The sequence below is a fragment of the Phocoena sinus genome, chromosome X (genome assembly GCF_008692025.1).
Source record: "Phocoena sinus isolate mPhoSin1 chromosome X, mPhoSin1.pri, whole genome shotgun sequence".
In the NCBI taxonomy this organism is placed as follows: Eukaryota; Metazoa; Chordata; class Mammalia; order Artiodactyla; family Phocoenidae; genus Phocoena; species Phocoena sinus.
In genome coordinates this window covers 46477782-46549870 of record NC_045784.1, presented here as the reverse complement: position 1 = coordinate 46549870, position 72089 = coordinate 46477782, and the positions used below count along the sequence as shown (strand labels likewise).

Genomic DNA, 72089 nt, shown 5'->3' with positions numbered 1-72089 from the left:
CTCTCTCTCTCTCTCTCTCTCTCTCTCTCTGCACCCCCCCCCACATTCTATTGGTTTTGTTTCTCTGGAGAACCCTAATACAGATTTGGAAACAAATATTTTTATAAATTAAATCTATTTATATGTTAGGTTCTCAAAAATGATATTTAATATTAGGATGCATGAAGAGTACTTAAAATGAACTTCACTGACATTTAAAAAATCCACATGTGGTAAATGAAATATTAATTTTTGGTTAACTTCATAATGAAAATTCTAAAACTTTTAAATATTCAAAATAAATATTACTTATACTCACATATGAACATATTTTGAATAACAGCGTTTTTGAAGTGATAAGGGCCTATAACAGCCCATTCTGACTTAATTAAATAATCCCATTATTATGTTTTCATATTTTTTTCTAAAAGTAAATGATAACCCAGAATGAAATTCCATCAAAAATCAGCATTTGGTTCATTGTTAACATCAAAATCCAGTAATACAAAGAGATGGGGAAAAAGAGAAATTGGGGAGAGAGAGTGACAGAGAGAAAGCAGAGAGAGAGAGAAATAAAGAATAAGAGAAGGGACGGAGGAAGGAAGAAAGGAAGGAAAGAAGGTAGGGAGAGAGGGGAAAGAGAGAATGGGAGATAACAACAGAGAAAATAAACAAAATTAATGATGTTCCTTATAGCAGCACCTACTAATAGATGCTGATGATTCTGATAAGATATAACTTCCATAACTTCTGTATTACTAGAAAAAAATGTAAAAAAATTAAAACCCCAGATTGAATCTAATAAAAATTTAAATATTACACTTATGCACACAAAACAAATTATCTTGATGAGCAGGAGCAAAGTAAAAATCATATTAAGTGGAACGATTCCCAGAGAAGGTCAGAGGAGTGTTGCATAGTGCAGCCTGCATAGAGCCGCTCTCTGATGGTGGAAGCTACGCATGGAGTCTTTCCTGGCAGCATAATAATCATGGGATCTAGAAGTTCACAGAGAAAACCACACGAGTACTGTACTGTTCAAATTTAGTTTCAAAGTATTTTAAAACCGGTTTAAAAAAACCAGTTGTAAATGTTAGAGATATTTTTAAAACATTTGTCATTATTTTTAAAGTTACAGCTATCAATAACTCCCACCCGTGGAACTGATTTGCAGCACTGTAGGGTTCCTGGACACATGTGCTGGGAAAATCCACTTTAAAGAGTGAAGGCTTGTATTTTTGCCCTTGGAAGCTTCTCATTTGAAGAGACATACGCTTAGTTTTTTGCCTTTTCTTTTTGGGTTTAATGCTGTGATGAACACCCTCACATATGTCCCCTTATATATGTGTGTATTTCCCTAAGATTTATTATACTCAGGGGCAGAACTGTTGGGTCATACAGTATATGCATATTTCATTTGGCAAGGTACTGCCAGACAGCCTTCAGAATGGCTGCCCAAGTCCACACTCCCACCAGCCACACAGGTGGGTTTATAGGTCCTTAGAGCCTCACCAGCACTTGGCATTATCCTGCTTTCTAATTTTGTCAGTCTCATAAATGTAAAGTTATATCTCACGGTTATTTTAACTTCTCAGATTTCCAATGATCTTGAATACCTCATCATATATGCTGTTGGTTTTTCAAATTTCTTCTTCTGCAAACTGTCTGTTCTAATGCTTTGCCCAACTGGTGGTGGTGGTCTCTTTTTTGTTGATCCACAGGAAGCCTTTGGATACTCTAGATATCAAATCCCTTGTTGATTTAGACATTGCAAATACCTTCTCCCAATTTGTAGGTTATCTCTTACCTTTGTCCATAGTGTCTTTCATCAAGCACAAATCCTTAATTTTGATGTAATCGAATCAATCAACTCTTTACCATATGCGTTATAGTCTTGCAGTTTTATCTAATAAGTCATTCCAAGCCCCTAGGTCACAAAGATATCCTCCTACAATTTCTCTTTATCTTTCACATTTAGGTCCTCTATCTAGAGTCCATTTTTTTACATGGTGTGAGGCAGGGGTCTGGTTTTATTTTTCTCCAAGTCAAGAGTCAGTTTTTTCAACACCATCAACTGAAGCAACTGTCTTTTCTCCATTGATCTGTTATACACTAGGTTCCTTTATATTCACAGGTCTGTATCTATGCTGTTCTATTGGTCTACTTTTCTATTTTTGTGCCAGTGCCACACTGTTTATATTACTAAATTCAAAGAAATAAGAAAGAAATGATAATGATAAGGCAGAAATAAACGACATAGAGAACAACAGACAATAGTGAAAATTGACCAAACCAAAACTGGTTTTTGAAAAGACTCATAAGGGAGACAGACCTCTGACAAGAGTGATCAAGAAAAAAAGGGGGAAGGGGGAGAAAAATACAAAAGCAAAATGCAGAATTCAGTTCTTTTAAAAGACGAATTATGAATGATATGCCAATGAATTTGAAAATCTGGATGAAAAGGATACATTCTTAGAAAAATATAACATGCTAAAATAGGCACAAAAGAAAGGTCTTGAATAGCCCAGCAAGTATTAAGGAAACTGAAATGGTAGTCAAGGAACTCTCCTCCTTCAAAACCCTAGTTGATTTTATAGGTGAGCTGTAGCAAACTTTCAAGTTTCCAGTCTTATGCATAATAACAAAAGAGTGAAACCTATCCATTTAATTTTTTGAGCTTAGTGCAACCTAGATTGCAAAACCAGATAAGGAGAACCAAAGAAAAGAAAATTCTAGGGCTGTTTCATTTATGAAATGAAAATCCCCAATAAAATGTTAGCCAACAGACATTAACAGTATATTCAAAGGTATAGATTATAACCAGGTAGAGTTTACCCCAGGAATATAAGGATGTTATGGTTCAATATCAAAAGTCAATATATAAATGGTCTAAAGGATAAAAGTCATAAGATTAGTTCAATTGATGCAGAAAAAATCATTTGATATATTCCTTTTACGTTGAAATTAGTGCATTATCTTGATTTTTGAGAACTGTGTAGGTGGGTTCCATTAGTAGTGAATCCCATTTCAGGAGAGTAAAAGGTACATTGGGTCTGATGAGTTGAGACTTACTGCTCTCAGGTGACACTGAGGCATATCGAGGACCAACAGGACAGTCTAGTTTCCCTATGGATGGTACAGCCTGGGAAGTGACAGTTCAAGTTATTTGTTGTCGATGGTGGGTGAAGACAGAGTTTTGGGGAATTGGAGTGTCCTGAAACAGAGAAACAAAGAGATGCTCAGATCAATCTCAGAGGAGTCTGAGCTGGATTCATGGAGAAGATGATGGTGGGTTTAGAACTCTGAGATGAGAGGGGTGACATATTCATTAATGTGGTGTGGGTCCTGAACGTGGTGGCAGACCTGTTGGCTCTTAGGAATAAATTGCCTTTCTTACCAGGAGGACAGGGCTATTGCATAGACTCTGAGTTGGTATTAAGATGCCATGTTTGAGTGGATAACAACAAGGTCCTACTGTATAGCACAGAGAAGTATATTCAATATCCTGTGATAAACCATAATGGAAAACAATATTAAAAGAATATATATATATATATATATATACACACACACACATACACACACACATAACTGAATTACTTTGCTGTACAGCAGAAATTAAAACACTGTAAATTAACTATAATTTTTTTTAAAAAGATGCCATGTTTGAGGAGGACGTTGATGACAGGCTCTTTGGGACAGGAAGGTGGTAGCATATGCTGTGTAATTTTGATTTTAATGGGAATGTCCTAATCAGCTGCTCCCCCTTGTTAAGGTCAGCTTTGACTGGGACATCTGTAAGAGCCCAACCCAGAAAGTTGGCTACTGTGGATCAGATCAGGTTGTTACAGAGGGCATTATACTCCAACTGGCCTACAGCACATTACTATGCTTCATTTGTAAGTAGTATTTCTACCTGATATGTTAGTAGACACACAGGGGTTAGGCAGGAAGGTATATTGTATATAACACAGTAATAGGGAGCCATTTCCTAAGATTAGGGATAATTGGCTTTATCTCAATTTCAATCCCAGCAAACAACAGACCTAACGAGGCAAACTGAGCATGGGGAGACTAGGTAGAGCAGGTGGCCTTAGTATTGAGGGGGAAATGCCCATTTGCCAGTCAATGGAGACGGGGATGCTACGATTGGGGGATAAAACGAAACAGTGTGGCTAGGAGTGATGTGAGTAGACTCAGTGTAACCCCCATGATTCTTTTCCAGGCTGAGGATGGCTGAGGTTTACTCAAGCACTCATTTTCCCAACTGCCAGCTTTTTGTTTCTTGTTTTTAAAACTATAGAGGAAATTTCTTTTGCTTCTTCTGCTCTTCTAGGGACATGACTTTAGTCTCCTGTTTTCTCTGCTTGTTTTTGAGTTTTATTGTGAAATGGGCTGGTGTGCCAAGGGCTGTATGGGAATCCTCCAGGAACGTTGGGTAGGAGTCTACAGATAAAACTTTGGAGACGACCACTCAGAGGGGCCTTCAAAATCCTCCGCCTTGGGAAATTTTCTGTAGCAACGCTTTATTATAATAATCTTCATGTGATTTGACTTTGCACCTATTGGTTTTGGACAGATTTATAAGGCCCAGCTGCTTTATTCAATATTCAATTCATTCAATATTCATATTCAATATTCAGGTGCAGAAGGTAGAGGAAACTGTACTCCACATTATCTTTGACCACTAGAATGGATGTCTTTTTATTTATTTACCCATGCATTCCATTTTCCCTTCATTCTCTACTCCCATTTCCAACCCTCTGCCTCCATAGGTAGATATTCTAATGTGTTCACTGTGATTCTCTTCGATTCTATGTGTTCTGTCAGGTGTAGATATTATTGGGTTTGAAAACTGTGTTTCTTTGAAAATTTTAACTGCATTCAACATATAGAAAAGTTTCTAAAACTTACTTGTACAGTTTAAGGAAGAATAATAAAACATCCATATACCCACCAACCAGGTTCAGAACTAGAACTTTACAGTATTTTAGAAGCCGCCTGTGTATCCCTTCACATACCTCCTTCCCCTGCCCCAGAGGAAACCATTATCCTGACTTTTGTGTTACTCATTCCTTTGCTTTTCATTATAGTTTACCTAAATAATATATATTATTTTGTTTTGAAAACCGGAGTGGCAAACACACACCCAGCTGGTTACTGAAGTTACTGTTAGGTGAAGATACCCAGGAGGGGATAAGCTGAACAGTCTCTCGGTCATAGTCCGGCTCCAGCTTCCCTAAGAGTTTAAGAGCCGAGTCTAGGGAGGTCATCGGGGTGAGGTCACATGTGAGTCCAGGGAAACACACATGGCTCACCACAGTCAGGGCACCAGAGGGCTGTTGTGCAGACCAGAAAAATTAGTTGTCTGGTAACAGTATGGTTTGATGGGGAGTGGGCCCCTCTGACTTCTCTACTTCTCATCTCCCCATGACCTGCTCCCCCCGCAAGAGTAGAAGACAGCAGATAACTTCTGTTGGGTGGAATGTATGTGCATGCCCGATCCAGGCTGTGCAGTACTTGGAGGGAGGGGGTGCAGGAGCTTCGGCAGCATGTGGTCAAATTTGCAAAGTCCAGATACTCTGAGTCAGGCTCACCTGGGCATTCTGTCCTCAGGTTGACAGAGGACAGATGGGGCTGTTTCCTCCTTAGTGAAGAGCAGATGCTAAAGGATGAATGCCATAGAGAGTAGGTGACCTAAGACAAAGGAATACATGCTTCCTGTTTATTTTTTTCTTTCTCCCTTGCTTGTTTTGTTTACTCCCTATTATCCACACTCCCGTTCCACCCCAAATCCTACCTCATAGGCATACCTTTTTTTTTTTTGCGGTACGGAGGCCTCTCACTGTTGTGGCCTCTCCCGTTGCGGAGCTCCAGACCCGCAGGCTCAGCGGCCATGGCTCACGGGCCCATCCGCTCCGCGGCATGTGGGATCTTGCCGGACCGGGGCACGGACCCGTGTCCCCTGCATCGGCAGGCGGACTCTTAACCACTGCGCCACCAGGGAAGCCCATAGGCATCTCTTTGAATGTGTTTAACTTATATCCTTTTGTTCAAGTTCTTTTATATTTGGTGTATATGTGCATGTATTTGTAACTTATGTGAATAGTGTTTTGTTTTATGGCTTATTATTTTTCGCCCAGTGCTATGTGTTGAAGATCACCAGTGATGCTCTGTGTACATCTAACTCACTGATCTAACTGCTGAAAGGCCAACTATGGAGCGCATCCCTCACTATTTCCCTGTGCATCCCCTGGTGATGGACACCCAGAATGCCCCCAACTCCCCACTGTTGCAAACCACACCATAACAAACATTCTCCTACATGACCTGTTATGGATCTGTGTGAGAATTTCTTTAGAGGGCACATGGGGATATTGAATTGGACTACGTACTGCCACATTCAACTCTGGGATGGCTGCCCAAGTCCCTTCTACCACTAGAAGTGCATGAGGGTCCCTATGCCTCACATTCCCAATATAGGACTTGGCATGATTGAGTTTTCTAAAATTTTGCCCATCTATGAGATCTAAAGTGAAATCTCACTGTAACTTTATTTTGTACTTTTCTGATAACTAATGCATTTGAGCATATTTTCTTTTTCAAAAAATAAATTTATTTATTTTATTTATTTATGTTTGGCTGTGTTGGGTCTTCGTTGCTGCACGCAGGCTTTCTCTAGTTGGGGCGAGTGGGGGCTCTCCGTTGCGGCACATGGGCTTCTCACTGCGGTGGCTTCTCTTGTTGCAGAGCACCGGCTCTAGGCGCACGGGCTTCAGTAGTTGTGGCTCGAGGGCTCTAGAACGCAGGTTCAATAGTTGTGGTGCACGGGCTTAGTTGCTCCGCGGCATGTGGGATCTTGCCGGACCACGGCTCAAATCCGTGTCCCCTGCGTTGGCAGGTGGATTCTTAACCACTGCGCCACCAGGGAAGACCGAGCATCTTTTCTTATGCCCGTTAGTTTTTTCAGTTTTCTACTTCAGGAAATCGCTTGTTCATATCCTTTGTAGGCCTGTTTGTGGAGGCCCCTCTACTGTTTTTCCAGTGTGGGCTCTACTGACAGCACTGATCCTGTGGGAAGGCTGGACCCTAACCAAGGCTTCCGTACTCTGTAACACATTCTGTAGTGCCTTTGTATTTCCATATGAATTTTAAAAATTTTTAATTAAAAAATTTTTTTGGCCACCCCACGTGGCATGTGGGATCTTAGTTCCCCAACCAGGGACTGAACCCGTGCCCCCTCCACTGGAAGTGCAGAGTCTTAACCACTGGACTGCCAGGGAAGTCCCTCCATATGAATTTTAAGGTTACCTTGTCAAGTTCTGCAAAAAAGCCTGCTGAGACTTTTAAAGGGATTATGAGGAATGTACAGATTGGTTTGGGGAGAATGGACATCTTAACAACACTGAGTTTTCTAACCCATGAACGAGGTGTATCTTTCCATTTATTTTGTTCTTCTTTCGGCAATACTGGTGTACAAGTCTTTCTGTCAGATATATTCCTAATTCATATTTTTAGATGTTATTATAGCTGGAATTTAAAAAATTTCTATGTCCAATTGTTCATTGCTATATACAGTTGGCATATACAATTGTTTTGTGTATATTGATCTTGTATCTTGCAACTTGGGGAATTGCTTATTAGTCCTAGTAGTTTGCTGTTTGGTAGATTCACTTGGATTTTCTACAGTCATGTCATCTTCTATAAAAATACAGTTTTATATAACTATAAAATATAGTTTTTTATAACTATAAAAAATATAGTTTTACTTCCTCCTTTCCCATCTGGATGGCTTGCTTTTTCTTTTCTTTTCTTGATGTCTTGCATTTTCTTTTCTTGTCTGACTGCACTGGCAAGAACCTCCAGTACAATGCTGAACAGAAGTGGTGAAAGCAGACATCCCTGTGTTGTCTCTGATGTTGTGGGGGGGTGGTGAAACTTTCAGTCTTTCACCACTAAATATACTGTTAGCTGTGGGTTTTTTGTAAATGCCCTATATCAGGTCGAGAGGTTCCCTTACATTCCTAGTTTACCAAGAGGTTTTCTTTTTAAATCAGGAATGGATATTAGATTTTGTCAAATGTTTTTCTGCATTTATTGCAATAATCATATGGGGTTTGGAGGGAGGTTGTTAACATGGTGAACTGCATTGACTTATTTTCTAATGTTACGCCAATGCTGCATTCCTGAGATAAACTCCACTTGGTTGTGATATCTTTTTAAATACATTGTTGGATTTGATTTGATAAAATCTTGTTTAAAATTTTTGCATCTCTTGAACTTTCACTTTTGACTCTTTCCTCAAATATGCCTCCCCACCAAGCACTTATTTTCAGTATGACTCACTCCTCCTGTTCATATCCTCTGACACATAGATTGTGTCTGAGATAGTTACTGAGGCTGGGAATTTTCCCAAACTCAGAGAAGGCCCAGGAGAATTTAGAACAAAGACTGAAAGCATTTCTGATGTGGTCAGTCCTACCTCTGAGAGTGTGAATCAACTCCTGGGAGCAGACTTGCCCCTCAACAGAGTCATGTCCCCAGCCTGAAGAGCCATCACACCCTTTAAAGCCTCTCAGTACCTGACAGGTTAGTTCCAAAGAGAAAAGCACTATTAAATGCTTAGGGGGGCTTCCCTGGTGGCGCAGTGGTTGAGAGTCCGCCTGCCGATGCAGGGGACACGGGTTCGTGCCCTAGACCGGGAAGATCCCACGTGCCCCGGAGCAGCTGGGCCCGTGAGCCATGCCCGCTGGGCCTGAGCATCCTAAGCCTGTGCTCCTTAACGGAAGAGGCCACAGCAGTGAGAGGCCCGTGTACCACAAAAACAAAAAAACAAAACAAAACAAAAAAACAAAAAAAACACATAAATGCTTAGGAAATCCTTTACCCTAGATTAACCCTCACTGTCACTGCTCGCCCATTTGGTATTGTTCTGCTCCAATGAGGAAGTAGCCAATGTGGGTCACCTCTCAAGAGGGGCCTACCCTTAAACCCTGCTTCCCGTTTTCCCACTGAAGAACCCTAACCCATTCTGACTACCTAATGAACTTGATATCCCACAGCCTAAAGTACCCAAATAACTCCTCTAAATTCCCGACTTTGTGTTTTTCGTTAATGGCTTTTATTTCTAAGATATTAGGAGAACACACAGGGCAAGATGATATACTCTGTGCTTTCCTCATTGCACCATAGAAGCTCTTCTTCTCCCTTCAATTCCCTCAGCACAAAAGTAATAATGGTAATAATAGCAAATGCATATATAGTGCTTACTATCTGCCAGACACTATTCTAAACATGTTAGATATATTTACTCATTAAATACCCTCAATAACTCTGTGAAGTAAGTACTATTATTATCCCCATTTTTACAGAAGATGAAACTAAAGAATATAGAGGTGAAATGACTTGCCCAGGTATGAAATGGCAGATCTAGGATTTGAACCCAGGCAGTCTGGCTCTAGAGTATACTGCACTACCATGCTATCAAGTGACAACTGTGGCACTGACCCACGCTTAAACACTAATGGAGCCCCCCTCAATATCATACAAACTCTCTCTAGGGCTTCAGAATAGGTTATGTCTCTGGTATCTGTGATGCCTTTGGCCAAATCTGGTAGCCAGTGAGTGTTTCTCACTGCCACTGACACCCAAATACACATATTTGGGAACAAAAACTATGCAAGGAAAAGAACACTTTTTTGAAAGACACTATTATTTAATGTCCTCAGAGTGACAAGAAAAAATATTGTATTCATGAAGCAAGATCAGGAAGCTATACAAAGGGACATTCAGAGAACAACAATGATAAAAAGCCCTTAGAATCAAGCAACAATCAAAGAAGGATCTTCAAAGCAGCCAGAGAAAAAGAACACCTGAAAGAAAAAAGACAATTAGACTGACAGCAGACTTTTCAACAGTAATAGTGGAAACCAGAAGACAGCGCCATAATATTTTATAAGTGTTAAGAGAAAAAAAAAGGTAATTCAGAACTGAGTACCTAGCAAACCTATCTTTCAAGAAGAATAAAGTAAATAAAGGCATTTACAGATAAATAGATTCAGACAGTTTCCTGTAAAGAGATCTGCCCTAAAGGATCTTCTAAAGTATATATTTCAAGAAAGAAAATTATCCCCAAAAAGGAGGTCTGAGGTTTAAGAAGGAAGGTGAACAAATAAAATAGTAAACAAGCATTTAAACACTGCACAAAATAATAATATTGTTAATGTCCATCTAGTGTATATGTTAATATCTTCCTTAGAAAAGAAAATTATAAAATCCTTGTATTGTTTGGGTGGGGGATTACGATAATGTTTAACTTTAGACTTTAGGTTGAATATGTATGGTAAATTTTCTAGACTAACCACTAAAAAAATCTCTGGAGGGACTAATCAAGAAAAAAAGAGAAAAGGCACAAATAAATAATATGAACAATATAAAAGATACAGCAGAAATGACAAAATAAGAGGATACGATTAATTTGAAAACTTAGATGACTGGACCAACTAATTTATTTACTGGATGAGCCCACTAATAAACTTGATCAGACAAACATGGTAGATGACGAAAGGTGCAAAAATCCTAAACAATTTATTAGTAAACCAAATGAATAAAAAAAGATTTAGCATAAGATGAAAATGTTGGGTTTACTCCAGAAATGCAAGAGCCAATTAACATTAGAAAGCTTCCATAACGAGGTAGCCCTATGACACTGAGGGGCCAGCTCAGTCCTCTTTGTTAGCCTTAGAGAGAGGGGGGAGCTAAAGGTAGGTCCCCTGGGGATGGGGGGGCCAGTCTCTTGAGAGGGCAGGTTGGGGAGGAGTCTGGGGCCTGTGAAGGCTCCCACCTCACATATATACCCTGCTACAAGAACACACATGATAACTCTGAGGTAGGTACAGTAACTTCATTTTACAAATGTTCTAAGGCTAAAAAAGGTTAGGAAACTTGACCAAGGTCCCAATGCTAGTAAGTAGTTGAGCTATAATCCAAAATCAGGTTGGTCTGGATCTTCAGCTCATGTTCTTAACCACTAGGCAGGCCACTGTCCCTTTAATATTGATAGTAGTAGGTGTTCAATAAATGGTAGCCAGGTGCCAGGTAACTCACATATGCTCTAACACCCACAACAACTATCCAAGGTAGGTATTCAACTCATTTTACTGATGAGGAAACTGACACTTAGAGAGGACAGGTGACATGGCTAAGGTCACACAACCAAGACATGAGGGCTCCATACCTTGAAACTGGGCTTACCAGACTCCACAACCAACTTGTCCTAGATTATTACAGGTATGAATGAATCCCAGAGGAGGTGAACCCTAATGTCTGAGGACAAGACAGACAGGCCCTGCCCATTCCCTGAAAGATGAATAGTCTTTATGCCACAGCTGGTATCAGGAGTCAGAAAAACTCCTCTCCACAATGAGATCTCCACACGAGGAGCTGAGGGAGACTCCATAACCTCCAGGACAGTGGGAATGACCCCAACCCCAGGGGAGTTACAAAGGAAGCAGGTAACATAGACACCATCATCTAGATAAGGAAGCCAGGAACACTGGAAGCTGGTATGAAAAAGTTTGTGGACAGTTGTGCCCAACCAACTTTTCATTACCTTTCTGAAGAGTTAACAGATTAGCATGTCAAGGGAGGTCACAAACTCCTCATGTCAGAATTTTGGTATGTGCCAGAGTCTCCTAGAATGATCTCGCAGAAAGAAAGGTGAACAGTGAATGCAGTTAGGTTGGTGTACACCATGCTGCTTCCCATCTTTGGGCCTTTGCCCATGCTCTACCCTTTGCCTGGACTGCCCTCCTCTCCCTTGTTAGTCACCTAGAAGATTCTTACTCATCTTTTTAGAGTCAGTTCATATACCATCTCTTCCAAGAAACCTTCCTCGGTCCCCTGAGCTGGGTCATGTGTTCCATAGGGGCTCTCACAGTCTCTCGTACCCATCACTATTACTGCATTGACCACACTGCCCTGAAATGATGGTTCTGTGTCTGAGAACACACTTTGTTCATCTCTGTGTCCTCGGTGCGGAACCGGAGGCCTGATACATAGTAGGTGTTCAGTCAACTTTGCTCAAGTGAACTTATAACTAGCTGGCTGGTTTAAACCCAGTGTGATAATGATTAATGAACTGATGTTGGCCCGGTGGGGGGGTGTCTCTAGGGGTGTGCCACAGGGACCTGTGTGTATTGATGGCATTCTGATGAAATTAGTGGGTTACACAAAAACCAGGGAAGTAGGCCCCACATTAAACAGAATTAGTATCCAAACAGTCATGGACAAACAGAAACACTGGAGCCATGCTGGCTCCCAAAGGGGTTAGGGAGAAAGTCAGGACTAAAACCTCACAATCTGTTGTAGCCTTTACAATGGAAAAAAGTTTTTCTGAGCTGAAACTTACTTCCGTGAAGTTTCCACCATTATGACAGCACTTACTATGTACCAGGCTTTATACCAGCTCCTGTACAATTCCCCCAAAACCCAAGTACCACAGAAAAAGTCTAATGGGGGTGATCTGCTTGGCCTGGGGACCAAGAAACAGTTTCTCACAGGCAGGAGAAAAGAGGATCCTAGCTGGGACCAGAAGGCCTAATGAGAGCTGGGGCTTTGGTTTTCACTAAGTAACAGGCAGGCATGACAACACAGCAGTTTGAGGGCTGTTTGAAAAAGAGGCAGGTCCACCTTTAGGAGCCCAGGATACAGAGCGAGTCATACATGGGGCTTTGTTACCACCCTACTAACTCTGAACTTGCTTCTCAAAAGAACCCAGGAGCTACCCTCACTGCTTCTTTACAGCCCTCACCCTTCTGAACAATGACACCCAAGCTCCTTTGCATGCCATGAAGGGCGTTCATGCCTAGCCTAGTTCTCAATGCATTTCTCCCTCTATCCTCCACATTAATTCATTCATTAATTCATTCAGTTTATTCCACAAATATTTATTGAGTGTCTACTAAATATTACTATGCACTGTTCTTGGCACTAGAGATACAACAATGAGCAAAACAAGAGTCCTTGCTTTGTGGAGCTTATAGTCTATTGTGGAGAGACAAACACTAATCACAATAAATAAATAAAGTATGTCAGGTGGTGATCAGTGCTTTGTAGGAAAACACAACACATAAAGTAGGATAAGGGGATAGAAAGTGCTGATGAATGGGGCTATTTTAGATATGTTTGTCAGGGAATGCTTCTCTAGGAAGGTGACATTTGAGCCTACTGGAAGTGGGTGGGCAAGTCATCAGATTATCTGGGAAGAAGAATGTTCTAGACAGTGAGACTAGCAAGTACAAAGGCTCTGAAGAGGGGGGATACATGACATGTTTAAGGAACAGCAAGGAGGCCAGTGTGGCTGGAGAACAGTGAGTGATGGGGAAAGTGATAGGAGGCAAGGTCAGAGAGATGATGGGGACAAGACTGTGTAAAGAATTTTGGGCCACAGTGAGGGCTTTGGCTTTTATTCTGAGGGAGCTGGGAGCCATGGGAGAATTTTGAGCAAAGGAGGGACATGATCTGATATGGATTTTAAAAAGAATTTCAGAGACTTCCCTGTGGTTAAGACTCCACACTTCCAATGCAGGAGGCACACGTTCGATCCCTGGTTGGGGAACTAAGATCCCACATGCGATGTGGCACAGCCAAAAAATTAAAAAGTTTTTTAAAAAAAGAATTTCAGAGAAGAACTAGTAATGGTATTAGAACACCAGGCAAAGGAAAAAAAACAGACAACTACTAGAAAAACAAAAAGGTATACAACAGAGGATATGTAATCAGACTGTACTATGTTGTTTGGATGTGAACAATATTTACAATGCCATACTTAGACAAACAGTGATTACTGGCTGAACAAAAATTGTATAACATGTTTAAAGAAATAATAAATGCAACCACAAAGATGAGCAAGCAACAAGAGACTATTAGGGATGACTAGGAAGATTAGAAAGTGAAATATATGAAGTTTGTACAAATGAAAAATACAATTCTTGAAATAAAAAACTCGGTGGACAGATTAAACAGCAGATCAGACAGAGCTGAAGAGAGAATCAATAAGCTGAAAGATATATCTGAAGAAATTGCCTAGAATGAAGTGCAGGAAGACAAGAAGATAGAAAATATCAATGAAATGTTACGAGATATGGAAGATAGAATGAGGTGGTCCAAAATATGACCAACAGAATTCTGAGAAAGAAAATATAGAAAGAATGGAAGAAAGGCAATATTTGAAGAGATAATGGCTGAGAATTTTCCAGAAATTATGAAAAACATGAATCCAGAGGCATAAAGCACATTTCCAAAGTAGAATAATAAAAAAGAAATACATACCTAAACATTGATAGAATGAAACTGCAGAACCCCCTGAATATACCCCTCCCCTCCAAAAAAAAGAGAGAGAAAAGTAGTCAGAATATAAGAAAACAAAAACACCTACAAAAAACAGCAATTAGACTGATAGTGGACTTCTAATATTACCTATAACAATCTACCTTTTAAGAATGAGAATAAATACATTTACATATAACAGAGACTAGGAGAATTTAACACCAACAGATATGTACTAAAAGAGTATCTAAACATCGTAATCATAATGAAGGAAAATGATCCCAGAACGATGTTCTGAGATGCAAGAATGTATGCATTTAAATCCAAACACATACCATCTATATAAATTAATACTAATGATGATATAATAGTGAGGTCAGGGGAAGAAGGAACAAACTAACACACTCAAAAAAATAACATGTGGTCAAGATAGGAATGACTAGAGTTGAAGGTTTCTAAGGTTCCTGCATTCTTCAAGAGGGAGGTTAAAATACTGTTTAACTTTAAACCTTGTAAGTTAAACATGCATGGTAAAATTTCAAGGATAACCACAGAAAGAAAGGAAAAAGAATAGGTAAATTCCAAACAGTAGGGAGGGAAAAAAATGATTAAGAAAGCAAACAAACAAATTTCAAAACTAAAAAGCAGGCAAAAAAAAAGAGAAAAATGAAGCATCAAAAAGGTGGTGGTAGGAAATAGAAATAAAAAAGTATGATGGGGGCTTCCCTGGTGGCGCAGTGGTTGAGTGTCTGCTTGCCGATGCAAGGGACACGGGTTCGTGCCCCGGTCCAGGAAGATCTCACATGCTGCAGAGCGGCTGGGCCCGTAAGCCGTGGCCACTGAGCCTGCGCATCCGGAGCCTGTGCTCTGCAATGGGAGAGGCCACAACAGTGAGAGGCCCGTGTATCGCAAAAAAAAAAGTATGATGGTAGAAACAAGTCCAAATATATCACAATAAGTGTAAACAGACTAAACTTGACCATTAAAAGACAGAGATTATTATATTAGATGTTTTAAAAGGTCCAACTATATGCCATTTCCAAGAGATATGATTAAAGCATAAAGGCATGAAAACGCTGAAAAGTAAAAGGATGGAAAATTATATACCACACAAATCCTAAGGAGAAGAAAAGTTTGTGTTGCTATATTAATGTAAGATAAAATAGACTTCAAGGAAAAAATGCATTATCAGAAATAGAGAGGGTCATTACATGTTTACCAGGAATATATAACAATTCTCATTTTGAATATTCCTAATAAAATACCCTCAAAATAAGTAAAAGAAAAAAAAAGAACTACAAGGAGAAATAGACAAATCCACCATCATAACTGCATATTAACATACCTTATAATTATTGGTATATTACGACCAAAAAATCAGTTTAGATATAGGAAATGTGAACAATACGATTAACAAATTTGATAACAGACTTATGTGGAACTCTGTATTCAACAGTTAGAGAACATACATTCTTATAAATCACATAGGAAACATTAAAAAATATTGATCACCTATTAAGCCATAAAACAAGTCTCAATAAATTTCAGAATTTTTATCACACAGATCACATACTCTGACCATAATGCAATTAAAGATAGAGTTCAATAACATAAACTTTAAAATCTCTAAACATTTAGAAACACACTTCTATATAACTTGCAGGTCAAAGAAGTAACCATGATGGAAATGCTGAAATACTTGGAACTGTACAGTAACGAAATATGACATGGCTGAACTTGTAGAAAAGCAGTAGTTAGAGGGAAAGTTACGTCCTTAAATGTGCAAAGTAGAAAACAAGAAAGACTGAAAATTAATAAGGTTGGTGTCCAATTTAAGAAATTAGAAAAATAACAACAAAATAAATCCAAAAAATGTGGAAGGAAGGAGATCAAAAAAGATAAGAGCAGAAATTAAAGAAATAGAAAACAAAGACAAAATAGAGAGGAGCAACAAAGCCAAAAGTTGGTTCTTTGAAAAGACTAGTAAAATAGACAAACCTCTGGTGAGATTGATCAAGAAAAAAAGTGAGAAGGCACAAATAACCAATATCAGCAATGAAAAAGGAGACATAACTACAGATTGTATACAGCAGAGAATAAAAAAATAAGGAAACTATGCCAATAAACTTGAGAAGGTGGACAAAATGGACCAATTCCTAGAAAACTATAACTTACCAAAACTGACTCAAGAAGAAAAAGAAATGCTGACTAGTCCTCTAACTACTAAAGGAATTGAAGCAGTAGTTAAAACTCTTCCTACCAAAAAACAAACAAAAGAACAAAAAACAACAGGAGGGAGAATTTTCCAGTTGATATGTGGATGACAGGTAGGTGAAGAAATATTAATCCCCTTAGGCCTGGAAGTGTCCACGTAGGCCTTAAGGCAGTGGAGACCCTAGGCAGGCCACTTCTCTCTATGGGCAGCCTCCTGTGGAGATCCTTAGAGGGTGGCCCTTAGTGAAATGGGGTCTGACAAATCCCTCTGCAGTCCCTGCAGGTGGTGAACACGAATGAGTAACATCCAGCACTCAGTTACTGCTCTGTGGTAAATGTGCTAAGCAGGGCCGAAGAGGAGCTCTAAGACTTGGACAGCCTCTTCAGTAGCCAGCTTCTGTAGTCTTCTGCTCACTGAGGACAAGGGGCCTGCGGAGCTGCTGGAGGAGTCTGTGTTCCAGTTGCCAAGAAACACCACACGACCCAAGTTGTGACTGGATGGGGTAGGGTTGGGTGCAGGGAGGCCAAGCAGGGACTTTTGGAGAGTGTAGCTCCAGGTAGAAGCCCTGAAACTCTGTCTTCGCGAATATCAGATACTTCTATCCATTTGCAGCTGATGAGCCCTTTTAATGGTGTCCAAGCTAGCTGCAGGGTGATGGTTCTAACAATGATGCATGTTCTGCAAATAAGAGCTTTATCATTATTTTGAAATAGTTAATATGAAAGAGTTCAATTGGATTTGAAATCTAATCATATTATCACAAGATATTTTTAACAATATATTTGTCAGTGAAATAAAAAGAAAAGCTGTTCGATATAACTTCACTTTTTAAACATTTTTGAACAATTTAAAAGTTGGTTTGAAATACTTTATCACCTAATTGTACAAAGAAAGATTTGTATTGATGGTGACCATTAAGAATTTGAAGAATACATCATTAAAAAGTCTTGATCAGGATTTTTCTGTAGCCATTTTAAGCGTAAAACCTGATATAAAATAAACATGTTATGGAAGCAGATTTCAAGTTTCTCATTCAAAATTTTGAAAATATTTTATTTAGAAGTTTAATATTCACTTAATATTAAAAAGAAAAGACCAAGGTGGTTTTACAGGCGAATTCTACCAAACAGATCATTCCAAAGTCATATAGCATCTTCCAGAATACTGTAAATGAGGAAACACTGACTCATTCTATGATACCAGCAAAACCTGATGCCAAAAGCAAATAAGGATAGCATGAGAAAGGAAAATTAAAGACCAATTTATGGACACAGATACAGAAATCCTAAACAAAATATTAGCAAACTGAATCTAGTATTATAGAAAAAGGAAAAGATCATGACCAAGTTATGTTTATACCAGAAATGCAAAGGTAGTCTAACATAAGGAAAATCTATAAATGTCATTTACCACATCATCAGATTATTGGAGGGAAAAAAACATAATCATCCTAAGAAACAGAAAATGTATCTGATAAAAAATTCAACAACCCTTTCATGATTTAAAAACAATAACAAAAACTTCTTAGCATGGAGGAACAGGATGGAACTTGCTTAATCTGGTAAAACCTGTAGGAATCTACAGCAAATATCGTTCTTACTAGAGAAAAGTTAGTGGTGTTTCCTCTAAAATATCCAACAAGACAAGGATGCCCACTGCATCTTTTCTATTCATCACTGTACTGGAGGCCCTGGCCATCTCAGTAAGACAAGAAAAATAAATTAAAAGCATAAAGATTGGAAAGGAAAAAACAAAACTCTCATTATTAATAGCTGATATGATTGTCAACATAGAAAACACAAAAGAATATGTAGACAACTTAAAAGGAAGCAGGGTTTCTTGAGAAATGGTCGATTCTGGGGTTGGGACTGGGGCAGGAAGATAAAAGATGAGTAGGGAGTATCTTGTAGTGCTGACAAGTAAGGAAGTACTTAAAAACAAAAGGATGGGCCCATGTCAACGGGACACAGAAGCCAACCTAAAAGAAACCCCGGTGACCAAAGCTGGAACAATTTGAGCCACAAGACAAATAACAGTATTGGATTTATATCTCAAATTATTAAACAAATATGGCATGAGTTCATACTGATATAAACAAGTAACTGAATAAATAAGTAAGTAAATAAAGGAGAAGAAACAAATCTTTTTTACAGAAGAATTCCAAATAATATATGTAATTACATCCCCTTCCAGAGGTGAAGCTTAATTCCTTCCCTTCTTGAGGGTGGGCTAGATTCTTTCAAAGAACAGAGAATGAAAAGGGAAAAAAAATACCAACTTTACAGTGGAGAAACCTGGCAAACACTACCTTAACTAAGTGGTAAAGGTCAACATCACCAGGGATGTCATAGGGATTTCACATACCCCTGATATGATGTGATGAAAAGGGCACTTCAACTCTGTGGTATTCTTTCCAAGAACAACCCCAGTCTAATTATGAGGAAAACTTCAGACAAATCCAAATTGAGGGACATTCTATAGTACATCTCAAAACTGTTAAGCTTATAAAAAACAAGGACACTAAGAAAATGTCATAGACCACAGGACACTAAAGAGACATGACAACTTAAATGCAATGTGGTATTCGGAATTGGCTCCTAGAACAGAAAAAGGACATTAGTGGGAAAACTGATACATCTATATAAAGTCTGAAGTTTAGTTAATAGTAATATACCAATGTTGTTTTCTTAGTTTTGACAAAAATATCACAGTGAAGAGTACACAGGAACTCTCCATACTGTCTCTATTTACTTTTCTATAACTAAAATTATTCTAAAATTAAAAGTTTGCTTAAAGGTAATGAAAGTTTATAAAGCAAGGTGAATGGCTATAATAACAATATAAAAAATTAACTTCATTTCTATATACCTGCAAAAGAGATAAAATACATTAAATAACAAGATCTCATTCATAATAGCAGTAAAAGCCATAAATACCAAGGAAAAAAATCTAACACAAGATATGCAAGACCTTATACAGAAAATTATAAAGTTCTACCAAAAGACATTCAATAATTTATTTAAAATGAAAGGATACATCATGTTTATAGCTAGGAAGACTCAACATCATAAACATATCAATTCTCTTCAAACTGATCTACAGATTTATTCCAATTCCAATATTTTTGTAGAACACGACAAGCTTATTCTGAAATGTGCTTGAAATAACAAAGGGCCAAGAATATATGATACTCCTGAAGAAAAATATGATGGGAAGATTTTGCTCTATCAAATATCAAGATTCTTTACGAAGCTAAAGTAATTAAAGGTAGTGTGGTACTGATTCAGGGGCAAAAAGTTGGCCAGTAGCAGAGATCCCAGAAACAGACCTACACAGATGTGAAACTTTGATGTATGATAGAAGTGGCACTTCAGATCATTAGGTTATCTGTGGGGAAAATAACACAACTGGGTTCCTATCTCATAATTTACACTACACAAAAATCAATTCCAGTTAGATTAAGGACTTAAAAGTTAAAGGTAAACCTTTAAACTTTTATTAGAAGAAAATAAAGAATATCTTCATGACCATAGGTTAGGGAAGACAACACACAAAAAGTGCTGGCTACAGAGAAAAAACTGAATTGTTCAACTCATTTAAAATTAGGAATTTCTGCTCATGCAAAGACACTATAAAGAAAAAAAAGGCCACAAACTGAGAGAAGATATTCACATATAACTGACAAATGATGAGTATGCAAATAATTAAATAACTTCTGTAAATCAATAAAAATTATAAAAATATCAATTTTTAAAATGGACAAAAGATATTAACAGTCATTGCACAGAAGAAGAAACATGTGCGGCCAATAAACATGAAAAGATGCTCAATTATATTAGTAATTTGAAAAATGCTAATTAAGTCCACAAAGACTCACTATAATGACAAAAAATTAAAAGTGGCACAATATCAAGTATTAATAAGGTGTATATGAATCAATGGGACCTCTTACAAATTGCTGAAAGGTGTGTAAATTGGTACCAAGAGTTTAAAATACATTTTGGCATAATCCTGTCAAGCTAAATGTTTACATGTCTTATTAACCAGCAATTCCATACATAGGTATATACCTTAGAAAAATGGGTGTCCATGTGTACAAGGAGACGTGTACAAGAATGTTCATAATAGCACTTTTTATAAGAGCAAAAAGCTAGATATGACCCAAATGTCCCTCAACAGGTAGATGGATGAATAATTTAAGGTCACCCAATGAAATATCATATGGCATTGAGAATGAACAAGCTACAGCTACATGCAAAACAGGTGAATCTTGGAAACACGATGATGAATGAAAAAAGTAAGTCACAGAAGACCACATACAGTATGATACTATTTTCTTCAGAGCTCACAACCAAGCCAAAACCACAATGTATTGGTTAAGCATCTCCACAAATATGAAAAAAAATCAAAAAGAGCAAGGGAATGTTAAACAAACACAAGACTTAGGAGAGTGGTAATTTCTGGCAGGAGGGGTGGGAAATGGGACTGAAAATGACACAGGGATAGATGCTATCATTAATGCTGTTCTTGGGCGGGGTTGAAGTTCCTGGGTTTTCATTATCTCTATAACTTATGTACATAATGTATATATTCTTTTATTATATGTGTAAGATATTTTATATGAACAAACAGGGAATGGGAGAAGAGTAGGAAGAAGTGAAGAATGACAACTCTTTTGAAGAGTTTTGTTGTTAGAGGAATAGAGAAATAAAGCCATATTTGCAAGGGGATGTGGGATGAAGAGAGTTTTACATTTTTTAAAGATGGGAGCAACAGGAGATCAATGGAATGGCAGAGTGAGGACTTTGGTGAGCCAGCTATCCCTCTAAGACAATGAAAATAAGGGCAAACAAACTAAAATCAATCAGTTCAAAACTCTGGCAATTAACAAAGGCATAGAATGAAGTGAAAATCATTGATCCAAGAGAAACGACTGAATCTTGGCAAGACAGCAGGTTCTGTGCCTTTTTTGTGTGTGACATTTTAACTTGTGGCTATTCCCATCCTCCCTCCCTCTCCAGCTTAGTGGTTCAGTAGCCAAAAGCTAAATAAATTCCAGAAAACAGAGAGATGCCTTGGTCAGGAATTTAAAAGGAAATCCTGGAGAATGAGACAACTATAGAGAACTCTGAAAAGTTCTGACATATTCCTGGGAATCTAAAGGGCTGTGCACAAGAAAGAGCTGGAAAAGGAGAGGGCCCAAGTCATTACTTATGGCTGACTGTGAGGCCCTGTGCAAGCAGAAAGTGAGAACTCAGGCTGGCCTATAATCTGGCTGAAGTTTGAAGGCATGCTTTCTCACACAGATCCCCTTGGCAGAGGGTAGAAGACATATAGACAAGGTATTTAAGGACATCTGACCAGTCACTGGCTGACCACCAAATTATACTTACCAGGTGTGACCCCTAGGAATCCAGGCTTAAAAATAAAAACAAGATCTTTTAAAAAAAAAAAGTTAGCAGAGAACTCAGAGGCCACATAATGCAGGGAATATAGAATCCACAGAATTTGTCAAGAAAAGTTGCCAAACAAATAAATGGCAACAAGAACAATAACAACAACCACACACACACACACACACACACACACACACACACACACACACACCAGAACAAACCTTGAGGGTGGAAGAGTCTGATACTAGAGTTGTTAGAGTAGAATATCTAAAATGTCCAATTTTTTTTTTTTTTTTTTTGTGGTACGCGGGCCTCTCACTGTTGTGGCCTCTCCCGTTGTGGAGCACAGGCTCCGGACGCGCAGGCTCAGCGGCCATGGCTCACGGGCCTAGCTGCTCCGCGGCATGTAGGATCTTCCAGGATCAGGGCACGAACCCGTGTCCCCTGCATCGGCAGGCGGACTCTCAACCACTGCGCCACCAGGGAAGCCCTAAAATGCCCAATTTTTAACAAGAAATTATAAGACATACAAAGAAACAGTAAAGTATGTTACATATACAGGGGAAAAAGCAGCCAAAAGAACATGTCCCTGAAGGGGCCAATGTTTGGGACTTAGTAGACAAAGACTTTATACTAGCTATTATAAATATTTTTGAAGAACTAAAGGAAACAATATCTAAAGAACTGAAAGAAAGTGTGAGAACAATGTCTCATCAAATAGAGAATATCAATAAAGAGATAGAAATCATTTAAAAAATCAAATAGAAAATCTGGAGTTGAAAGTTATAATAACAGAAATAAAAATTTCACTTAGAGGGGCTCACCACCATATTTGAGCTGGCAGAAGAGAGAAAAGGTAAATTTGATGATAGGTCAAATAGAGATTATCCATTTCTTAAAAGCAGAAAGAAGAAAGAATGAAAAAAAAAAAGAAACAGTCTCAAACACCTGTGGGACACCATCAAATGTACCAACATATACATAATGGGAATCTTGGAAGGACAAGAGGATGAGAAAGGGGCCAAAACATCACAAATTTGATGAAAGATATTAATCTATAGATTTAAGAAGCTCAAGTAGAATAAACTGATCAAAGTTAAAGACAAGAAAATCTTGAATGTAGCAAGAGAAAGATGACTTATTGAATATAAGGGATACTCAATAAGATTAACAGCTGATTTATCATCAAAAACCATGGGGGCCAGAAGACAGTGTAATGATATCTTCAAAATGTTGAAAGAAAGAGATGGAGACTTCTTTATCCAGCTAAACTGTTCTTCAAACATAAAAGAAAAGTTAAGATAAACAAAAACTGAAAGAATTTGTTGCTAGTAGACCTATCCTACAAGAAATACTAATTTCAGGCTGAAGTTAAAGGACACTAAATGGTAACTTGAAGGTAACTACACAGGTATTATAAGAGAAAGTACTTTTGTTTGTAATACTTTTATTCTCCTATCTGTTTTAAAAGATAACTACATAAAGCAATAATAATAAAACTGCGTTGGCAGGCTTATAATGTATAAAGAGGTAATTTGTATGATAATAATACTATGAAGGAAAGGAGAGGGAACAGAGATATATTAGAGCAAAGTTTTTATATACTATTGAAATTAAGTTAGAATTAACCCAAAGTGGATTTTCTCAAGTTAAGATGTTAGTTGTAATCCCCAGGGCAACCACTAAGAACTTAACTCAAAAATATATAGTTAACAAGGAAATTAAAAAGTTATACTAGAAAATATCTACTTGATACATAAGAAGAGAGGAATCGAAGAACAAAGAAACAGATAAGACATACACAAAGCAAGTATCAATCCTTCACAAACTCTTCCAAAAAATATAGGAGGAAACACTTCCCAATTCATTTTATACAACCTGTATTATCCTGATACCAAAATCAAAGACATCACAAGAAAACTACAGACCAATATCCTTTATGAATATAGATGTAAAAATCCTCAACAAAATACTAGCAAACCAAGTCCAGCAACATATATAAAGTATTATATAACATGACCAACTAGGATTTATTTCAGGAACGCAAAGTTAGTTTACTACCTGAAAATTCATCAATGTAATATACCATATTAATAGAACAAACATAAACTCCACATGATCACCTCAGTAGATGCAGACAAAGCATTTGACAAAATCCAACACCCATTCATAGCAAAAACACTCAGAGAACTAGGAGTAGAAGGGAACTTCCTCAATTTGATAAAGGGTATCTATGTAAAACCCACAGCTAACAACATGCTTAATGGAGAAAGACTCAATACTTTCCCCCTAAGATCAGGAACAAGACAAGGATGTCTGCGCTCATTACTTCTAGTCAATACTGTAGGTCTAGCCAGGATAACTGGTCAAGAAAAATAAATACAAGGCATCCAAATTGGAAAATAAAAGTAAAACTATCTCTATTTGTAGATGACACGATTTTATACATAGAAAATCCTAAGGAAACCACTAAAAACTATTTGAACTAATAAACAAGTTCAGAAATGTGACAGGACAGAAATCAATAAACAGAAATCAACTGTATTTCTACACACTAGCACTTAACAATCAGCAAGTGAAAGTAAGAAAACAACTCCATTTATAATAGTAGCAAAAAGAATAAAATACCTAGGAATAAATTTAACAAAATAAGTGCAAGACTTGTACGCTGAAAACTACAAAACACTTCTGAAAGAAAGAAGATCTAAATGGAAAGATTTCCCATGATCATGGATCAGATGACTTAATATTGTTAAATGGCAATACTTCCCAAATTGATATATAGATTCAACACAATCCCTATAAAAATTTCAGCTGATTTTCTGCAGAAATTGACAAGATGATCCTAAAACTCATATGGAAATGAAAAGGACTTAGAACAGTCAAAAAAAATCTTGAAAAAGAATTACAAAGTTGGAGGAATCCCATTTCCTGATTTCAAAATTTACTACACAGTTAATTTAATCAAGACAGTGTGGTCTGGCATAGTGACAAACATATCAATTAGTGGAATAGAATTGAGAGTCCAAAAATTAACTGTTACATTTATGATTTATGGTCAACTGATTTTTCACAAGGTTGTCAAGACAATTCAATGAGGGAAAGAATACTCTTTTCAACAAAAGGTGCTGGAACAACTAGATATCTACAAGTAGAAGAATGAAATTTGGACTCCCTACCTCACAGCATGTACAAAAATTAACTCAAAATGGATTACTGGCCTAAATTTAAGAGCTAAAACCATGCAATTCCTGGAAGAAAAAGGAATAAATCTTTGTGACCTTGGTTTATGGAGTGGTTTCTTGGATACGACACAAAAAGCTCAAATGATAAAAGAAAAACACACATAAATTGAACTTCATCAAAATTAAAAACTTTTGTGCATCAAAGGACACCACGAGGAAAGTGAAAGAACAGGGACTTCCCTGGTGGTCCAGTGGTTAAAACTTCGTCTTCCAATGCAGGGAGTGTGGGTTAGATCCCTGGTCGGGGAGCTAAGATCCCACGTGCCTCGTGGCCAAAAAACCAAATAAATAAATAAATAAAACAGAAGCAATATTGTAACACATTCAATAAAGACTTTAAAAATGGTTCACATCAAAAAAAAAACTTTAAAAAAGTGAAAAAATAACCCACAGAATGGAAGGAAAGATGTACAATTCATATATCTGCTAAGAGACTTGTATCTAAAATATATAAAGAATCCTTACAATCTAACAATAAAAAGACAAATAATCTAATTTTAAAAGGGCTAAGGATTTTAATAGACATTTCTCCAAAAAAGATATACAAATAGCCAATAAACACATGAAAAGATGTTCAACATCATTAATTATTAGGGAAATGCAAATAAAAACCACAATGAGACACCACTTCATACCCATTAGGATGGCTATAATAAAAAAGACAGGGCTTCCCTGGTGGCGCAGTGGTTGAGAGTCCGCCTGCCAATGCAGGGGACACGGGTTCATGCCCTGGTCCGGGAAGATCCCACGTGCCGTGGAGCGGCTGGGCCCGTGAGCCATGGCCGCTGAGCCTGCGCATCCGGAGCCTGTGCTCCGCAACGGGAGAGGCCACAACAGTGAGAGGCCCGCGTACCGCAAAAAAAAAAAAAAAAAAAAAAAAAAAGACAGACAATAAGAAGTGTTGGTGAGGATATGGAGAAATTGAAACCCTCAAACATTGCTGGTGTGAATGTAAAATGGTGCAGCCACTTTTGCAAACGGTTTGGTAGTTCCTCAAAAAGTTAAACGTAGAGTTGCCATATGACCAAGCAATCCCACTCCTAGGTATCTACCCAAGAGAAAAGAAAACATACATTCACACAAAAACTTGTACACAAATGTCCTGAGCAACATTATTTAAAATAGCCAAATGTGAAAACAACTGGAATATCTATCAACTGACTAATGAATAAACAAAATGTAGTATATTCACACAATGGAATATTATTTGGCAATAAAAGCAAATGTCACATGCAACAACATGGGTGGACCTCAAAACCAGTATGCTAAGTGGAAGAAGCCACTCATAAAGGCCAATATATTGTATGATCCAATTTATATGAGATGTCTAGACCAGACAAATCAATAGAGACAGAAAGTGCATTAGTGGCTGCCTACAGTTGTGGGGAGGGGAGTCATGGGGAGTAACTGCTAATGAGTATGAAGCTTCTCTTAGGGGGGAATAAAAATGTTCTAAAATTGATTGTGGTGAGGGCTGCACAACACTGTGAATATACTAAAGACCACTGAATAGTACCCTTTTTTTTTTTTTTTTTTTTTTTTTTTTTTTTGCGGTACGCGGGCCTCTCACCGTTGTGGCCTCTCCCGTTGCGGAGCACAGGCTCCGGACGCTCAGGCTCAGCGGCCATGGCTCACGGGCCCAGCCGCTCCGCGGCATGTGGGATCCTCCCGGACCAGGGCACGAACCCGTGTCCCCTGCATTGGCAGGCGGACTCTCAACCACTGTACCACCAGGGAAGCCCGAATAGTACCCTTTTAAAGGGTGAATTTTATGGTGTGTGAAATATATCTCAATAAAGCTGTAACAAAAAGATGGAAGCAATAACAGGATGTCTGTGTGCTAATGGGAATGAATTTGTAGAGAGGGGGAAATTGAGGTAGGAGAGAGAGGGGGATATTGCTGAAGCAATGTACTCAAGTAGGTAAGAGGATGGGATCTAGTGCCAAAGTGGAAGGACAGGATTTTGATGACAGCAGGGACAGTTTTTCCATAATAACAGAAAAGAAGGCAGAGTATATGAGTACAGATGCTGCTTGGTGGTTGGATGTGGTAGTGGGAATCAGTGGAGGTTTTCTTTTGATGGTTTAAAATTTTCAGTCAAGTATGCAGCCTGAGCCTAGGATGGGAGAGGAGGTGTTGGAGATTTGAGGAGAGAGAAGGTATGAAATAGTTATCTAGAAGGATAGGACAGTGAATGGCCTAAGAAAGTACAGTGGAGCTGGCAGAGGTGGATTTAAGCAGGGCTGGGGTTTTGCCTGATAAGTATGCTAAAGTGACAGAGGGCAAGGGAAGTGAGGATGTATGCAAGGGAATGATTATTACGATGGACCACGGAATCTAAGCTGATTGAAGGAAGGACATGGGAACATGGAGGAAGTAGAGGGTAGTGAAAACGTTCAGTTCCAGTGGCATTGAAGGACTGTTGGAATTGGGGTGCTATAGGGAGTGAGCTAGAAGGATAAGTACTGGTTGAAGAGCAGGATGCCTGAAACTGAGATTATGGAGGAGATGCAGTCACAGATACTGATAAGAAGGGTAAGACTATCAGGGTGCGTGGCTGAGGTGGGGCTGAAAGGCAAGAGCACTGTAGAAGAGCAGACAGAACTGAGAGACAAGACCACTGGAAGGGTCATCTACGAGGATATTAAAATCACCAAGAAGTAGGACTGGAGTAGTGTTATAGAGTGACAGTGAGCTAGTAGCTAAATCCTTCTAGGAATGAGGCGTGACCGGGGCAGGTATGTGTGTATGTCTGTACCTGACTATAACACACAGGTAGGTGATAGTATAGTCTGATGAGTTGAGATTTAAAACAAAGTGGTTGATATTTATATAATCTTAATGTACCTCTCTACAAATTACTTATTAATTACAAAGGAAAAAGAGTAACTACAATGGAGAAACCTGGAGACACTAACTTAAACAAATAGTCAATGTGAACAAAACCAGTATTGGGATAAACTGACATCATGTGCCTCCTGATATAAAGCACTGAAGACACATCTCTTCTGTGGTATTCTTGCCAAAATTACATAACTTAACTGTAATCACAAGGAAACATCAGACAAACCCAAGTTCTATAAAATAGCTGGCCAGGACTCTTCAAAAGTATCAAAGTCATGAAAGACAAAGAAAGACTAAAGAACTGTCCCAGATTAAAAGTGCCTAAGGAGATATGACAACTAAACACAATGTGGGATCCTGAATTAGATCCTAGAATAGAAAAATTATATTAGTGGAAAAACTGATGAAATTCAAATAGGTTCTGTACTTTCATTAAGAGTATTGTGCCAATACTAATTTCCTAATTTTGATAATTGAACTGTACTTGTATAATTTCTTAACATTTGGGGAATGTAAGTGAAGGATATATGGGAATTCTTTGTACTATCTTTATAACTTTTTAAAAGTCTGAAATTATTAAAAATAAAAAATTTTAATTCTAAAAAACCAGAGCGTTTAAGGAGGAGGGAGAGAAAATGTCTGGGAAGGACATATAGAGTGAGGACACCTACCCCCATGTCCTGGCCTCCTGGCAGGAGGGGTATGAGGAGGCTGCTGGGGGAGCAGAGTGCTCAGGGTAAAGCCAGATTTCTATTCAAGCAGTGGTTCTCAGTGGGGGATTGAATAGACAGTCAAGGGGTGTTTCGGAGACATTTTTGACTGTCAAAATAATTGGAGATTATAGTGACATTTAGTGGGCATTGACCAGGGATGCTCAGCATTCTGCAGTGCACAAGACAGCTCCACACAGCAAAGAATCGTACTGCATCCCATATGACTTTAGAATGTTCCACCAGACAATCATGTAGGTGAAAAACGTGTTCATTCATTCATTCAACAAACATTTATTGAGAGAGCCTACTGTGTCCAAGCACTGTTTTAGGTAATAGGGATACATCAAGGCACAAAAAAGACAACCATCTCTGCCCTTCTGGAGTTTACAATCTAGTGGGAGAGTCAAACAATAAACAACAAACATAATAAAGATATGTAAGAGGGTGAGGAGCACTATGGAAAAAACAGATAAGGGTATGTGCTAGGGGATAGTTGCAATTTTAAACAGGATGGTCGGGGTAGGCCTCTTTGAGAAAGTGACATCTGAGTAGAGACCTGAAGGAGGTGAGGGCGTGAGCTTTGTGGATATTGGTGGGGGGCAAGCATTCTAGGTACAAGGGATGGCCTAGTACAAGCCCCTGAGGTGGATGTGTGCCTAATATGTTCAAGTAGCCTAGAGGAGGTCAGGATGGGTGAAATAGAGGGAACAAATGGGGACAGTGGTAGGAGATGAGGTCAGAGAGGTTATGGGAGCCAGATCATGGATTTTAATATATAATGACTTTTACAGTAATTCAACAACCATATAAACTGAGGGAAGATTGCACTTTGTTTTGTTTAGAACCTTATGAAGAATTGTTCATCATCTAGGAAAATTGCATCACCCTATCCATGGTTTCTGAGTCACAGTGTAGCTGTCACACTCCCAGGTACAAGCATCGTATGTGCAAGACCATTTCATTATGTCTTCTAGTGGAATTATATCCCAGCCTTTACATATTGAAATACATATTGTTTTATTATAAATTATTTTCCCTTTACTTCTCCCTTATATTGAATTAGACATTTTATTGGTTTGGGGGGGAATTATGTGTGTAGACAGATTCTATTATCTATGCACTTCAATTCAGAACAGTGAAAGAGATGTTTCAAAACATACATCATAAAAATGGAGTGTTGTGTTCAAAAGGTATGAGAACCACTAAGGCATGGCAAGAAAACAATGGGACTATTCAGAAATCAGGGAGAGAATGAAGAGGATTTTGCTGATGACTGAAGGTGAGTTACAGAGGCCTGGTCAATTCCAGGGCTGTATGGGAATGTAACTAGGAGACCCCTGGTCTCTGATCTTCTTGTGGAGACTAACACGATACAGGATAAGGGCCTGATCTACTTTTTCATCTAAGCTGCTCCCCACCCTGGGGGGGGTGTCTCACCTGTTTAACACAGTAGGGTGGGGAACAAAGAGGGTTGTCTCCTCAATGAGGCCAGAAGCAGCCTAAGGCCAGCTCCATTTGTTTACCCCCAGAACAGACAAGAACCCCAGACTAAGCTCATAGGCACTCTCAGGCCAAGCTCATTGCTATAAACAATGCACCTCTAACCTGTTTAGGGATGGGAAAGAGGCAGAAAAAGGAAAAGCAATAACAGAGAAAGACAGAAGCATTCAGAAAGAAGAACCAGTTGGGGTGGGGGTAGGGTCAGAGACAGACAGGGAGAAAATAAAGCCAAAGGCCAAGAGAGACTATATTCTTTTCAATTATAACTGTCATTATTTATTGAAACTTTTCAAGGGGCCCGGCACTGGGCAAAGTGATGCACTATATTGTCTCAGGCGGAGATTATTAGACTCCCATTTGACAGATGGGGAAACTGAGGCCCAGCTGGGTGAGGCTCAAGGTCTTACGGCTAGTTTTAACTGGTTGGGTCAGGATTCAGCGTTATAGGTCTGGGCGGTCTACTATATCTCAGAGAGGGAGCCAGACAGAAAGATAGAGACAAACAGACAGAAAGATGGAGATAGAGACAGAGGAAGGGGGAACGGGGTGGGCAGAGAGTGAGAGACAGACGGGGACTTACAGACACGCAAGCAGACAATCACGTGAGCTGCAGACCTGCACAGTACACCGTTTCCCAAGAGACAGGAATTGGGGGAGCGCGGAGGGTGGGCATGGGCGGTGGGCTCCGCAGGGTACTCACCTGGCTGTCGTCTGGGGGCCGCAGGAGCACTCGCCCTCCCCTTGCTACCCGCACGATACTCCGCAGCCCGCTGACCTAGGGTTGAGAGGCCGCCCAGGTAAAAGCTCGCTCAGGTCCCACCCCTCACGCGCTCCGGCCCGGCATCTTTCCCACCGCGTCCTCCACCCCCCGTCTTTACAGCGTCTCACCGGGAACCTCGGGCCGTCGGTGCAGCCGCTGCCTTGCGCGAGTAGATTCCAGGGACCGGCAGCTGGATCTCGCGAATGCACTGGACGCGTCCCTCCCGCTTGCTGGAGCGCTAGCGGGGTCGCAGGCCGCCACCGCTACCGACGGCCCCAGACTCCCATTGGAGGAGTGCCCTCCTGTCTTCCCTGGGATTGGCTGGAGATGGACACACTTTATTTTTACCCCCCAAGCCAGGATCCAGGCCGAAGAAAACCCGCCCCTTTGGGGGTCTTTGATTGGTTTATAAGCCAAGCCCACCCTCTAATAGGATTGGCCAGGAGGAGGATCTTCATCGCTTTTTGCCAGTCCATTCGACAGGTCTTCGGGCGGTTAGTTGGGAGCACGCAGGCGCGAACCCCAAAGTGAGGCCTGGCGCGAGTCACAAGACAATCGGAGGCGCGCGGCTTCTTGACGTCTTATTCTCCGTAAGCCACCTTGCGTAAGCCACCGCTCCGCTAAGAGACACGACTCTGCCCTCAGTTTTCCATAGCTTACCCCCACCTGCAGGGATTTCTGAGCCAGGTTTCTCTCGCTCAAAGTGAATGTAGTTCCTAGTTTTATCCCTGGAGGATGAGGTGGTTATAGAGGTCTGGCCAGTCATCCACCAGCCCCTGCTATTTTGATTAAGACATTGGTCGAGTGACAGCCTCGCTTGGAGCCTCAGTTTAACCATCTGTGAAATGGGAAGATTATTAAAAAAAATCTTCCCTGAAAATGCCACTCATTCAATGGAGGATTCAATGGGAGAACATAAATTAATTGCCTGGAGCATAAATAATTAAGGTCTCCCCTCCCAATTCTTGCCTTTGCCGTTGTTTCAGACTTAGGGAACTATGGCCCAGAGAGGCAAACTGTTTGGCTTGAGGTCACACAGCAATAAGACCCAGCATAAAACCTAGGCTTCTGTCCTCCAAACGAAAGGGGTTTAAGAAGAAAGGAGATACAGGAAGGCCCTTCCTATTACCAGGGTTTCTTAATTTGGGTTCACAGATCTCCCTCCAGTCCAGTCCAGGGACAGGGTTTAGAAGGGTCCATGAATTTGGATGGGAAAAAAATTACATCTTTGTTTTCACTCTCCTCTAATTGAAATTTAGCATCTTTTCAGTAAAGAATGTAACTGACCATAGTATAATAGTGATAGTACCTGTGACTCTGTTACTAATAGAAATCACAGAGATTTTTATATCATATTATAGATGTTGTACATTTCTTGAAATATCATGTAATCTCATCTCTATCTCAAAATCATGACTGTCATTAGACTCTCCATTAGATCTCACAAGGATCATATATATTACTATAACATATTTGCTTTTCCATATTTTAGTAACTATTTTTCAATATAGTCAATATTTTGTGGCTCTAGGTATTTTATTTTATGCATTCAAAAGATATTGTTTTCTGAGAAAAGATGCATAGGCTTCACCAGATCACCAAACAGGTCCATGGCACACAAAAAATGTTAAGAACACTTGTCTTCAACTCTGGGCTCCAGAGGGACAAAGACTTGGTCTATTCATGTTTCCTTGTTGTAGTCCTATCACCGAGTTTCTATCAGGCACACAGCAGGTGCTCAGTAATGTTTACTGAATGAAAAATAGGATGCTTCCTAATGAAAAACAGGATCCTCCACACCCCCAACTGAGGGAGCCACTGATGGCCTTTTTGATCACCAAAGAAAGAGGGATCTAGTTTCCTGAATCTAGTTTTGTCCCTGCCAATCTGCTTTTATTCACAGAAGTGGGTGGTACTTTTAAGGTCTGGCCCCAGGAAGTCCTTGGAACCTTACCCTCAGGAGCAGGGCCCTCTGCTCCAAGGGCGTTGGGTGAGTTGTGAAGGATACAAGGACAAGTAGCTTCAGCATGGGAAAGGCCCTGGGGCACATTGGGCCTATGACTCCTCATTCTCCTCCTGGTTTCTGTTTGGGGTCCCAGCAAAAGGGCCTGTCTTCACTGGTCTTCAGCAAAGACTGTATTTTGGAGTTGGATGTGACCTTAAAGACCTTCTAGGAGAGTCTTCCCTTTTGGAGGACCAGACTAGGAAGGACCTGAACGAAGCCACACCACACAGTGAGGAGTGAGGGCACAGGGAAAAGATGTCACCCTAGGCAAAGAACATCTTCTCCTCCCATGCCTCAGTCCAGGACATGAGCATCCTGGCCAGCTATATTAGAATCCCATAATTGGGTCCTAACAGTGTCCCTGAAGTCAGAGGCCCTCTCTAACAGGGTGAGTGAAGAGGGGCCTCAAATGCCAGGATGAGGGGCTAGGGATTTGATTAGAGAAACAGAGGAATCAGGTAAGAGCATGATGAAGGCCAGGCTTCAGAGGTCTGCTTCAAAGCTAGACTCCATCTTGGGATCTTAGGCTGGTTGCTTCTCCTGGGCTGATCCCCCAGCATGATTAGCCTATTTGCAGATGGGAAAACTGAGACCCTCTATAGAGGGTGAGGAAGTCACGTTGCGAGCCAGAGTATATTGAGGCAAGGATACCCAGGCCGTCTCTCTCTTGAACTGACAGGGATCCTTTTGCCAGGCTGACCTCTTCCTGGCCCACTCCAGGTCCTTTGCCCCTCCTGCTTACTCTGCCCCTCCACTTCATCACATACTCATTGGGACTGGCTCCAGATACTGCACATAGGTGTCTTTTCCCTCTGCACAAGATGCCTTGACTCAGCATCCTGCACACTCAGCTCTGGCCCTGGGGCAAGATGTTCTCCTTTCTGAGCCAGAGTCTCCTCTATCCACTTCTGACAGTGTGGTCCCAGGTCAGAACTAGAGGCATCCAAGCTTCCATGCTCTCCCCAAAACATTTATCAGAATCTGGAGTATGTCCAAGATCTGGTACTCCAACCATTTCACAGAGGAGGTCCCACAGCAACCTGGCAGTCATCCCTGACTTCTCTCAATCCCTCTCTTCCTATGTCTAAAGCCTGTTGATTCCAGCATCTTAAAATCACAGAATACACACATTTCTCGTACAGGAGAATTCCAATTAATTTATGTAGATACTTCCCCCTTGAGGAGTTGGAGGATAACTCCCCACTCCCTAAGCACGGGCTACACTTAGTGGCTTCCTTACAAAGAGTACAGTATGGAAGGTGGGGGAATGGAGTAATTTTACAGTGGAGAAACCTGACATATACTACCTAAGCCAGGTGATCAGGTTAACATCAACAGTGATAAGGCATATCGATAGCGTGTACCCTTGATAGGATATGAAGAGAATGGTACTTTATTTCTGTGGTCTTCCTTTCCCAAACCCATAACCCCAGTCTAATCATGAGGAAAACATCAGACAAATCCCAGTTGAGGGACATTCTGCAAAATACCTGACTAGTAGTCCTCAAATGTTGATGACTCCAGGTCATCAAAAACAAGAAGTGTGAGAAACTGTCACAGCCAAGAGAAGTCTATGGCAACATGATGATTAAATGTAATGTTGTGTCCTGGATGGCATCCTGGAACAGAAAAAGGAAATTTGGTAAAAACTAAGGAAATCTGAACAAAATATGGAATTTAGTTAATAATAATGTATTGATATTTGTTGTGACACATGTATCATACTAGAAGTCCAATGCGCTATCCATTGTGCCACGGAGCCACCTGCATGTATCATACTAATGTAAGATGTTAACAATAGGGGAAACTGGCTGTAGGGTATACGGACACTCTCTGTATTATCTTTGCGATAATTCTGTAAATCTAAAACTTCTAAAAGAAAAAATTTATTTTAAAAACCTTCCATTATTGCCCCCATCACGCCACTCTCACCTTAGGTATAGCGTCAGCTTCCTCACTGCTCTCCCTCCCTCCAATCCATGCTCCGGGCAGCCAGCAGAGGGCATTCTGTAAAACGCAAATCTGACCAGAGTCTGAAGACTTCCAGCAAAGTAAGGGCGTCGGATGGAAAGTTCGGGAGGTATATTACAGAAGACATACCTGGATATCTGTGTAAATTATCGTTATGATCCAGAAAGAATCTGGGAGGTTTTTCTGGTGTCCGTGGAAATAAAGTTACTGTATCCAAAATTTAAAGCCACTGGGCCTGTCTTTCAGACGCCCAACTCCCGACCACCCCCCACCCCCCACCCCCGGTCACACAGCTACATAGTAATTTTCCTTTGCTTTTCTTTTATCTCTATGCAAACTCCCCAGCCTGGGCTGTCTTTTCTTGCCTTCTCTCCCAGGTCCAGCTCCAGGGATCCTACACCCCCTTCCTAAGACGAGAGAGCACTCCGGCATTATTGGATTGTTAAGTCCCGACCGGTATCATTTTTATTTTACTACATGCGAACAAGAAAAATGGATTCCTCTGGCTCCCCCACACTCAGCTCATACTAGGCCCGAGGAAAGGTTTGACGCACGATAAATAAAAAGATGAATCACTGAATAAATGGATGTTCTAGGGCCCAGGGCGTTCCTGTGCGCGTGCGCGGAGGGGAAGGCGTGGGATGCTGTTTGCTACCTGCCTGGGTCTGCTGCGGCCGCCCGGAGAGGGAGGGGCTTCCTCGGCCTCGCCTTGCCATTGGCCAGGATGGTCCGCATTGGCCTGACGCAACATTTCTGCGGTCCCGCGGAGCTCGCCCCCAGCCAGCCACCCCCACCCCACCCCCAGCAACTACCATCTTGCAGGCCACTGCGTAGGCGAGGCGGCTACTTGCGGGCCTGTGGGAAGGGAGACTGGCTGCTGGGGACCGCGCACCGGATGGGACAAAAGACTCGAAGCAGCACTCTGAATTTGCTCATAATTTTATTAGGATTACCAGGGTTCACAGGGAACGAGGCGGGACTTCTGGGGGAGGGGGACCAGAATACCGCAATGGCGAAGCGGCCTTGCATAGACACCGAGGCGGGCTAGCGGGCACAGCGGGGAAGGGCGAGGGATGGAGGGAAAGAGAGACGGGAGAACAGGGTGGCGGCAGAGACCGCCAAGGCCACAGCGGCCCTCCCCGCTTTGGGATCAAGGGTGTCCACTCCACACAGCACGAGGAGGGGATAGAGGGGCCCTGACCAAGGCATCACAATAAATACGTTTAGCAGCACACAGAAGCCTGCGGGAGAGGAGGGCCAAAAGGAAGGGGGAATCCCCCTTTCCCTCCCCGCAAAATAAGAACTCTGCAATTACTAAACCATAAAAATAATCTTTAAACCCGTGTACGAAGTCAGTCATCCCCCAGAAGTGCAATATGGGGCCGCTCGGCCCTAGCTGATAGGGAGGGCAAATGGGGCAGGGGGAGAGGGATACAGAGAGGCAGCCCCCGCAAAGGTAAGACATTTATCCCGTTTTGCCCCTCTTCCCCGGGTTGGCCCAAGGGTTTGGGACCTGAAGCACCTCCTCCATGTCGGAGTCTTCCCCTCCTTCTGAGTCTTCTTCGATTCCTTCCTCCTCCTCGCTTCCTTCCTCATCATCACTGTCCTCACCTTCTTGCTCACTGCCTGTACAGGGGAGAGAGAAGTAAGGAGGGAAAAATGGAGGAGGATGGTTAGGTGGACAGGTAGATGTCACTCTTAACAGGGAACAGAGTCCATCGTCAGGGCTTTTGAGGGGCGGGACCATTCGCCAAAAGCCTCTGCTTGGAACAAGCAGCCAAGTCTGTGTGAACTCAAGTCCAGAAAGTAAGGGCAAGTGGGAGGGAAGCAGGAAGGCAGAGTGGGATGCCTCTGTCCTATCAAAATTGATACATCTCTGAAAGTAGCTTTTTCACCCCCTGTATGCAATGTGTGTCTCTTCCTGAGCTCTGACCTCAGCTGAATAGAACTTCTGTTCATCCAGAGGCAGCTCCCTCTCTCTTTCTCCCCAGTCTGATCCAAATAGGCCTCAGTCTGTCTTCTTCAGCCCAATTCCCCACCCCAGCTCCCACCCTAGGGTTGTACAGATAATTCTGCCTCCCCTTCTCTGAAAGAAGAGATGCCACCGAGTAGGAGGGTATGGGGCCAGCAATTCTCTCCGTTTCCCTACCTAGAAATATGTCTAGATTGTGTCTACTCGCTCATTCAATTCCTCCTTCCTCAGTGCCCTCAATGGAAGTTTGCCAGGGATCCCATGGCCAAAACCCCCAGGAGTGGTTGGTCTTCCTGCACCTTCCACCTACCCCAAGGGGCTGCCTCTCCTCCATCTGCCTGCCTACAGCCAGGCTCAAACATATCCCTTGTCTGCCCTCTGCCATCCCCTTCCTAGCCAAGGTTTGACTCTACTGCCTTAACCCCTGTTCATTTCTTTCCCATTCCTACTGTGGTCTGGCTCTACCCCCACCAATCCATTGAAACTACTCTTTCCAAGGCCACAGATGATCTATTCAGCCCCCAATCCAATGGACACATCCCAGTCCTCATTTTACTTGACCTTTCAGGAGCACTGGACACCGGTGACAATCCCCTCCTTCTCAGAATGTTCCACGACCTAGTGCTTCTCCTAACTCTACTCTCTCAGAGCCTCAGTTTCCCCATCTATAAAAGGATTAGTAGTACCTACCTCATAAGAGTTGCTGTGAGGATTAAATTAGTCAAAGCAAGAAAACCACTTAGAATAGTGCCTGGCAACATAGTAAATACTTCATTAATGTTAATTGGACCCAATTAATGTTAACTAGCTCCAGAATCCAGAGGTAGGATTCTACTCTGGCTTATCTCCTTTCTTTACAATTTCTGACTTCCCAGGCATATCACCAACCACTTGCCTCTAAGCCACCCGTACCTTATGTCCAACAAGCCCTTCCAACTCCATGTTCCTCCCTGCATCCCATCAATCCCACCACCACGCCCTTCCCCATCCCAGGAAATGGTGCCTCCTTTGGCCAGTCATCCAGGCCAGAACCAAACCTAGCAGTCACCTTAAATAGCGCCTTCTCCCTCAACCCCCCATATGCAACCCTTCTTCAGCATTTCCCAAAATGTATTCTTTGGTGGACAGTGAACAATGGCCTTTGTGATCAAGATGTTTGGGAAATGCTGACTTCCACAATGTTTAAATAGGTTTCGTAGAGCAGGACTTATCAGAGCCTTTAAGGTGCCAACATACATGTGACTCCACATAAGGATATTATTGTATGCAGTATTTCCCCAACATATTTGACCACTGAACCTTTTTGTGAGCAGCTTTGGAACCAGTGAAGGGTCCTCAGATGACAATTTGGGAAACCCTTCCCAACATACTATGCATTTTCACCCTTCCAGGTTCTTTTTCATGTGATCCCTTCCACCAAGAATGCCCCATAATGCTCCTTAATGTGAAGGCAGCCTCCAATTCAAATGTCACTTCTTTTCTCTAGTTCTCTCCTTCTTGATTCTGGAGATAGAATTAGCTCCTCCCTCCTCTGGACTCACTGAGCACACTGTTCACTTCACCCCCAGCCCCCCAAACAAGCCTGGGAGTTCCCAGAAGGCCAGGGCTGGGTACAGAGTGTGCTGAATTGCAATATGTTTGACATTTTTTCCCCTCTCTCTGTGTGAGAACCTGTCTTACTTTGTATATCACCCACTGCCTCCTATCTCTTCTCTCTGCTTCATTTGTCTTGTGCTCTGTTACAACCTATCTACCCATCACCAAGAATTGAAATTTGTTTTGGTTTTGTTACATTTGTGAGCTAAATGTTCCCTGACCTTGCTCTATTTAAAAACTTACTCAGAATGCTTTTTTCTTTTCTCTACAAGAGCAGATTGTGCTCATGCCTTGATACTCTGACCATGGGCAGATTTTCTCTGAGAGAAGAGAAAGGAGGTAAGACAAGAGGTGAGGGTCTAGCTCACCTTCCTCACTGCCCTCCTCTTCTTCCTCCACTGATGATTCTTCTACGGAGATGTTCTCTACCTCGTCCTCATAGTCATCCTGGTTGGCGCTGTTATGGTGATCCTTGTCAGAGTCTTCAAGGTCATTCTCATAGTCTTCAATGTCTCTGTCGTCATCATCGCTGCCTTCATTGTCACCTTCATTGCCATCATCATCACTACCTTCATTGTCACCTTCGTTGCCATCGTTATCTTCAATATCACTGCCGTCATTGTCTCCATTGTCACTGTCACTACTGTCCTGGTTGCTGCTGTGGTTGCCACTTTTGGGGTTCTCATCATCACCATTGGTGTTCTCGTCACCATCAGCGTTCTCATCGTTATCATCAGTGTTCTCTTCATTGTCATCAGTGTTGTTGTCTTCAGGGTTCTCATTGTTGTCATCGGGGTTCTCGTTGTTGTCATCAGGGTTCTCATTGTTGTCATCGGTACTCTCATTGTTGTCAGTGGTCTCGTCATCAGCACTCTCATTGTTATCAGTGGTTTCGTTGTCATTGGGGCTCTCATTGTCAGTGGTCTCACTGTCAATGCTCCCATTGTGGTCAGGGCACTCGCTGTCACAGAGGCTCTCGCTGATGTCAGTTATCTCGTTGTCAGTGGTCTCGAAGCAGTCAGTGGTCTCCATGAAGTCAGAGATCTTGATATCATGAATGGTCTCATTGTCGGTGATACCATCACTGTCTGAGGTCTCTCCAGTAATGTCTTCCATGATGTGATAGTCATCGGAGTCTTCCATGATCACCACCTCATATTCATCCCTGTTTTTACTGTGGGGAAGCCTGGGGTTGAGTATAGGGTTGGTGGGAGGTGGTGTTCCCAGAGCAGACACTGAAAGGTGGTAAGCAACTGGGGAGGCAGTAGGCTACAGGGGTTCCCAGGGACGAGGCTAGGTGGGGAAAGTCCTATTTCTGCCCCTGACTACATAACCTCAGGCCAATCACACCCCATTTCTGGGCATCACTCCCCACTTGTAAAACATAGTGGACTGGATTATCTCAAAGGTCCCTTTTGGCTCTACAAATACTGTGTGACACTAGCCTAGTCTTTGCCCCACCCCTAACAAACCACCTCTCAGCCACCAACCCCCACCATCACCTTTCTTCCTTTTCTTGCTTCTTTCTGCTTGCCCTGTAGCCCCCTTCTCCCATCATGTAGTAACGCACAGGGTTAACCCACAGGTCATTCTTGATAATCTGTTGAAAGAGATGGGGGAAGGGAGAACAAAGCTATGAGTACATGTCACAGAGCCTACTCCCAATACCCCATGCACCCAGGGGCAAGCTAGCAAGGCCTTCCCTGGCAATGCCAGGAGGGGCCCCACCTCAGCAATCCTGTCAGCCTCTGGGAGGCTATGGTTTGAGAACCAGCTGAAGAAGCTGTGGCTGGCATCCTGGTTCCTGTGCCTGTGGGCCTGAGGTTCCTGGCCCCGGTGCCAGCGAATTGGGGTGGAGTGAGACACCAGCCGGCCTGGGGGGAAAGGAGGCTATGGAGAGGGCGCTGGACAAGGATAGATGGGGCGGGGGGCATGAATTTGCTCTGGGACTGCCTCTTACCTGAGCGGCTGCGCTGGAACTCCTTGACGATCACCATATTTGTGAAGTAGGGGTTTGTCTGGAAGTACAGCTTCATTTTGTAGCCCATGGAGATATGTCTGAGATCCTGTACCTGCTCAGGGTGGGGGTAATGGTGGAATTCCCACCACACCGTGACCCCTCCCACCCAACCTCCCCTCACCTCCAAGGACCAGATTCCTTGCCCGGTCCTGGTAGAAAAGATATCTCTTTGGCCTGACCTGCAGATTGGTCAAGTAGCGGAAAATGTCTTCATCACGTTGGTTGATCAAGATTGAAATTTTGGGGTGGTTGAGGAACTGATGGAGGGAGCAGTTTAGGTCAAGGAGTGACTGTTCAATGAGAAGGAGGGAAGGAAGGCCAGTCAGGGCTAGGCAGGGCTGAACAAAAGAGAGGCTGGAGAAGGAGAATTCCTTTTGTGGTCAATGGGACATGACCCATACTTTTATTCCCATGATACTGTCTGTGTGGTAAGAGCCTATGTTTATAAAATGTCAAACCTCTGTATTAAGTGGCCTTGCCATGGTTCATATTTGCCGTGTGTTTGCGTGCTGGGAGTCTATGTCCAAGTGATGTTGTGTCTCTGGGTGTTGAGGGCTTGTGTTCACAAGACATTGTGTGCCTGGGGGCTGAAGGCCCATGTGCAAATGGTGCTATATCTGGTTGCTGAGGGCCTGTCATCACACGATGTTATATATATTTGGGTGTTATGGGTCTGTGTCCATATGATGTTGTGTATCTGAGTCTGAGGGTTTGTCTCCAGGTGATGTTATGGTCTATGTACTGAGGACCTGTGGCCACATAATACTGTGCCTGGGTACTGAGCGCCTGTGATCATGTGATACTGAGAGTGCCAAGGGTCTGTGTCCATATAATTCTATTAGGATGTTAAATCCATGTGTTCCTAACATGTTGCATGGTCCCCTAGAGATAAGCTTATCACCAATAGTGAATTCTTGTTATTTTTCCCTTTCCTTCATTTAACTCCTTTCTCTCCATTCCTAGCTACTCCTTCTCCTCATCCTTCAGGGCTCCAGTCCCTTTCTAGCCCCCTCCTCTCCAGCCAGAATTGGGGTTTGCCTAGTATCTAAGCAGAGACCTAGGCTTGCACAGCCATGTGTGACTTGGGCACCCTTTCTGGGCCATTTCTCTGCTGTGTGCCCTTCTCCTCCCTCTTCACTGTCTCTGAGTCAGTTTATCTTCTGTGTGACCCTCCCCTCCTCCTTTCACCATCTCTGGTCCAATTTTTCTGCTGTGCGCCCCTCTACTATCCTCCCCCTTTCACCGTCTGTGATCCATTTTCTTTTATGCTATGCTCCTCCTCTCCCCCTTTCCCATCTGTGGTCCAATTTTTATGCTGTGTTGCCCCCCTCCCCCCTTCACCATCTCCAGTCCAGCTTCTCTGATGTTTTGCCACACTCCTTCCATCCCTCCTCCACCAGACCTCGTCATTCTTCCAATAGGGGCCCGCCCCCACACCCTTTCACCCAGCCTGTCCCTCCCCCCCACCGCCCCCCATTTCTGGTCATGGGCTCCTGGCCCATGAATATAGATGACAAGGATACTGCTTTGACCCAGAAGCCTGGGATATGCTGGATGATGAGATCTCTGCGCTCCAGGAAGGGTCTTCGCATCTGGATGAACTTGCGCTTGAGACGGAGGAAGGCCTTGCCCGCCTTGATATTCACCGCCTCCAGGTCCAGCTGAATGTTTTCCAGCGCCTGCAGGATGCACTCTATCTTCTCGGCATTCTTCTCTCGGCTTTCCCTCTTCACCTTCCTGGGCTTCCTCTTCCTCCTCCTCCTCCTCTTCCTCACACTTTCCATTTCATCCTCGTCGTCGTCTTCCACGATGATGACGGTCTCTTCCCTCCCCCTTGGACCGGCTAACCTCTGGTACCCCCGCCCCCCTGCGCTACAGGTTTCTAGGGCCTTCTCTCCTGCAAAGCTGCTGGGCTCCGTCACCTGGAAGTCAATCTCCAGGCTTCCCCCAGAAACCTCCGAGGGAGAAAGCGTTTCCAGGCTCTCCGTGGGAGGGGGCGCCTCCCCGTACCCTGACTCGATCGCGGGCTCCCAGCCGGGACCCCCAGCCCCCAGGGTGAAGTACGCGCGGATCCCCCCCTCCTCCAGAATGACATAGGGCGGCGGCGGGGGCAGAGCGGGGCCCAGTCCCACCCCCCTCATGTCAGCCAGCACCTGTGCCGCCTCGGTTTCCTCCCGGAGCCTCGGGCGCTGCTGAGGTGGAGGCAGGGGCAGGCGCAAGAGAGGTGGTGGAGGCGGCGGCGGCGGCGGCGGCGGCGGCGGCGGCGGCAGCTCGCTCTGAGGGGTCTCAGAGCTACTGAGGCGGCGGGCCTTGGCCGGAGGCCCCTCGTCCGGGCCGTCCATCGTGACCGCGTTCGCACAGCTCAGGGGCTCGCGCTCGCCCCTTCGCTCTCAGCCAGGCCGCCGCTGCCTGTCACACCTGAAGCAGAGCCGCGCCTCACGCGACGAGCTCTGCTCTCAGCCTCGCTCTGGCGCTCCCTCCCACAGCGCCGGCCCTACTCCCTCCGCGCCAAGCGCCAGACCCCGCCCCCTCGTGACGCCAGGGGCCATCCCGCCTCTCCATTGGCTGCCAGCCGCCGCGGCTGCTCTCGCGGCCCCCCGCCCCCTGCCCGCTCGCACGCAATCTGCTTGCCAACACCGCACCTCATCACTTTCCCATTGGCTATCCTCGGGCCCGCCAGTCACCGGGCCACCTCCCTTAGCGACCTTAGAGACGGTGCAGGACTATTGGCCTCGGGGAGAGCTGAAGGGAAGAAGACCCTCTACCTCACCCTGCCGACGTCTTATCCAATGGGATAAGTACCAGTGGTTCTGAAGACCCAAACGCAAAACAAAAAACAAGCGCAAGCAGTGAGCAGGATGTGCTCAGATAGACTCGAGAGCCTCGCTGTCGTTCTCCCCCTCCTCTCCCCTCCCCGTCAGCAACTACGCACTTCTTAAATCTGCCCCTGCCCCAGCCCTGGCTTTCGCCCCTGCGGCGGCAAACTCGGAGGCGGCTCCTCGCGGCTCAGGGGGCACTCAAGGAGCCTGGGGTTTAGAAATCGAGGGTCTTTGGTTTGGGGCCAGGTTTTGACGTGGCGTTTCCCATTTCTACAAAATAGCTCTAGCAATAATAATCGCACCAAAAAAAGTAACTTCCTCTGCGTCATGAAAATGATTGTGATTCAGTTCATCTGCTAGATCTTTCTAGGACTTTCTATGTGTTCATCGACTCCATACTTCTCCTTCCCATCCTTTCCTTTCCATTTCCTCAGTGTATGCTGTTTTAAATTCTATTTTAGATTTTGGGGAGCCAGCTGGATGGTCTCTCGTGAGGCATGGTGGTGGGGTTCTGGCTTAGGTGTGGGATTCGCGTCAAGGATCTGCTCCTCACTTAAACCCTAACCAAATCACTGCCTCTCTCTGAGCTTGTTTCCTCTCTTCTAAATAAGGAGTCCCTAAAAAGACATGTAGGAAACTGCCCATTGCAGGCTTGTGGTAGCAGAGGATTGGAGGCAACCTAGAGTCCCATCACCCAGGGGAATGAATAAGAAAAATGTGATACATGTATAAGATGGACCACTAGAATGAATTAGGTCTACATACGGCAACATGGCTGGATCTCTCAAAAACAGAATGTTGAGTGAAGAAAGAAACAGAACAAGATTTATAGTACAATACTGTTTATGTAAATTAAAACACATAACAATACCATACATTTTCACAGATACACATATATGTAAATAAACACATGAACGGTGGATTGGAAGGACGGTACGTTAAATACACGAGTGGGTGCCTATGTGGAAGGGGACATGGGATCAGGGATGGGTGATGAAGGGGACAAAACAAAACGAAATAAAAAATATAAGGGCCTCATATGAACCAATGATGATATAGTGTGCCAAGAACTGAGGAGTATGGTCAACTCAATTCTGTGCATCTGAGAGGGTAAAGTAATTGAATGCCCAGGGAACAGGCTGGCTGGGGAGACTCTCAGCCTTTTTTTTTTCCCCCTGTGACATCCCTCCCTCTGAATTTAATCAAAGCTTACCAAAATCCGAGCTGTATATAGTGGACCCTTCCGAAGGGCTCCTATCCCAGACTGAGCAGTCCCTCCAGAAGCCATTATTTTGTGTGTTGGGGGGCGGGCATTACCTAACCCCAATAGTTTGATCCTCAATTCCCAGTCTCCATTCTCCATGGTGGTCCACTTTCAGGAACACCTTATCTGGCTTTTTGAGAGGAGACTGATACAGGAGTTGGGAGTGGTAGCTGGGGGCTCCAGGCTTTGGAAAGAGATGGGGTACTCAAGTATCCTGTCGCCCATGTTCAGAGCCTGGGCCAAGGGAGGAAGATCTTATGAGATGGGAGTCTACCCTCTTGCTACATACATACGTACCGTTTTCAAGTTCCATCTCCGAACACTCTACTTCTTGCTGCAGGCACATACTCTATTTTGTCCCCTCTCAATTAGGTGCATATGTGTACATGTGTGCACGCGTGCACTGTATATATCTCCACATACAGGCATTTGCTCACATGTGTGCCCCAGGCAGGAGTGCCCCCCAACAAAGTCACGCAGATACACTGTCTCACTTGACCATACCTCCCCACATGTAGTCACACAGACAGGACACACACACACACACACACACACACACACAGAAAGAGAAAACATCCAATATAGCATTGTTCATTTGTTTTCCATTTACAAAATCCAATGGTGAATCCACGCAGTTAGAAAAAGGAAATGGAGGCAAATCCTCCTGAATGTACCCTATCTACCCCCACCCCTGTGGTGCCCCAACCCACCCCCTGAAAGGCACCCCCATCACTATCACTGAGAGAACAGGTACCCCCCACCCCCAGCCTCTCAGCCACTCTGGCCTGCCTTTCCAAGGCCACTCCATAGCCAGGCTCATTAGTGTCTCTCCTGCCTAGAGTGCCTTCTCCATCCCTCTTGGGTCAAGGTTTGCCCAGTTCTGGAGCTGTCTTGGAGTAGGGAGGGAGTGTAGGACAAGGGCTTCTGTAGGGAAGGGAAAGGAGGTGGATAAATACAGATCTCCTGCTCTCCCAAGAGATGAGAGGGGGACAGAGAACTTGGGCAAGACCAGGCAAAGAATGCCAGTTTGGCTCACCAGTCCATAAGACTTGATGGGAGCCCAGTGTGGACTCTGCCCTGGGAAGGAGGCTTGGGATCTCCCACCTGGGGATTCTGGCTGCAGTCTGCTCCACTTGGGGTGGAAGTAATGGTGGAGGGAGGAAGAGGGAAAGGGCTGTTCAGTGCAAGGAAGTTGGGGGCTGAGGGCCCAGAAGGCCAAGGGTTACCACAGAGGGGCTTGAGGCTCCTGAGGCTTGAGGGGGACAAAAAGAGGTCAGAGAGGAATGGACTCAAGTCCACAGTGCCCTGGAGTTTATACCACTATGACTTACCAAGTCCCTCAAAGAATTTTCATCTTCAGGAGAGTATCATGAACTCAGGAGACAATTCTGGGGTTGAATTCCACTCTGACCCCAGCCTTTGGGATCCAGCCATTCTGGAGAGTTTGACTTTCTCCCTACACTTCCATGGGGTGGGGGGCTGCTCCTGCCTGTATGGCACCCACATCAACCCCGGTGGGGTTGGAGTGGATTTCCATCCTCAAGAAGAAGAGTTGGGGCACGGGGATCCAGTTGGCAGCTTGAGAGAATGCAGCCAAGCTGGGGTCTCTTCAGCTCAAGGCGTGTACTCACATCCTGCTCTTCACCTAACCTGGGCCCATCCCAGAAGCCCTTCTCCCTCCCCTCCTCGCTTCTCAAACAGATGCTCAAGAAACACTTGGGAGGTCTGGACATGGTGGGGATGGAGAAAAGACCGGGCTTGGGACCAGGGTTAGCCTAAAACAACATTGCACACAACATAGCAATTAAACATTCCTTGCTCCCTGGGAACCCAGCAGCCCCTTCGGTCCCTCTTGTCAGCAGATCAATTTCTCTCTAAACATCCAGGCCTTGCTAAAGGACTTGGAAGTGGAGGGTACGTGGGAGCAGAGGGGACAATAAGGGCTCTGGAAGTCTATTTTACAGGACAAATTTCCCCCTTCTGGACAATGTCAGAGGAGAGACATTAAAGCAAGAAAGCCTGTCTCCTCAGCTGTGAGTAGAAAAACCTGCATTTTCAGTTTTTTTTTCTGAATTGTCACTTTGTGTGTGTGTGTGTGTGTGTGTGTGTGTGTGTGTGTGTGTGTGAGAGAGAGAGAGAGAGAGAGAGAGAGAGAGAGAGATTGTAGAAGTGGAGAAGGAGGTGGTGGAGACGGGCCCCACAGAACTAGAAATGCCTCTTTCCTAGTCCCCCACCCAGTCCCCAACCCTGGGGAGGTGCTGGCAAAGGTGCCTAGATTCCAGGTGGTTCGAGGGGCTGGGGCTGGAGCTCAGAAAGAAAGGCTCCTGTTATGGAGCCCCACCTCTCCCCTTCTGCTGGCCCCATCATGGTGGCCCTGACTTTCTCCCTGCCTGTCTGCCTACCAGCCTGCTTCACATGACACAGTAGGGTTCTCTAGGTGCCGGGGCATCTCCTGTGCCCCAGCAGGGGGCGTGAGTCCTCAGGCACTTCTTGAGGTCCTTGTTGAGCAGGAAGCAGACGATCGGGTTGACGGCAGCCTGGGCGAAGCTCATCCAAACAGCGGTGGCCAGGTAACGGTGGGGCACGGCACAGGCTTTCACAAACACTCGCCAGTAGCAGGCCACAATGTAGGGTGACCAGAGTAGCAGGAAGAGCAGTGTGATTGCGTAGAACATACGGCCCAGCTGCTTTTCACCCTTGACCTCGTCCATGCCCAGCAGCCGCCGGCTGGCTGCATGCCCATTCTGCCGGATACCCAGCAGGGTTGGTGGCATGGGCCCACGGCCAAAGCCAGCGATCCAGTTGGCAGCAGCCTGGCCGGTGGCCCCAGGACCATGGAATGTCCAGTTCTGGCTGATGGCTGGCACCATCTGCACGGGCTTCATCTTGCGGTGACGATACTCGAAGAGGAGCAGCTTGCCATAGACAGCATGTGTGGCTGCCATGAGCACAGCCAACATAAGCATGAAGCCCAGCGTGTCATTGGCCTTGAAGTAGCGATGCTCAAAGATGCACTGGTCCTCCTCACGGATGAACTTGTAGGTGCCCACGTCGAAGACAGGTGGGAAGGCCATGGCCACAGACAGGGTCCAGGCCATGCAGATGACAGCTGTGCATGTCCAGAGTGTCATGCGCTTGGCGTAGAAGCGGTGGTGGGCGATGGCCATGTAGCGTGTGACGCTGATGCAGAACAGCATGAAGGCCGCATGGAAGCAAAAGAGCACAGCCATAAAGGCCACAATCTTGCAGCTGAGCGCACTGAAGGTCCATGAGGAGCCATGGCGCACAGAAGCCAGCACAAAGGGGAAGCAGACGGCAGAGCGTATGCCATCAGCCAGGCACAGGTCCAGCAGAAAGTAGTAAGGAGCCTTGTGCAGGGCACGCTCCTTGAGCACCAGCAGGGACAAGATGGCATTGCCCGCCAGGCTCACGCACATGATCAGTCCCAGCAGCACCAGCTTCACGTAAGCCGATGCTGATGGTGGAGACAGTGCGCCGCTCACCTCCTCGGGCTCTCCAGTGGTGTTGGCCATACTGAGGGGCAGGGGCTGCTCCCAACCCTATGGGGTCAGCCAGTCCGGTGCTCGATGGGCCCCGGGGGACTCCATCAGTTGTCCTGCTGGGCTGCACCTGCAAATGAGGACACAGACACAGAGAGACAGAGATATGAGGGCAGGAAAGAGACAGAGAGAAAACACACACAGGGGCACAGAGACAGAGTGAGAAAGGAGAGAACAAAGAGATAGAAAATGGACACAAATTGAGACAGAAATGGAGGGGATGAGAAAGAGTGAGAAGAGACAGGGAGAGAGACAGAACCAGAGAGACAGGAAGTGGGGGAAAGAAGGAGGGCGTAGGGAGGGAGGGAGAGAAACACAAGAAAAAGAGACAGTGAGAAACAGGTGGAAAGGAAAAGTGAGGAAGAAACAGAAAGGGCAGTGTTAGTATGTCTAGGTGGCCTCCCCACTTATTCCCCAGCTGGTGTCAGGCCCTGCCCCTGGCTCACTGCTGCTCCTTCTCCCTCCTTGCTGGGTAAGGAGGTGCTTCGTCTCTCTGGATGTCCTCGGTTATCTGTTTCCTCCACTGGTGGGTCTGTGGGATGGGGATGTTGATGCGGCTCTTCTCTCCCTTTGCAAAGCCAAAAGTTTGTGTTCTTCAAACTTTTTAAACTGCCACCCATAGTAAGAAATACATTTTACATCACAGCCTGGTACACATACAAGCATGTGTACATACAGCTGAACCAAAAGTTTCACAAAACAGTACAGATCCTATGTATAATGCACCTAGTTTCTATTCTGTTTCACAGATTTTTTGGTTAATGCTGGTAGCCACTCATTAAATAGGTTTCTTTATTCATAACCAAGCATGTGCTTAGCATGCTCGTGGAACAATGGGAAGACCAGTGTGGCTGGAACAGGGTGGCAAGAGAGACAGTGGAAGGTGAATTCACAGAGGGGTCTGGGGCCAGATCGTGCAGGGCTGTGGGCCATGACAAGGACTTGGGTTTTTACTTTAAGTGAGGTGGAGAGTATATGTGAATATAAAGACTTAGATATGCTTGTGTGTATTCATTTGTTGAAAAACTATTTATTGAGCATATACTGCATGCCAGGCACTGGTGATACAGCTGTGAAATAAACCGACAAAGATCCCTGCCCTTGTGAAGCTGATATTCTAGATAATAAAGAAGATACATAGGTGAAGTATACTAGGTCAAATGATGATAGGTTCCTAAAAATAAAAATAAAGGATGGAAGGGGGATAGGAAGTGCTAAGGGTGGGAGAAGTGCAGTTTTAGATGAGATGGACAGGGAAGGCTTCATGGAGGAGGTGTCATCTGAGCAAAGACATGAAGGAGGTGAGAGAGTGAGCCATGTGGACATCTGGGGGAAGAGAAGTCCAGGCAGAGGGAACAGCCAGAGCAAAGGCCCTGAGGTGAGACTGCATGTGGTACATTTGAGGAAGAGCAAGGAAGAGGGTGGAACACAGTGAGTGAGGGGAAAGTGGTAAGAGGTGAGGTCAGAAAGGTGGTGAGGCCAGATCACACAGGCCATGGTGAGGACTGTGACTTTTACTCTGAGTGAGATGGGAGCTGTGGGACGGTTTTTAACAGAGGCGAGATGTGATATGACTCAGGATTGAATGGGATCCTGCTTGCTGCGGTGAGGAGCACAGATCATGTGAGGCAAAGGTGGAAGTAGGGAGACTACTTAGGAGGCTCTTGCAGTAATCCAGGTAAGGAATAACAGCACCCCCGTGCCTCTTGCCCTGCTTTGCTTCTCTTCCTAGAATTTCTCTCTTCTAATGTACTATATAATTTACTTTTAAAATAGTTGTTTTAATTAATTAGTTAATATTGATATATAGTTCATGTATGGTATTATATAAGTTACAGATGGACAACACAGTGATTCACAATTTTAAAGGTTATACTCCATTTATAGTTATTATAAAATATTTACTTTAAATTTTTGGTTTATTGCCTGCCTCTCCCTATTAGAAGGAAAGCTCCACAAGGGTAGGGATTATCGACTCACACACTCTCCTCTAGAAGAGCAATGCACAGCCCATGGTAGGCCCTCAGTCAAAAGCTGTCAAATCAATTGGTTGAGGGACTAGAGGGGCTGGTGGCTCAGGGAGGGCTGCCTGGAGGCTTCCAGGTGGGATTTGCTGAGAGAGCTGTCTGGGCAGTGAGTGAATGGGACAGCACAGGCAAAACCTGGGGGGGAAGCAGGAGAGCTCTTAGTGTGTGCGGGCTGGGTGTGAGGTGTGACAAGGTAGCAGGGCAGTTCCCTGAGGAGAGGCAGCAAGGCAGAAGCTGGAGAAGCTCAGAACTCCTGCTGGGACTGGGATGGGCTTGAAGTTGGGGGAAGTGGGGCTTGAGTGGAATGTCTTTCTACCTCCTCCCTCCCAGGAAAATGGCTCCCCTCTGCACTGTTTCCCAGTTCAACCCAACATGGTCTGCCACAGCCATCTGGGGCCAGACTTTGATGGCACCCCAAAGTCTCAGAGCTGGTGCCAGTGGGCCAAGAGAAGGTGCTAGGGCAGGGGCTTGAGAGAAGTGGAGTTGGTGGGCCCCTTCGGCCCCTCAAGGCCTCATAGCTCCCACACAACTGTGGACCAGCCGATAGCTGGGTGTGTGTAAATATGCACACACACACACACACATACACACACGCACTTCTTAGCCTTGAGGAGAGGCAGGGAGGAAGTGATAGAGACAGAGACTGAATGTAAGACAGAGTCAGAGAGACACACGAGTGACAAAGAAGGAGAGAGGAGCAGAGAGAGAGAGACAGACAGACAGACAGACAGATGGAGACATAGGAGGGAGGGAGGGAAGGGGTGGGACAAATACACAGAGAAAGGAGAGAGCCTTACACAGAGAAGAGGAGATAGAAATAGAGACAGAAAGAGGAAGAAGAGATAAAGTGAGAAAAAGGAGAGAGACACACACACAGAAACAGAAAGTGCAAGAGACAGACAAGGGAGAGAAATAGAGACAGAAAGGGGAAAAATAGAGAGACAGAGAGAAAAAATAGAGACAGAAAAAATAGAGACAGAGGGAGAGAGGGAAGGAGGGAGGGAGACAGAGACAGAGAGATAGAAGGAAAGGGATAATGCCAGGAAATAAAGCGAGAAAGATATAGAGAAATAGACAGGGACGGGGAATGAGAGACAGATAAAGAGGGGACGGACACAGAGGCAGAGACAGAGACAGAGAGAGGCAGAAATAAAGATGGAGACAGAGAGGGAGACACAGAGAGACACACTAAGACCGAGAAGGTGGATAATGTGTAGCCGAGTCCCAGTGAAAACAAAAACAAACACTAAAACAAAACAAAGAAAACAAAAAACCATAAAATAATAGAAGCAAACAAACAAAACTCTGGTGTTGCCTGGAAAGCTGGGGTGATTATATAAAAAGTGAGGAGAGTGTTCTTCTAAGCATAGACTGGCAGCCACAGCCTGGGACCATCCAAAACTAAGGGTGCATGTGCATACACATAACATCTACACACCTGCTCGTGCTCAGATGCCCTTAGAGAAACACAGACACCTACACACACACTCACAAACACATAGGCTACTCCTATAGAGACCCATGGACAGCAACCAGCTCACACACAGGGGCACTGGTGTGCACACACGGCACTCATACACACACACACATACACACACACACACGGTATATCGTGTATGCGTCCTCATTCACACAGGCACAGTGTACCCTGCTTAAACACCAGTGCTTTGTCCTCAACAAAGGCATTACTGCCCCCTAGGGGACATTTTGGAAATTTATCGGAGCATTTTTGGTTGCCACAGTGCTGGGTGTGTCCTTCTAACATTTGGGGTCCTGGGCGAGGATGCTGGCCATTCAGTGACCTGCGGGGCAGTCCCACACAGCCAACATATGTCCCTCATCCCATAGGATTTTGGACTTGGAATGAACTGAACCTAGAATCTAACTCTATTTCACAGTTAAACACAGTTGTTCCTTTGATTTAATATACCCTGAATTATCCAGGAATGTGGCTGCCATGTAAGTCTAGAGACTGTACTTTGTTTTGTAGAGCACTTTCCTTGAGCTGTTCAGTATTTCAGAAACTCTCACCCCTAGGCCTTTGCCTGTCATTTGCCTGCACTTCGTACAAGGGGCAGCTTCTGATTTTTCCCCTTCTCCTAAATCCACGTTTACTCATTATAAGACGTTACAAGCTTCTAATTCACTGAATCTCCTGGGGAGTGTCATGCCCAAGCATTTCCATATTGAAATGCAAATTATTTTCTTATAAGTCACTTTTATTTCTTATTTATTTATATTAGAGTTAATATAATGTGGCTATTGTATAACATACTATATGAATTTTCTTTTGAAATTATATATGCAGAGAGATTGTATTATCTAAGAACTTCATGTCCAAATAGTAAAGAGATGTTACAAAATATGTTACATAAAAGAGGGTGTTGGGTATGAGAAGGCTGAGAATTGCTAATATGCAGACACACTCAGACACACACACACGTGCAGTGGCCCATAAACCCACAATTATAACTCCCTTAACATACACACAAACTTTCAAATTGTGACAGATACACACACACAAACCTACTCATTGTCACTCACATGTAGACTCATATATACCCTTTGTCCCAGTGTACCTGATGATTCAAATCCTCTCACGTATTTAAACTCTTGCACCACAGGTGCAAGAAAACAGTGGCATACCTATGTCATCACATATACAAACATGGTTACACATGTTAACACTCAGTCACTTACATATGCCAGCATGCTCACATGCACTTGAACCCTGCCACACATATGTATATACAGACTGCCCCTCAGATACCCACAGAAAAAACAGACAAGTAAAAAACTGCTCACATATCACACATGTACATACTCTAACACACTCTAACATACAGAGACCAACTGATCCAAAACCTCTCACATAAATTAGGCACACTCACCACCACAGATGTGTACACTCTAGCACAGGTATACACAGATGCCCATACATGTACACGCTCACTCATGCAGAGAAGTAGACCAGCTCCAACACAGACACACACACACACACACACACACCCCTTAGCAATATGCAAGCACAAGCAAACACAAAGAAAAAAGCCAGATATAGTGTATACAGATACACTCTCACACACAGACATCTATACACACACAAACTTGCTCACAAAGCAGATACTTACTTGACATATACAGCCTGCAACAGGTATACACCCAGAGACAAACCCATGCAAGTGCACAGAGCAGCCAACTCCAGAACGCACAGGTGGAAACATTAGCAGAGCTGTCTGGGGCTGGAGCAAGAGGGGGCTTGAGGGGACCATGTGAGAAGGGAGGTTGTAAATGTCTGGATTGCTTCCTGTCGAAACATGCCAGATAGTCAGATTTATTACTTTGGTTGCCACTGGTTGTTCATCATCAGTGAGGTTTTTTGGCTTTGCCCATATATGTACAATGTTTGTTTTTCTTTTAATCTGATCTCATTCTTATTTTTCCACAATTTTTTCTATGAAAATAGAAGGGCTGTATGATTGTAGCTGTTATTACTATTATATAGAATTAGGTGTTCCTAAAGAGAATATAACAATTTTGTTAATTTCCTTGATTGTTGCTTCTTTATTAAAAAAGTTTTCTTCTAGAACATTTCATAATTAATTATTATCTTTTGTTTTTAGGTAAAATATTTGTCAGTAAATGAGTGCAGCCTGACTATAGTTGAATTGAATTGATTCATTAAAGGGAACTCTCGGCCTTTCTGGGTTTGTCTCAGAGTGCTGCTTAAAAATGCAGAAGACCTAAAACTTGATTTTTGGAAAAAATCAGTTTTCAGAAGTCACAAAGGGTCACACAAAGGGTCAGTCTGCTGACCCCTTCAATACTTTATATTCACGTAGATTTAATTCTTAAGATATTTCTTTCCCCATCAAATTGGACTTTTTGATTAAAGCTGGAAAATCAAGAGACTCATAAGACAAACACAGTAGTCTCCCCTCCAAAATAATCCAGGATGTTCCTAATTTAAGCAATTTAATGAGGATTGTCTCAAATTTGAGTTCAGCTGCCCAGTTAGCCCTCTTTTCCTCAACTTAAATGTCCAATTTGTGTGGAAAAGTTATCAACAGAAACCTTCGCAGTAGGCTATGTTGGTCAACTGACCACAAAACACTCTATCACACAGAGAAAGATTTGGACTTTTTGAAGCATCTGGAAGAACAAATTAAGAAACTGGGCTCTTTTTTGAGATGAGTTAGAACATTCTTAGATGGAGTTCAACCAGCTAGTAACAGGGTTATACAATTAACAAGTAAAGCTAAGATGCCCGCCCAGTAGAATCTCATATAACTGTTAGCAGTCTGCCAGGAAAATGTCCACACTATATTTGAGACCAACAAGGTAGAAGAAATAGGACAGGGGCCACTTTCAATTATTTCTGTTAGGAGATACACTGGTGACAGGTCAAAGGACATCGAGATAACACTAACCCAGAAGATTGCTGAATCAAAGGGGTTTTCATTTTCTATTGATGTATCTCAGGATGTTGATTAACTGTGCTTGGTTTATAGTACTAGTCAGAAAGCCTGAAGAGAAATGCCAGAAGCACCAAAATAAACTAAGGTTGAAATATTCAAAGTGATACATAAATATTTTGAAATATTGTGGAAACTCTGCATAAATCTGTGGACTGACGCTGCTGTTGTGATGGCAGGAAGTTTACAGCTGGAATTTGTTCTGAAAATGCTGAGTGTCATCCACTGAGGAGCCTTAACCTATAAAAGTTTGCCTGAAGGTCTAACTTCCACAGTAAATGATGCCAGGTGAATTTAATTAGATCCAAGGCATTACCCACCCACTTGTCAGCTTTCTGTGAAGCACTGGAATCAGTACACCCTTCTCTATTGTTTTAAGCCTAAGTGTGTAGAATTTATAATGGATTTATGAGCTAAAAGAAAAATTTCAGCATTCCTCTGGGAATGATTCTCACTTTGCAGATTTGATGCTTACTGGCTTCAACACATGGCTCTTTGAGCACATGAATAAAATGACATCAAAAATTTTCGACACTCAAAGATACATGAAAGTATACCGACAAGGTTTATGGATTTGAAGCCAAACTTCAACTTAGAAGAAATCAGGTCAAGTATGGTTCCTTGGGTGATGTTTAGTTAGCATTATAAGTTAAATACTAAAGAAGATTTACTGGGATGAATAGAACAAGGTCTACTTAGGGGAAAACTTCATCATTATTTTTAAATACTCAAAATGAAAATTTTCTGTTGGATCCAAAATTCATGAGCATTTGTTACAAGAAATTTCAACATCACATTTGACTGAAAGAAAAGAAAGAGGTGTTAGGTTTAAAGAAGGATCTCACCTTTGAAGTACGAAATTCAAAGACTAAGAATTATAGATTATTGATGAGAAAAGAGTTTTAATAAATTAAAAAATACCCTTTGACCATTTGCTGCCACTTAGGCAAATGGTTTCCTGTTGATGGTGACTACCAAGAGACAGAAGAGATTATGTAGCTATTCTGAGCATAAAACCTGGGTCTCTGCCTGGGCATAGCAAGAACAAGTGAGTTATAAAAGGGAGGTGAAAAAGGGAGGCACGAACAAGCAGTTGTTCCATTTGTTAAGAAAGGTTGGTATGGTGTGAAAGCACCAGCCATATTCAACACAAGAAACTGCACCTGATGCTTCAGAGAAACAAAAATGATACCTGATGACCCCAAAGCTCATGGTTTCGAGGTGAGTTTTGCTGACCTGCACAACCATGCTGCTACATTCACACATTCAAGCTAATTATGAGGACATTAGGGCAAACTATGCCTAAACAACCTCCATGGAATGGGTCTTACCTTCAACAACATGCCTTCCAAGATCAAGAAGAGGCAGGCCACAATAGAAGTTTATATCCGTGTCAAAAGTACCAATGGTTATTTGATTCATTTGTTTTGTTTCGGTTTTTACCAAGAAACACAACTTGGCATAAGGGATCTACGCTCAGCACCAAGTGATTTACCAAATCATGATGAAAATGACCATAAAATAAATCAAGACAGTCATGACCAGAGATGCAGAAGAAGTGGGCACGAATGTTGACCACTACAGATTTGCACGAGTGAATTAAAAAGTTATGTTTACAGAAGTGAGCTCAAGTGTACTATGAAAATATTTGGAAAAGATTTCATTTGAAAGTTGCATACAAATTCAATATTAAATAACTCTCCTAAAACTTGGCATTTTAATTTTTCTTACCACAATTTTTATAATATAAAGAAAATGTAAGGAATTTCTTTTCACCAAACCCCAGTACCCCTACATCCTCTTAAGTTTACTACAGTGTGCCATACAAATATTTCACCTTCTCTGTGTGCCTGACACATTCACAGCTAGTCGTATTGCGTGGACACTTGCACACATGAACAGATACACAGCACACAGGCATAGGTGTACATGGAGATTCAAATTTACACACACATCCAGACTTACCCCAGCTGATAGGTGCAGTCAGATGCTCACACACACACCTCCTCCTCTACACAGAAAGAGGCATGTGTGTAGGAGCCCACTTACCAGCAAATCATGCAAAGATTTATATAACACACACGCACATATATAACCACCCTTCTATAGAAATACAGGCCTGGGCACCGATACATTTGCCATTCACATGGGCACGTGCACACACATACACCTACAGACCAAATCGTATGGACCTATATGCTTTCAGACACAGTCATGTATGCACAGATGTAAGAACTTGACATTCAGTCACAGGGCAAGTGCAGCTCACATCCTACAGATCCAGGCCCTTTCCCACCCCAAGTTCTTACACTAAGAGATTAAAACCTACCATCTTATATGAACCCTGCCCTGGCACACATACATATACACACAGTACAGACTTGCTCGCCCATACAGACACATGGCTCAGGCTCACTGCTACACACAGAGGCAGGCAGGCAGGTGAAGCAATGCAGGCTCACACATACACACCCACATAGCTACTGCTGCTTATAAACACAGACAGACACACTCATTCACACCTACACATACATTCACATGACACAGATACACACATCCTAGTACATGGCCATATAGGCCTAAATCCTCTACACACACACGCATCCACCTACATCATCACATATAAACCTGAATACCAACCTTCTTACATTTACAGACACTCACAACATGCACACATTTACATCCTGACCACTATAAACCCGTTTACATATTCAGATAAAAACGCACTGTGCACTACCACAGATACAGGTATATGCACTCATACACTCAGATGTGTGTATGCTGGGAAGCATACACACAGGGCCAAACCTCTTCCATCAACCTCCTAGACCCACACTTCCATCCTCATACACCCATGGTTTTATATACACACTGGGACACATATAAGTACAAACCCACTTTTATGTATAAACACACCCTCACATACACCCACAATCTGCTCATTCTCTCACACATACATGTGGATACTGATAATGTGGCAAATACACACATAGAAACTACCCCGTTCACACTTGCAGATAGACACATACTGTCATCTACACATAGGCGTATGTGACAATTATAGTACTGGGTAACTCCTTATGTGGCACAGAGGACTCATTATGTACCAGGCACAGTCCAAAGCACTTTTTGAATATTAAGTCATCCAATTCTCATTCTATGAGATAGGTAGTATTATTACCCCTACTTTACAAATAAGAAACTAAGGCTTAGTTGAGGTTAGGTGACTTGTCCAAAGCCACACAGCTAATAAAGCCATGTAAACCTAGAGCCTGGCTCAAGACCTTACAGATCCAACTTACTCACATGTAGAAACACACTCACCTCATACACATATACAGATACACACTACTTTAGCACAAGCACATGCACACACAAGCCATGTACTGACAGGCTCAGGTACAAACAGTTACACACATACACATACACAAACATGGACATGCTCACATTTACAGACACTCCAGCAGAGGTATATCTTGCCCCAGGAAAGATATACACATTCACACACACACCCACAATCATGCACCCCACCAAAACACACCCACACTACTAAACACACAAAACACCCACATATACCACCTACACACCATCTAAATAAATCCACACTCACATACAGATGCACCCACATTCTCAGATACTCTCCCCAACCAGATATACCCAAACGCTCTCACACACACTACCCATATATATTCACATGCACACACATCACCCAGATATACCCTATCTCCCTCCCATACACCACCCAGAGAGAACCGCACACATCCTACTTAGATATACCCACTCCCACACTCCCCAGCCCAGGTGGGTACACATTCTCTTTCACACACACTATTCAGATGCACCCACTCTCACACACACACCCAATACTGATACACACTCTCTCACACACATCCGATCTAGACACACCCATCCTCATACACACATACCTCAAATACACCTACACTACACACATACCTCAAATACACCTACACTCACAGGCACTCCACCCAGGTACAGCCACACTTTAAGCAAACTTCCAACTCAGTACACCCACACTCTCACATACAACATTCAGATACACCCAAATTCACACACACTCCCAACCCAGAGCCCTCATACCCAACCCAGGCAAACCTACAGTCTTTTTCACATGTGGTATCAAGATACTCCTACAATGACACACACACCATTCAAACACACTACACTTACACCCCACCCAGATACTCACACTCACCCAATTCAAATACATCCACATGAACAGATACCCACATACACATAATCCAGAGACACCCACTCACAAACAAATCCTATCCATATATGCCCACACTTCTCATGTTCTTTCTTTGTCTCTCTGTCTCTGCCTCTCTCACACATACACACACAAACAGAGCCCGCTCACACAGCCCCAGCCAGATACATCCACACTCTCATACATATACACAACATCCAGATTCATCCCATGTGGACCACTGAGATACATTCACACCCATATGCATCATCTAGATACACTCCACTACCATCTAGATACACTTGCAAATTCACACACACACATCCCATCCAGATAATCCAACTTTCACACATGCCATCCAGGTGCACTTCCCCAGACACTCCACTGCCCAAACACATCCAATGTTCTCATCCTCTCCACACCACCCAGATGCCCCCACATTCCAAACTCACACTTCCCACCCAGTAATGTCCCCCAAACTCTCGTTCTCACACCTCATCCAGTTATACACACACTCACACACATACCCAAGTACATATATACCCAGATATGCACCCAAAGCTCTAACAACACACCATTCAGATATACCTTAATACATACTCCACCACCCAAATACACCTGTGCTCTCACCCACCCACCATCCAGATGCACTCACATTCAAACACACTCCACCCAAAATACACCCACACACTGTCTCACAAACAGCCCAGATGTACCACACTCTCTCACACATCATCCAGATACACCCAGCCACACACCAAAACACTCACATTCACTCCCTGACCCAATAAAACCCAAACACTTCTACCCCATCCAGATACACCTACACACTTCTCCCACTGGATACATTCATGCTCTCACACTCCCACCACACTCAGAAACACCTACGCACTCTCTTATACATACACACAATCCAGCTCCCCCCTCTCTCTTAATCACCATCATCCAGAATACCCACACTCCACGCACACCATGCAGGTATACCCATGCTCTCTCACACACCACACACACTTCACTCACATATACCCTCCACAGCATCCACAGATACTCCCAATTATATACACACTCACATATACCCCACCCTCACCCAGATGTGCCCAAATTCTCTCTCTTACACACACACAGACACACACACCATCTAGATAAACTCCATCACACACTTATATTGTCTAGATACACGTGTTCTCTCACCCACCTACACACCATCCAGATACACCCACACTTGAATGCCCCCACCCCAATACACCATACTCCTTCATACACTCACTCTACCCAGAAATACCCACACTCCCTCTTATACACGTAACATAGATAGGTCCACACTGTAAAACATACATCATCTAGATAACCCCCGACTCTCTCTTGCGCCATCCAGATACACACATACCTACATACCCCTCAAATATATATATCCTCACACATATTCCCACACAGCCACACCCAAAATGTTACTTATACCATCCTCCACCGAAATAGGCCAATGGTCTCATAGTGCCTCACAAATGCACCATTCACACACACCCACATCCACACTCATCCCTCTCAAATACACCCAAATGTCTCACACTCAAACCCTACCCAGATACGCCCAGGCTCTCTCTTACATACACACAACCCAGATCCCTTCTCTCTCTCTCTCTCTCTCTCTCTTTCTCTCTCATCAAATATAGCACCCACTCCACACACACACCCCACTTTACCTGAATATACCTTCACTTTTCACTTATACATACACATTTAGATCTAGATTTCTCCCTGGGTAGCACAACTTGGGTGTTGTGTGTGAAAACCATTTACCAACCCTTGATACCATACAATGCCATTTTGTCCTGGGCCTTTGATGGTGGAGGGAGGATGGGAAATGAGGTCTTTGTGTTTCAAGAAATCCTTTTCTAAAGAGGTCACAGGCCCCCTTCCCTAGTAGGATATCAGTCGTTTTTGGTTCTTACTTCTTGAGTGTGAATGATGACAGGAATTCTCCTGAGACCCTCACAGAAGCCCAGCACATGGTCAAGGCCAGAGAGACCCCAGAAGGGGGTCATGGATTGCTCAAGTGTTTTGGCTTCCATCATCTAGGATGTCTACACAATTAGAGCCAGACATAGTCTAGCAGGGTACCTGACTTTCAGACTGGCACATAAATACATGCTGGGGTACACATAGTTCATGCAGACTCATAAGTGCCCTCCCTTATCACCCTCTTAATGATAAGGCCTATCTGCACAAGCCCAAGGCCAAATCTTTCTCCCTCTCTCACATACATACCATGAGACAGGCACATGCACAAATACCTACACTCATCCCTACAACAGGCACACCCACAGCAGTGCACACTCACACTGCACTTGGTCCCACATATGCACATCCATTTATTCTCAAACACAGACATATATGCATAGCATATACTCACATGACATAATGCCCATGAAGGACATACTTTCACTCACAAACACAGGTGTACACACAGGCATATTTACATATGTCCACAGACAGGCAGACTCTGTATCACACCCAGTGAGACAATGAACAAACATGACACACAGAGGTGAGCTCCCAAATGTATACACATACAGCCCCAGACATGACCACATAAGCATATTCACACATACTCACACCAGGATGTACTCACACAAATGAACACCCAGATGTGCACGTGCTTGTCAATTAGATGGTGTACTCATACATGGACATTCTAACACACATAGACTTATACACACAACTGGGCATGTACACCTATAAGCGTATTCACATGAACTTAGGCTTGTACCTCATTCATTTCTGCATGCAAAGAATCAGACATGGAGACACAAATGTACTTACAAAACACAATTACGCACACCATTTATGTTGACACATGTTCATACACCCATGAGAAAATATGCAAACAAAAGAAGACTCATGCACACATGGAAGAATAGTCACATATTCTCACACACTTGTACATCTGCACAAGAAGAATTGCTAACACTCATTACAGACACACACATGCAAAGACAACCTCACACACACACACACACACACACACACACTCAAACGCACTTATAGGCCAAGAGTGGTGTGTATGTACATTCACTTACACGGTTCTACAACATATGCTCCAGAACAAACAATGGTAGATAAATACAAATACACATATGCAAATAATTATAACTATACAAATTGGTGCAGTTCAGACACCACCTGTACATTCAGACAGACACACACCCAGGCATATTTACACACACATACACTTAGATGTGTGTGAATACACAGGCAAATATACAGACATGTTCACTCAAGTGCACACACAGCTACATGTTCACACATACTAGCATATACACACACATTCACTCAGTCACTCACAGGCATTTCCACACACACATTCACACTCACTCAGAAATTCAAACAAAATACATAATGAGACAGGTGCATCCAAGTATTATGAGTTGTAGTTACTCATGCACACACCACACTGAGTGTGAGTGCACACTCACACTAAGAGATGCACTCACACCACGCTCAGAGATGTACGCTCAGAGGTACAACAGTGTACCCAGAAACACAACTAGACATATACATGAATGCAGCCATTTACCTATGCACACAGCTTTTTGTGCATGTATTTAAAGGTGTACAGCCCCCCAGCCATACCCATATATATAATCAAATGTGCACACATAGGCAAACCCACAAGGCATACTTTCATGCACAAAACATGTGCATTCACACACTCTCCCCTACCCACACAATTAGTTATCCTTATACTAGTGTGACCACCTACACTAACATTTCCCTAATCAGATGTAGACCCATGGGTCTGTCTACAGACAATATGTATTCAAACATGCACACACAGACATAGACATAATTCAAAATGCTGGAGAATCCACAAAGACATTCACACACAGGCCTACTCATACATATACACGACAGGCACACCCACACAGAAGCATGTGTATCCACACTTACCCTCCCATACATGCATGGACATACACACATACACATGCCCTTGCACTTACAAACACACCATTTAGATGCACTTGTATTCATATGCACACAGGGGCATACACAAATATACACAATCAGATATATCTGGGCAGTCACCTAATAGGACATGTACACCCAGGCATTCTGAAACCCTCACACTCATACACATACAATCAGACATGTACACTCAAAGACAAATGTATACCACATACATATATTTAGCCAGACATTCAACAGGCCTATTGGCTCAGAGAAACACACCCTCACTCAGGCTCAGGATCCAACATGCCCATTTGCTCACCCACACAGACATGCAAAGTCATACCCACTCCCTTGTACACACACCATCCTACCCAGACACCCACACAGTTTCACACCATCATGTGACCTGCTAACACACACAGACTCATACACATTCATAGTGCCCATGAACAGACAGACACACACAGCTATATGTTTTCAGTTGCACATATACACCCACGCTCAGGCCTAGATGCCTCTGGACCACAGGTGGGGTTCTCTCCCTTCTGCACCTAATGCTCCTTCAGAAAAGTCTACTCCATAAGCCTACTCTATATATCCCACCCCTCCCTGCCCCCACAGAGGAGGTCTTCTGGGCCTCAGTGTTTCCCCTCTTCCTAATGCTCCCCTGGCCTTGAGGACTCTCCTCCAGCCACTGACCCCTCACTCAGTGTTCCACCACATCTCACACCCAGAAACCAGCCAGCAGACCCAACTGTCCCTCCAGCCCAGGCTCTATGTTAGTGACTCCCTGGGACCCGTCCCCCACAGCTCTGGCTGCTGCATGGGCCACACCCGAAGTCCTGTGATCTCAGAAGCTGCAGCCCTGTCCCCACGCCCTGCCAACCACTGACCACAGGCCAAACTCTTGCCAAGTCTCCCCTCAACAGGGAGATGCATATATCACCAGAGTCAGCAATGCTGCAGGCTGCAAGCCAGGCCTCTGCTAGCTCACGGGGGCTAGAGCCTCTGTGTGTGTGTGTGCACAGACAGGGGAAAGTGCAGGAAAGGAGCCTGGAGGAGGGTGGGGGCAGGAGGCTCTGCCCACAGCCACCACTTATTCCTCCTTACAAATGAGGAGTAACAACACAGAGTTGCTCCTGCCTCCCCTTCCCCTCCTCCATTTACCTACCTGCTGCCCTCCCCACATCTCAGCCAAGACCCTGGAGAAGAGGAGCCAGTCCTTCCCCCAAATAATTAATGACAATATTAATCATGAACAATCAGCAACAATATTGACCATGAGCTTTGCTGACATTGCTTCAGGGCCACTTCTATACATATCCTTTACTTACATGCATCAACTCATTTAGTCACTACACACAGCCATGAAGGAAGGGTTACCAGTCTCTTTGACAGATGAGAAAACTAAGGTTCAATAAGTAGCACACTTTCACTAAAGTTGCAGAGCCAGTAGTTGAGGGAGGTGTCCCTGGAGAATCCATGTTCTCCATATACCAGGCTTTCCTGCTTCTTCAGACAGAGGGACCACAAGGCCATAATATCTGGGGAATCCCAGACACAACAATGGGAGTCCAAAACAGACTGAGAGCCTTGGATGAAGGCTGGGGCCCACACTGTGGGGACAACCATGTTGTGTCTGGCCCCTGCAGGGTGCTGTGTGGCATGGTCCTTGCCTCCACCAAGGCATCAAGCAGACTAGGGCCTGGAAGTGCTCCCCACCCCCACCTCATCTTCCTTTTAGCCCTACAGTGGCTTCCTCCCCCTTGCTGGAAATCACAGCAGTATCTTCCCTGGTGAGTGAGCAAAAGTCTGTGCTACTTGTGGGCAGAAACAGGGGAAGGAAGGAAGGAAAGAAGGAAGGAAGGAAAGAAGGAAACAAGGAGTGGGGGGGTGGTCTGGGCTGGGAGCAGCTTCTCTGTCACGTCTACTTACCTGCCAGCTCACACACTCAGGCAGACACACACACACCCTGCATGCTGGCCAAGGAAGCTGTCGGAGAGTGGAGGAGGAGGGAGAGGGAGAGGAGGCAGCTGCAGGAGGCTGAGCCTGCCCAGGGTGCAGGCATCATGAGGGAGCACAGCCGGGCTCCAGGCATGCCTTCCACAGACAGCACACAAGGAAATATTAACACAGCCTCGTGCTCAAATGCGACCATAATGATAAAAACAGACCTTGTACGGGGAAACAGGTGGTGGTTCCCTTCCTCACGGGACATTTGGGATTGAGAAAGATGGGGATGGCTAGAGGACTCTCCAGGCTTGAGTGCCCAAGTAGCCCTTGTGATGGAGTAGAAAGAGTGAGAGACTAACAGAACCAGAGAGAGACAGAGAGCATGGCAGTGATGGAGACTCTGGAATATGTGTGGGGAGACAGAAGTCCCAGCCCCCCATCCTCGGTGGAGGGACGCTGACTACTTACCTAGGTTCTCTCAGCAGGGCTGTCTTGGAATCGAGGGAGGGGGCTCAAGCTGTCTCACTCAGGATAAATCACAGCCCAGGCCACATTGTGGGACCCTCCGTGAGCTGGCAGCCAGTGACATTCCTGCTTCTGTTGCCGTGGATACAGCCGGGCTGGTCTAAATCGCAGACATCAGGGGAAGCAGGCACTGGAGGAGTGCACTGGGCAGGGCTGGGGGTGTTGGGGAACACCAGATGGGCAGCACACAGCCTTGGGGTGCCCAGCTAGCTGGCAGGTGGGGGTTCAGGCAGGTGCTTCCCCAACTACACACTCCCACCCCCATCTTCACGCCACCGCCAAGCTGGGAGGGGGGCCAGCAGTGGCCCCTGCTACCCGTCTGCCCACCTGGCTGCCGGTCCCCCCTTCCCCCTCCCTGTCTGCCCGCTGGCCGCCGCCTTTTGTCCTCAGAAGACACGGTCCCCGCGGGGCCTCTGCCAAGCCTCCAGCAGATGCTCAGGGTCTGGGGCTCCTCCCTGGGAGCACTCGGGCCATGGCCTGGGAGAGCCCCAGGTTGTGGGAGCTCTCATCCAGGCTCACCTCGATCCCCAGGCCTGTCGGGGATGGGGAAGAGGTGCAGGTCCACAGCCAGAGGCAGCAGCAGAGGTGGAGTTGGGGAGGGGATGGACGCCAGAAAGAGGGGGTGGGGTGGAGAGAGAGGCTGGCCTGATAGCTGTGTCCCGGGTTTTAGATCCGGGTTGAGGAGGGTGGCTCAGAGCATCCGAGGGGGGGGGGGTCCTGATGCAAAACGGGGGCACCGTGGGCCTGCCGGAGGGACCCTCCAGGCCTGGGAAGCACCCCAGCTTACACAAATTTAGGTCCCAAGATGCTGGGGACACCCAGCCTGGATAAGGCATCGGCGGGGAGCCCAGGGCACTAAGCTGGACCCCATCTGGGCTGTCCGTCCCCCCTCTCCTCGATTTGCACGGTCCCTGCCTCAGGGGCGGGCGGAGGAGGGAGGGAGGCAGGGAGGGAGAGGGAGGGAGGGAAGGAGGGAGGCTGAGCAGGCAGGGAGACTCCCAGCCGCCGGCCTGGTCCTCCCTGGGGCGGAGCGGGGCGGGGCGGGGCGGGGCGGGGAAGGGGGTCTGGTGAGGCCGGGGAGGACCCGGCTGGCTGGCAGGCCGACTGGGTGGGGATGCTGGCGTGGCGGCTGTGCTGCCAGGACAATAGCTGCCTGGGGAATTCAGACTCCGGCCTTTCTGAGATGCTGGAGAGAGGCATGCGTGGAGGTGGGGAGAAGTGCATGGGCTACAAGTGCAGAGGAGGCAGGGGTGGGGGGATCTACGGTTGGGGTCAGAGCAGAAAGGTCCTGTGGAAGTTTCTCAAAAGCTTTCGCTTGGGAGGGATCCTTAAAGCTCTGAGAGGTAGGATAGACAACCTTATTTAGAATGGGTTCTATGGGCATTTTCCCAGCAAGGCCTGTAGGTGGGAGGGGGTGGGGGCGGGGGCGGGGGCGTGGCAGGGAGCGCTGCTCCTCTCTGAACAGCCCTTCTCAGGACGTCATCTCCCGTGCCACCCCTACTTTCTCTGGGCCAGTAGACAGATACGCACCCATAGTTATGGCCACGTTCCAGGACAGCAGAATGGGCCAGGGGAGGAGAAGCCTTGTAGGCAGAGGTTCGAAGGCAAGGAAGAAATACTTCTGTCCTGAATAGATTAAATTGGGACCAAATGATGCCATAGTGGTTCCCCTAATTTATAGCATTTAAGAATTCCAGTTCCCTTGATATAAGCAATTTTCTTCTATTTTCTTTCTTCCCTCATTCATTAGTTCACTCATTTATTAAGCATGGCTGTATGCTAGGTCCAGTGGTGGGCACTGACAATGTAGTTGAATCAGACTTGCTCTCTGCCCTTAGGAAACCCTTGCTCCACTGCCAAGCTGTGGTCCTGCAATCCACCTGCATCTGAACCCCCATAGAGTTTGTGAAACCCAGGCCTACCTCCCAGAAATACTAATTTAGGAGGTTTGAGATGAAGCTCCAAAACCTGTAGTTTGACATGGCCCTCAGGTGGTTATTGTTATGTTTGGGCATCATGCTTTGGAGAGGGAGGAAAACCCATGAGTCAAATATAAATTCACAATGGAAATTAGAAAATATTTTGAACTGAGTGATAATGAAAATATTATATCTGAAATTCTGTTGGATGCTGCTAAGGCTATGCTTAGAGAGAAATTATAGCCTTAAATATATATTATTCTTTAAAAAGGCTGAAAATCCATCTCAAGAAGTTAGACAAAGCAAATTAAAGAAAGTAGAAGGAGAGAAATAACAGAGATAAGAGAGAAATCAATGAAACAGAAAACAGAACCACAACAGAGTATTGACAAAGCTAAAAGTTGATTCTTTGAAAAAAAACTAGAAAAATGATAAATCCCTGAGACTGATCCAGAAAAAAAAAATAGAAGGCACATAACTAGTATCAGGAACAAAAGGGGGCACTACAATATGGGTTGGATATACATTAAAAAATATAATAAGGCAGTATTATGAAGAACTTTATACTAATAAATTTGAAAAATTTGATGGGGACATTCCTAGAAAAATACAATTTACTAAAACTTGCACAAGAAAAATTTTTTATCTGAATAATCCTATAACTATTAAATCATTGAATTTATAATTTAAAAAGCTTTCCACAAAGAAACCTCCAGACCCAGAAACTGCCAATGGTGAATTTTACAAAATAAGGAAAGAAACCCCACCACTTTTCTAATTTTACACAGAATTTTCCGGGGAATTGAAGAAAAATCATATGATCATTTCAATAGATGAAAAAAAAAAGCATCATGACAAAAAACTTAGCAAACTTAAGTTTGCTAAGAATATAAGGGAAGTTCCTTAATTTAATGAACATTATCTACAAAAAATCTATAGCAAATATCATACCTAATATGGAAACGTTGAATGCTTTCCCTCTAACATAGGGAATGAGGCAAAGATGCCCGCTATAACCACTTCTATTCAAATTGTACTGGAGGTCCTGGCCAGCACACTAAAGCAAGAAAATAAATAAAAGACATAAAGATTAGAAAGGAAGATATAAACATACAATGTCATTTAGTGGTCAAGAAAATATGAAATAAAACCACACTCACTAGAATGACTAAAAAGAAAAAGATAATACTGGATGTGAGAATGTGGAGTGACTGAAATTCTCATACAATCCTGATGAGATATAACTGATATAATCACTTTGGAACCTGGTTAGCAATATTTACTAAGGGTGACCATATACACACCCCATAACCCAGTGATCCTACTCCTAGGTATATGCCCAACACAAATGCTAATATATGTTTACGAAAAGGCATATACAGTAACGTTCATTTCATAAAAGCTATTTGTAATAGCTTTTTGTAATAAATAGCTACAACTATTTGTAATAGTTAAACTGGAAACAACCCAAATGTCATTAACAGAAGAATCATAAATAAATTGTAGTATATTCACAGGATTCGATACTACACATCAATGAGAAGAAATGCCTCACAACTGCATACAACAATATGGATGGATTCTGTAAACATTATGCTGAGGAGAATAAACCAGACACAAAAGAGCACATACCATTTTGGTTCCATTTATAGAAAGGTCTAAAACAGGTGAAACTAATCTATGGTGATAGAAGTCAGAATCTTGATTGCCTTTGGGCCCTGAGTAGGAGGCCCAAGGAGACTTTCTCAGGTGCTGGGAATGTTCTGTTTCTTGATTTCGGTGCTGATTACATGGGTGGTTACTTAGTAACAATTCATTGAGAGCTGTACATTTATGCCTATTGTACTTTTTTTTTTTTTTGTACTTTTCTTTATATGTGTTATGCTTCAATTTGTAAAAGTTTTTAAAAATTAAAAAGTAAGACAAGCAGTCAGAATGTTTCACATAATGGGAGGCAAAAGTGGGATTTGGGAGCTGTGGGAGCTGGAAGATGTCAAGGCCAGTGTGGGGAGAGGTGGTGATACCCAGGATAAGTGTGGAAGAAGTGGAAGTGAGTTGGAAGAAGTTTAAGAGGCAACATAGTATGGTGGCTAAGAGCACTGACTTTGGCTCCAGGCTGCTGGGGTTTGAATCTGTGTCTCTTAACTTCCTTGCACCTCAAGTTCCTTATCTGTTAAATGAGGTAGTAATAGTGCTTACAACATAGGGTTGTGAAGATAAATGAGGTAATATTTGTAAAGTGTTCATAATAAAGTCGACATAAAATTAATACCATGAGCATCTTGATTAAATAAAAAATGGTGCCTAGGTAAGTGAAACAGCCTGTACAAAGGCTTGAAGGTCCCAGAAGGCAAGATGCATTTGGAGCATGGCAGAAGCAATTTGTTGTGGCCTGGGTGAAGGATACTTCTCTGACATGGGCCAGACCCTGAATGCCAGGCTAAGGCTCTCAGACTTTCTCTTGAACACAGAGATATTGACCTGGGCTCCTGCTATCTTGATTTGCCCTTAGTTGGCCTCCAACTCATGTCCTTCTAAGGCCTCGGGAGAAAGGATTGCTCTGTTGAGGTCGTTGGAGATGACAGGGAACCGCGATGAGGAAAGAAGGGCTTGCAAAAGAGGGTGGGAGATGCCAGCTGGACTCAAGCCCCCCACCCTACCCTCCACCCTGAAGTAACCTTCCTCCCTTAGGAGGGGAAAGAAAGAGTTCTTCACAAAAGGCATGTCTCTATGAGATAAGCACATAGCATCCAATAGGCAGAGCTGTAGGTGGAGAAGACAGGGGAAGCTGAGTAATACACTTCTAGCCACAGTCCCCCATTTTTAATCAACTCCAACATTCCAGGAATGGGAGAACCCTGGTTCCCTTCTGCCTGTACCATTCTGTTTACATCCGCTGAGCAGGTGAGGAGATAAGCACATTTTAGAGGGTTTTAAAAGTTCCTTATTTCCTCCCGTTTCTTTCTCTGAAATTACAGTACTGCACCACCAGGTGGGCAAAAGCACCTTAGTGGGTTCCTGTGGTCTGCTTAACAAGTGAAGGCTGCATTGGATTGGGAGAAAGAGTGCCATGTTTTACTATTCAATTATGATTTGAAAAATTTAACATTTTAAAGTGTGAAATGTAATATACAGATAAAAATGTGCATGAGATGTATACATACAGACTAACAAATAGTTATAAAGTGAACACCCATGTAACTAACCACTGCTCAGCTCAAGAAATAGAATATTAACAGTATCCAGAAGCCCCTAGCATTAATGAGTCTTTTGTTTTAAAAAACAAAAAACACATACTTATCATAAGGAATGTTCTACTTGGTGTCTAAACAGTTGGGAGTGGTTTGGTATATTTCTCACCCATGTTTAACTGTCCTAGTTACTGAATCTAAACAAGGCTTTTACCCCAGCCTTGAATAAAAATGCTTCTTTCCAACTTATTCTGGAATTTTTCTTAGTTGGGGCCCCCTTTCATTCTCTCAACAAACTTTAACTTTTTTATTATGAACATTTCAAACATACAAACAGGGAGTAGTATCATAAATACAGACACACACAACCACGACTGGATAATGAATAAGATTCTGCCATATTTGTTTAATCTATTCCATTTTTTCTTTCATTGAAGTACTTAAAAGCAAATCTCAGACACTGAATCATACCCATATATACTTCAGTATGCATTTCTAAAAAAGGAGTTAATTTAATAAAACCACTATTGCATTATTACACTTAATTCCTTGGTAATGTCTAATAATAAATAAGCAAGTCCATAATTACCCAATTGTTTTTATAATCAAATGAATTTTTACAGTGGGTTTGTTCTAATCAGAACACACTGCATTATTTGATATGTCTCTTGATGGTCCCTTAATCTAGAGCAGGTCCTCTCTTCGCGCTTTTTGTGTCATGCCCTTGACTTATTGCAGTTGTGCTGTAGAAGGACTCATCTTCTGAATTTGTCTGTTTGCTCCCTTGTAGTGTCATTTAACATGTTCTCTACTCCCCATTTTTCCTGGAGATAGAAGTTAGCTCTGAGAACTCTATTGCATCCGGGTTATTATTATTATTATTACTAAGAACACTTCAAAGGTGGCGCTGTGAGATTCCTATTTCATCATACCAGGAGTCATGTAATATCTGGTGGTCCTGCTTTTTATGATGTTAAGATTCATCAGTGGGTTAAGGTGGTAATAGCCTGATACCCCCATGGAAAATTTCCCCATTTCCCCAATCATTCCCCATTTAATGATTTCATCTATTGATGATAGTTGCCTGGATCAGTTATTTCATTAGGACTTGCAGAGTGGTCATTTTTCTAAAATTCTATCACTTTTCTACATTTATTAACTGGCGTTTTTATATAAGTAAAAACGTTCCTTCATCAACTCAGGCTATTGGGTTACCCAAAATACAGTTAATACAGGAAAAACAAGATATAGATGTAATTCTGTCATTATAAATGCCAATTTTAGAGCAAGGAATTGATGCCCTACGGTTCTAGTGGTTCAAATGAGGTTTTTGGTTAAACTTCTTTTTTGCTTCTTCGTATTTTTAGTGTCATTATGAACTCATGGGTTTGTTGTTGTTGTTTTATTTTGGCTGCTCCAGGTCTTAGTTGCGGCACGTGGGATCTTTGTTGCGGGATCTTTAGTTGTGGCATGCGGACTTCTTAGTTGCGGCATGCGAACTCTTAGTTGTGGCATGCATGTGCGATCTAGTTCCCCAAGCAGGGATCGAACCCGGGCCCCCTGCATTGGGAGCGCATAGTCTTACCCACTGGACCACCAGGGAAGTCCCAAACACATGGTTTTTATTTTTTAAAAGTATATTTAGTGTTTCGATCC

General features: G+C 43.6%; 2 protein-coding genes and 1 long non-coding RNA gene across 5 annotated transcripts; all 3 read right to left on the bottom strand.

Moving 5' to 3' along the window:
* Positions 1-12910: 12910 nt before the first annotated feature.
* On the bottom strand, positions 12911-31300 carry LOC116748124. The gene is made up of 3 exons (XR_004348169.1): positions 31110-31300; positions 30922-30996; positions 12911-17200 (listed from the first exon to the last, which is right to left on the bottom strand). It is a non-coding gene; the product is annotated as an uncharacterized LOC116748124 (long non-coding RNA).
* A 4578-nt stretch (positions 31301-35878) lies between these two features.
* TSPYL2 (TSPY like 2) lies at positions 35879-43023 on the bottom strand. Of its 2 annotated transcripts, none has more exons than XM_032620617.1 (7): positions 42069-43023; positions 40725-40802; positions 40486-40597; positions 40254-40399; positions 40028-40125; positions 38894-39699; positions 35879-36583 (listed from the first exon to the last, which is right to left on the bottom strand). In XM_032620617.1, the coding sequence occupies exons 1-7, from the start codon at positions 42885-42887 to the stop codon at positions 36423-36425; spliced, it is 2220 nt and encodes a 739-aa protein (XP_032476508.1). In that variant the 5' UTR covers positions 42888-43023; the 3' UTR covers positions 35879-36422. The 2 variants fall into 2 exon arrangements, with proteins under 2 accessions (XP_032476508.1, XP_032476509.1); XM_032620618.1 differs by having other exon boundaries at positions 40725-40835; positions 42699-43023.
* A 1464-nt stretch (positions 43024-44487) lies between these two features.
* GPR173 (G protein-coupled receptor 173) lies at positions 44488-65947 on the bottom strand. 2 transcript variants are annotated; one of them, XM_032618683.1, is made up of 3 exons: positions 65843-65922; positions 65267-65423; positions 46782-48258 (listed from the first exon to the last, which is right to left on the bottom strand). In XM_032618683.1, exon 3 carries the CDS (start codon positions 48159-48161, stop codon positions 47040-47042), a length of 1122 nt encoding a protein of 373 aa, XP_032474574.1. In that variant the 5' UTR covers positions 48162-48258; positions 65267-65423; positions 65843-65922; the 3' UTR covers positions 46782-47039. The 2 variants fall into 2 exon arrangements, with proteins under 2 accessions (XP_032474573.1, XP_032474574.1); XM_032618682.1 differs by having other exon boundaries at positions 44488-48258; positions 65267-65947.
* Between the last annotated feature and the right edge of the window lie 6142 nt (positions 65948-72089).

Excerpts from the sequence above, each read along its gene's own strand:
- TSPYL2 (XM_032620617.1), bottom strand. The coding sequence starts at position 42,887 with ATGGACGGCCCGGACGAGGGGCCTCCGGCCAAGGCCCGCCGCCTCAGT. Across the intron at positions 40,400-40,485 it reads GTTCCAGCGCAGCCGCTCAG|GCCGGCTGGTGTCTCACTCC; the intron begins GTAAGAGGCAGT and ends CTTTCCCCCCAG. Across the intron at positions 40,126-40,253 it reads AGGCTGACAGGATTGCTGAG|ATTATCAAGAATGACCTGTG; the intron begins GTGGGGCCCCTC and ends CTCTTTCAACAG.
- GPR173 (XM_032618682.1), bottom strand. The coding sequence starts at position 48,161 with ATGGCCAACACCACTGGAGAGCCCGAGGAGGTGAGCGGCGCACTGTCT.